We start from the raw sequence: 72,089 nt of genomic DNA on the forward strand, positions 1-72,089 counted from the left end.
TCGAGGTTGCAAATATTTGTACAAACCATGGGAGTGCACAGCAGTATACTTTCTTCATACTTGGCGATGTCGAATTTAAAAATTGTCAAATGGTTCATTAAAGTCAAGCTTTCATGAAACAATTTTTTTATATCATTATTAGTATTTGATGTGTACAGCAATAATGGACCTCCTTTCTTAATGCATATTCCAAAGCTGAAATTACTTCTCTTAAAGGGGCGCTCGGGAGCTTTCTAAGACGGCCTATTTATGGCCGTAACACATTCTATGTGGTCTAAGCATCCCAAATATTTAAGTTTAAATCATGTGCAGCTTAGTTCACTAATAAAAATGTGATAAAAGATAGTGAATCTCAGACATACAAATGGCGGCACTGAACCCGACCGGATATAGGTGAGGAACGAACGGGGCTCATCAGACAATCACAAGCGATAGCTTCACGTCCGGACAAGCAGCCAACCAGCCCTGCTCGTCTGCACAAGAGGCCCTTGCTTGCAATTGACTGACAAGTGTCTTTCGCCGTTCCACCCTATTCGCCTTGATTCGGTTCAACCGCATTCGCTATCTTTGATCACATTTTTTAATAGTGAAATAGGCCACACATGATTGTAAGTTTTGGACTTGTGGGATGTTAGAGCACATAGGTTGAGTTAGGAACATAAATAGGCCATCCTGGAATACTGGAGAGTGCCCCTTTAATTTATTTCATTTTTTTATATATATCTACAGTTCAGCATTTCAGTGAAACAAAGCAGGAACATGATTGCAGACGAAAGTGGAGAGTCCATTTGTGTTGCCTGTATTTCTCCACTTTTTGTGCATTTTCTTGACAGTGTTACTCACTGCAGATTCATCTTGGACCTGGCATCAAAATGCGAGAGGCAGCATTTACACACGCCGTGGAAAAGGCTGCCACTCCTGGCCGCTCTCTCAGAATGGTCAGCCAATCACTGTGGGAGCCTGCGGAGCTCTTCGACAAGGGTGTGTCAGGGCAAGCCTGCAGGCGTCTCCTCTAGGAGGGTGTGGTGCGAAAACAGCCCCTACCACACCAGGTGGGTATTTCTGATCAACCTGGAGGGGCACAGCACCTGTTGTAACTGCTGTGCTTAGCTCTGAACAAAAAAAAAAAAAAAATTTGGTTATGGGAATATTTATACAGCGTGTAGTTGGTCTGCCATTAAAGTTGCGACGAGTCATACGCTGTAGATGAGCAGCGTGTGACTCGTCGCAACTTTAATGGCACACATAATGTTTGTATAGTGTGAGTTATGATTTACTATGATTTGGAATTTTTATGACCCTATTCTTCATTTTGCCTAGTGCAGCACACATGTACAGTGAGAGGCACTAAGAGGTCAGACAAGGTGACTGTGGACAGAGAAGGAGAAATGCCACTTGGGGTGCAGCGCTTTCTTTTCTCACTGGGAGCGAGGCCACGATGTTCGATCTGCAGTCAAACCTGATATTATCGAACCCGGTTAATTTAAAAGCACATGGTAAGGTAAAATTTAAAAAAAAAAAATTGATTTTAGTTTTTTTCGCAATTTGAAAAGTTTAGCTCTTTCTGCACATTTTCCATTGTCCCAGTGTTTTTGGAAAGCTATATTTCAGGCTGAAAGTCACTTCTTCCGAAAGCAAGTAGCAGGTGACTACGCCTCCTTTTGGGATACACTCCCTGTTTATCGATGAATTCTCCAACAAAACAAAATCAACACAAGACCTAAAAGCTTGTCCAGTAACAAATAATCTAAAAAAATTATTTTGAAACTATTGCATAGCTTTTTTTTAACCAAGACAATCACGAGACGCTGTGCACCTTTTTCACAGGTGTGTAACGTGTGTACATTCAAGTGTTTGTGTTTTCATAACGACAAAATGGCACCATTGAATGCTGTTTCTTTATTCAATGGTGGCAGCATTGCACAAGCCAATGTTTTGAAGTTTTGTGGATGGAACCCTGTTTGGAAAGCCATCAAGTGGCTGAGGGAAGTTGACATCACTCTAATATACTTTACGGACCAAACGACATGGCAGGTCACAAAAGAGGCCCGGCTAGCAATGCGATAAGCCTAAAGGCGAAGATATGACTTTAGCAATGCCTTTCAAGCTGGCGGCTACTGAAAAAATGACTGTAAGGCTGTTGGTGCCAATAGAAATTCGTTATTCACCAGTTTTTTTACTTTAAACTCAATTATCTCAAAACAGTGTTTTTTAGTACATAGGTACCATTTTTTCCTTAACCTGACATTATAGAGGGTTGATTTTTTATTCCTACCACATACATGGATGTGCACCTAGCAGTTTTTGAGTTATGAAGTTTTTAATAGATGAAAAAAACTAAAATTTCAGTACTAGAATAAAAAAATATTTAAAAAAGCTTATTTTAGATTGGTTCAAATAATTCTAGTTCAGTGGATAAAACACAATGTTTCGAACAAAATGATATATGCATGACCGAAATACTCCTAATAGTCACCGAGAAAACTGTTCCTCAACATGGCCTCAAATGCATGGGGAGTTTAGGACTTACCTTGTGCTCTTAAACTATTTGTAAATGGACCGGTAGCTGCAATACAAATGCATAGCGAAAAATGCAATTACATCGAACCAAAATTGCAGCGTCTCCCCATGGACCGACCTGCCAAGAGCGCTGTTTAGCTCGGCAAGCTGGCTTTCCCTCTGCTTGAGAATCATCCTTGGGGGAGAGCCAGCTTGCAGAGAAAGCTGGCTTTTTTTCTTTTGAGCAGCCGTGTCGGCCGCCCAGGAGTAAAAAAAAGTCTTGTGGGGGGAGAGAGTGAGCCGGTAAACGAAAAAGCGGCCACTATATAACTGCAGTCGGCGTCCCTCATGATGTACAGATGCCCCTTCGAGCGTGGACAACTTTTCAAAATGTGGCGTGCTTGTTCGTTGTCAAATTCATTAAAACTTCTATAGAGAATTGCCCGCTATATCAAAGTGGTAGACGGTTTTTTGAGAGTTTGATATAGTCAGGTTTGACTGTATTATGTTGCCCACAGGTAGGCGAAATCAGATAGAACGTGGGAGGCCGGGCCGAGTGATAAATTGACTGATTATCAGGCTCGACACGACATCACCTCTTGTTCACTGTTGTAGCTCTGATTTTATTATTTTAAGGGTTTTTTTATGAGTAACTGCTCGTGTATTTTTTTTTATGCACTGCAGGTTTTATCACGCAATACCGACTTGCCGAAGCCATCATCTTAGCCATCCAGATGTGCTGGCAAAAGTGGCATGGAAGAAAAGAGCCATGGACAGCCCAGTCTGCATGAGAATGTTTGCGAGTGGTGCATGTTGGGAAAAAAATAAAATAGTAAGTTCCATTCTCTTTGTAGTTTTGTTTCATGGCAGAATGAACATCTAAACCTGCAAAAAATTATCAGTCTTTTTGCACAATTTGCTAGCTGTTGTCATCAGCAGTCCTTTCTGCATCTAAATTATATCGTGCATGCATGACCAGGTCACCCCAGAAGACACTAGGTCGGCCGGATCACATCAGAACACGCCAAGACACTAGAACACGTCAAGACACTAGAACACGTCAGGATACTAGAACACGTCAGCACACTAGAACACATCAGGGCACCAGAACACGCCAAGACCCGTGTCTGAATTTCCGCTCTGATGTTAACGTGAGAAACACACCAGACCCGGGCTGGTGGATTTTTCAATAGGGAACCTACTGTTTTTGTTGGTGGTTACTAATAATTTTTATCTGATCAAAATCCCAAAATGTTATCCTCGAGCAGGATAAAATATATCGGCTTGCCACGATTCATTCATACACCGAGAGCATCGAAGCTGCTCCAGTTAGGCACTATGGCATCCGTCACCTGAAATTGTTTGTAATCGTAAATACACAGCCAACCTAAATATCTTACTATTATATCTTTGTTTTTGTGTGTGGAAGTAAAGTTATTTATTTTACTCTAGATGTAAAATATACCGGAAGGTACAACTTCACACTGCATCATCTTTTCTCAAATCATTAGTCTCTAATATGATACCACTTTGTACGCTCATGTAAAATGCTGTATATAGTTTCTCCTCCCTTTTACTGTGTGACCGATCGCTCTTTTTATCAATGACCTCATCTGAATAAATGTATATAAAAGATTTGTGCAAGTTTCATGAAACTGGAACTCAGAGTCACTTCTTGTATAGGACACTGCTAAGTGTAGGCTTTGAAAAAGGACCCTACTTTGGGGAGTTGTTTCTTCTTTCACAGTGCAATGATGCAACATGTTTTTAATGGAAATGAACGCCGAAATAGAGTATAACAGAGTACCCAAATTTAAAAAAAATCGAAGGTGGTGTTTTTTTTTTATTCGCATTGGAATTTTTCTTTGTTTGATTTTTTTCCCATGTTTGCCTAAATATATTGTAACTATTGTGTCACTCAGATACCTTATTTATTTTTTCAATAATAGCCATATATTAGTGAAATAATGTCTGCAAGTTATGTAATAATGATTAAATTATTTCATGAGATACAGATTTCCAAAGTTTGCCATTTGTCGTTCGAGCAGGCATGTTTGGCAATTTTTAGAAAACTAAATAAATTTTTAATAAATATTATTACTTTATATTACAAGCAAGTTGTACCCATAGTTTGTTTCTAAAAAGTTTTAAAATTCTCCTAATTTTATTGTTTTAATTATTCACTTTCAAACTTGCCCCCTCCATCAGTGCGCGTTATTGCAACTGTCCACCTCTCCCTGCCTTACGATTTTTCTTGTCTCCAAATTTTTTTTCTGGTCAAAATTAAGTGTGGATTCGTTTATACCAGACACTAGACAATGTCATATAAAAACATCAGTTGATTTAAAAATGTCGACCAGCCACCCTTTGGTCGATCTTATCTGAAATCACCCAACAATGAATATCAATCTCTACACTGTGGAACAATTCTTTGACCATGATAAATACTCCTCCTCCACGAGCATTTCTTTCTTTCCTATAAACCCGATAATCACACAGAAATATTTCAGAGTCTTTGATTGAAGCGTCCAACCATGACTCAGTTGCGAAAACAATATTGGGATTAAAAATCTGCAAAAGCCCATTGAAGTCATCAATTTTATTTTTTATGCTTTGACAGTTAATCAGGTGGACGCCACACTCAGTCACGGTTTTCAATGCTGAAACAGGTCGTCATTGCTTATTTAATTTGATCACAGATTCTCTAGTATCATCCCATCCATGGGCGTCACCATTTATGATTAGCTTATCATGCACAAGCGAAATCTTGTCCTGGCCGTTTTGTTTCCGTGCTTTGCCAACCGCCCATAGCCTACGACGAATTTCCCTGACACGAGGTAAAAAATCCCTCGAAACGCCGTAATTACTACCTTTAAGTTTCCTACCATTACTAAGAATTTTTTCTGTGTCCTTGTAGGATGCAAAATTTACAATAATCGGGCGGGTCCATACTTCCCGATTCTATGGGCTCTCTGAACTTCCCCGAACGTTATCTGCAGTCTATCCTGGCAGAAGGCCCTAACCAGATTTTCGGATGCTTCCCAACTCTCGCGGGGCTCCCGATCTTCGATACCATAAAAGACAAGGTTTAGTCTTCGGCCACGATTTTCCAAGTCATCAAGTTTCCTAACCATATCGTCCGCATTCTCTGACAAGATACGGACCTGGTTATAAACTCGTGATGTGTCACGCTTTACATTTTCAAACTTTTGCATTTTAGATTCTAATGATTCAATCCTAGTTCTAAAGTCGCTGATCAAACTATCCAACCTTGTTTGTCTTTTCTCGATGTCGTCAAGGTTGCTCAAAATAGCTGACTGACCCTTCTGTAGTTGCTGTAGTATGATAGCCATATCAGTGTCAGGGCCAGGATTTTCCTCGACATCGCCTGCTAGAATCAGCAAGCTTATAAAAAACACTTTCATAGACAGTAGTAAGTTCCGTGCTCTTTGTGGGAAAGGCAGCAGCAATAGAAATCTATCGTCACTACGGTAACAGGGAGCATTTGCCCTTACCTGTAGAAGACAGAAATTTCCGATTACAGACATGTTGGCGCGATCGCTGCCGCCTTTCCCACTGAAGCCAGATCGGCCGAAAACGGTCCTTTTGTGCCGTTCATCCAGGATGTCAGCTGACGTTCCCGAACGGAGGCGATACAGACTGTCATGCCGGAAGTGCTGAGTGGTCCAGCGATGATCAGGTTGTTGGTGACGGTCATCGGGAATTCCCCGGCGATCACCAGGCGTGTGCCGCAGTGATATACCGTTTCGCCGAGTGTGACGTTTCCAAAATCGGCGATCCCAGAAAGCAGCAGCTGTAGAAGACAGAAGTTTCCGATTACAGACATGTTGGCGCGATCGCTGCCGCCTTTCCCACTCCGCTCGTCCTTCTCTTGTTTGGCTCCTAGGGAGTGGTAAGAATTTTTCACCCCTTGAAAAGTGTCACGACGATAAACGGATCTGCGCTTTCATAAAAAAAGACAACTTCCCGGTGTTCTTTCGACCACTCCTCCCTCTACGTCATAACGCAAAAAAGCTTTGTGTTCAACGAGTTTGGCGACCCTGGTCGAGACGTTACAAATAAAACCGCTAGAAAGTGCCACCGAAACAACTGGTATCAGTATTCAGTGACAGGTTAACACCGCAGTAAATGCTTCGCCTACAGTGCGAGTTCTCTGCCTTAAAGGGCTACTTCGCTTAAGTCCGGAAATTTCCGGATAATGAGTGAGTTCACGATAAACATTGGCTTCGCGAAGAATGGGATATATTTTGCTAAAATCCTACTCGAAACATAAGCAGAAATCGAAACTCAAAATTCGGCTCCGTCGGGCAACATTAACATCGGGCGTCGGAAAGGCACGGGAAGGGCACCACGTGAATTGTTTTGATGCCCAGTTATAAAAAGTTTAAACTATACTTGCACCTACGTGTGGAGCACGTGGCCCTGTCACATGCGAGTTGGGTGTTAAACTGTACAATCTGGCCGTAATGTTCCCCTCGCTACCGCAGGGTAAGGTTTACGTCAAAGAAAAAAAACGAGGTTGGCGAGGCCGAGGCAGCGAGGCCCCGACAGTCCCGAGGGTCAGACGACGGACAACGATCATCAGCTCATCGCTGTTCATCGCGCGTCCGCAAACTTTTACCATATAAAACTCGAGGAGCGGACGCGGTGCGCCATGCACCAGCTTTGCGCGTCTGTAGAGTGCGCCCTCTCCGTCCGGTGTGTAAGCGAGACCGTCAAGACGTGCAAGACCCTGATGAGCGGCAATGGACCACGACGAGAAAACGAGCGGAGCCGCTGTGCGTTTTAGGCAAGCGAGCGTGCAGGGCGTGGGCGAGACCACGAAATGGCTTTGCAGTGTGAACGGCTGCAGAGACCTTCCTGCGGGAAGTTTCGTTCCCCGGCACGCCCGTTTTTTACGTCCTGAACTTCACCTTAACGTGAGCATATATACGGTTGTCTTAGCTGGCCGAGAATTACCGAACTGCTCAGACGATGAATTTCGGTCCTTTATTGGAACAGTGAGTGGACTTCATTGAAGTGGAGTTTTGTTCGCTTCAAATCTGATGACTTCGACAGCCATTCCAGGTGTGCCCCTGGACCGCGCTCCTGGTGCTGCTTCAGTGGCTTCATCAGCCCGTAGTGTTTACTGCGCTCTGAACTAACGTAAAGCGAAGCAAATATTCTGATCTTGGGTTTTATAAGCGAAACCAACCGAAGTCATCTGGCGCACCCTAGCGAAAACAACCGCGAGTTCAATTCAAATTGAGTTGATCCCACGTTGGTCAGAATATATATTAATAAAATACCCCGTCAAACTCAACTGAATGGCTCAATGTTGGTTGCCTTGCATACCAAGAACATCTCCAATTAATTCTATTGTGAACATGTGTGGACGTTCCACAATAGATTTGACCCGGGTGTTCACAAAATAATCGCTGTGAAAGTTCTCAAGTATTTACCTTTCTGTTGATGCAGAACACATTTCTCATGCTGAATGAGGTCACACACATCGTTCAACGCTAGTATTCACTTGCACGATTTTAACAGGGGATAAAAAACACGATTTATTGAATTTATTGTTACACGTCCATATAAAAGCCACCAGGCGCAGTCATAGCGCAGTCAGCTGCCGCGCTCATGAACAGAACCATGGACGAGCCTGGTGCCACTCAGTTCGTAGACACAACAATGTAACATTTAGTTGTCCCGTGTGGTTCAAGTTTAAAAGTGAAATCGGCGAGGAGGATGAAAATGAGGCGAGCGACATGGGATAATGGAGTTGTAAAGCAACTTTGCTGACGTCATGCCCTGCGCGTTGCGAAAAGCATGGTTATCAGGTGGTACAAGGTGTCACGTGATCCTCTACGCAAAGACGGGCATATCGGGGCGGGCCAGCGTTGGGTCGGGCGTGTGCCAGGCGCAAGTGTCCTCTGCACCGCAGTCCTCACGACGTGGTCGTGTCTACGATTTCAGATGGCGTCTGCACAACTGCGACATCAGTCTCCGCATGTAGTGCGAACGAAACTCTGAGAGACAATCATTATAAACGGTGAGACGACGACGGTGATTGTGACGCGGGGAGTGCGGTAAAGGCCGGACGGCTCCCAAGAAGAGCGCTGCGCAAGCGCGTTACGCCAATCACGTGGACACCGCTGAGCGCCGAGAAGAAAACCCTGCCCACATCACCTGTGTCGCTTGCCCGGAGAAGTAAAAAATGAAAGACATTTACAACTCGCTTTACTGCCGAATTAGCGCGCAGCTCTTGAGGAGGAGGAGGGGAGGGTACGCAGAGGAGGGTACTCTCCTCCGTACTCTCTCCTTTTCCTCTCCTTCTCCCCTCCGCCCTTCCTTCTTCCCCTTTCTCCCTCCCCTCCCTCCGTTCTCTCTTGTGACGTCACTCGTGACTCTAGTGACCCTCGTGACGTCACTCGTGAAGGTCGTGACCTTCGTGTGACCTTCCCTGTGAAGGTCGTGAAATTCGTCGTGACCTTCACGAGTAAATTTTGTGACCTCACTCGTGACGTCACACGTGACGTTACGTGTGACGTCATCATGGGAAACGTCCCATAATGCAACGCGCGCTTATTCCGTCGGCGTCGGCTACGCCGCTCAAGCCGGAAACGGGCACCTAAGAGCTACGCTCTAAAACAAAGTGGCAAGGTTGATGAAGTGTAGCTCAATGTTGGCTACACCAATGCCATGACCTTGGCTGCGCTGTTTATTGAGCCTTGATTCGCCACATAGAGTCTGTTGATTTGGTCAACTTGGCGCGTTCTAAAGTTTGCCGGACCGTTTATGAAACATTTAGGCAGAACTGGGTAGCAATGTTTGACGCGCGGTCCTCCTGGGTGATACTGAAAAGGATTGCATTTTATAAGAACAAAAATGAAGCGGAGTTGGCAGGCGGGTGCAGCTATAGAATCCACTGTGGTAGCGAAAAACTAGCAACACGAGTCGTTGCGGCACAATGGGGAACTAGGCCCGGGCACGAAATAAAATCTGCACAGAGCTGCCGACAGATGACGCTGGCGGCGCCGATCGCACGTAGGGAGGTTATAGTGGGGGTGGGTGCAATTCAAAGCCTGTAGAGCGTTTTCAATTTAATGGTGGCGCCTAAGGAAGAGGATTGAGAAAGGATATGCGCCAATGTTGCCTGCACGGGAGCAGACGCCCGCTTTGTTGCAACTCTGTTGCTCCATGCGGCTTTCCTCCTCTCACCTCCCATTACAACAACGAACGCCTTGGCGTAGCCTTTCTCGCTTCCTTTCCGCTCCGGGAATCGCAAACGTCGAGAGGAGAAAGCAGGGTTGCTAGACAAGCAGCAACGTCCAAGATGGCGGAATTCGCCATTTTTCGCGTTAAACAAATACTTAACCTATCGGAACAAAACTGGTGGCCATGGAAAAGTAATCAATTTTAACTTGAGTAAATTATTCAAGCACAATAATGGGCTGTTATGACCTAAGTTAGGAAATAAAACATCCCTTTGCCCCATAGACTCCCAGCAAAATTTACCAACTAGATGGCGTCCATATCCCGTGGTACCCGATCTAGCGGTTTCGCCCACCCTCACTTGAGCCTCCGCAATCGCGTGTGCTGCGGCAGCCTCGCCCCCCTCCCTCCTTTCCCCCCCTCCCCCTCTTCTGCGTATTCTATGTTCTGACGGTATGTTACTATGACTCTGCTGGTTCAATTGCGATTTAAAAGGAATGCTTGTTTGAGCGCGGAACATTTGAATGCAGTTCTGTGCTCAACAGCTATCTTCGAAAAACGCACGACCCCGAAGAGTTACAAGTACGCGACATATCAACCAGCAAAGAAATCATAAAATGTTTTATTGTATCTTCAAACGAACAACACAGTTTTGCAGGCACTTGTTCATCAGGGCTCCACGACTGGATTGCGGACTTTAAGAGTATCTTGATGAAGTCTGGCTTCACTGGGAAAGGTGAACTTCTTCCGATAAGGAGATGACAGCCTCGTTCTGCAAATATGTAAAAGAAACAAAGCTTATATCCACTCCATGTGCGGTTGCTTCGGGGCGCATTTCAATTGGTTCCATGTTTAGCGAGAATAATTTGCGGAGTCCTCGGGGAGACTAAAACTTAAGTCAACTAATATACGTCTTTATATATATATTGATATATACAAAAAGTCCATAAATTTGATTTTATGAATTAAAAGGGCACTGACACACCAAAAGCCTATTTTTTATTGATTTTCTTGTTGTCTTTTTTGCATTTCTTGTGCATTAATGACTACATATGACTACAATTTATATGGTACAAATTGTAGTCATATGTAGCCATTAATACACAAAAAAATACCACAGCGCGGAAAAAGAAAGTCACTCGGGCGCTTGTTTTTTTTTTATTTTTGACATTGTTCTCTCCCGCTTTTCACCTCCTCGCCTCCTTTTATTTGTGACGTAAAATATAAAAAAAATTTAGAAGCTTTGTAGGTGACATTTCTATAAAATTTAATAACAGCGACTGCGAAACATGTTTTTAGCGCAATCGCGAACGGACTACGGCCCTACTTTTTGGAATACCAAAAATACAAAAAATCCAAAAGAGTCGGGCGTGATGTCGCCTCCTGGATTTATATCCACGGAAAACATGGCCGCTCTCGAAACATGTAGCAGAGGATGATCGGTGAGTCAGAGAATCGGACGAAGTGGTTTTTTTTAGGTGCCCGATGACCTCTCCGACTTCAAAAAGGAAATCGTCAAACGGCGGAAACAACTGGGTTTGGTGTCTGTATCGTAGTTTTGGTTGTGACTCCTGCGGGGCAGCCTTTCAGGCAGAACCGGCGCGACGTGGCCCCTCACGTCGCTCACAAAAGTCCGCAGCTTGTTGTCTTCAACCTCGCGCCCTTTCAAAGAACTTGAGATCGCTGAAAGGGCCCTAAAAGAACTTCAAACACGAAAGCCAAGCGTCGTCTGTTCGCAGCTGGTCATTCGCGGGACGCCGGCGAGCACGACACCTCGGAGGCGTCAGGGAAACTCGACTCGTAGGACGGCTCAATATTTTACGTCACTGCACTGGCGTGGATCGCGCGAAAACTTCAAACTCGCCATTTGTAAATTGATTTTTTCACTTCGCCAATACTGAATTCCCCAGTTTCGAGTTTTCGAGGGTAATGTGCAGGCATCTTTTCAATCGTTTAGAATAAAAACTAGAACAAAAAAAGAGACTGACGTGTCAGTGCCCCTTCGACGTTCGAGGGCAACTTCATTGAGCTCGTTTTTTCTACCTTAGGATTAAATATATTTACAGACAAAAGTCACAAAATGCAGCTAAACCGCACCTGCAGTAAACGCAAATCCGGGGTGCCAGTCCTCCGCATATTTCTGATCACTGAAATCCTAAATGAGTGCGCGTGCTTCGAGCGAAAACGACAACGTTGCTTGGTCGTATAGCATGCTTCGATTGAAGGGCCACGTAGGACACGCGGACGGCGAAAAAGATCTCCCAGTTCCGACGTGTCGACTTCGCCACCTTGGCGTCGACGACGTCGGCGGTCCGAGACTCCGAGTCATCCGCACCTTCCCGCTTCCACACTGCGCGCAACGAGAGCAGGGTGTTGTAAGTTTGAACTCTGACTCGGAGCTCGGGAGGGCAAGAAACAGAAAAACCGACAACGAGATTGCGATAAATCTCACGTGGTACGGCGCAGCGTAAGAACGTAAACAGACAGGACGAAAAATAAGCACACACAAAGAAAAAAGAGACGAGCACGAGGAAAGCACGTGGATGCTCGGGTAACCTCGACTGGCACCTGACGAACTGAGCTTTGCCCGCGGCCTCACGTCATGTTTACACCAGCTCGGGCGAACTTGAGCAAGACGAGATGCCTCTCGCCGCCATCAGCCATCTTGCGGTGCGAAAAGCGGACGGGAAAAGAAGAGGAATCTGAAACATCGGTCGGAGGAGGAGAAGGAAAATGATCACGGGACGACGGGTTCTCAGAGGGAGATCAAAAAGGAACGCCACGAAAGACGCCACGCAAAATAACTCTTCTCTGTTTAACGAAGCTTGAGTTGTAGATTCAGACCAATAAACAGTTCGTATTGGGTTAAATTTTGCGGTTTTCATTAAACAACAAAACTTTCTGGTGCCGAAAACCCGGGACTAACCGCCAACGAAGCCCCCGAACGAAGAAATGACAACTCAAGCTACTATCGACCGACTGAGACGCAGAAGAGCAGTGGTCCGAACGTCAACAACGAAACTCCTGAACGAAATCGATGTTCTGCTGGCCACGGAAGACACGCATACGGGTGAGCTTCAAGAAAAGTTTGAACTTCTGGTGTCCAAAGAATCACGTCAAAGAAACTGGACCGCGAGATGGAAGCAGTCGTGGACTGCGAATCGATAGAAAAGGAGATGACAGCGCGGAAGTTTACCATGAAGGAATCAGCGTAACGAAGACGCGCTTGCGAAACAAGCTGACAGAACGTGAACAAGCCGCTGCCAGGTTATCTTTGATGCAGAACACGGCCGTCAAAACTATCGCAAGTCAAGGACGGATGACTACGACAGTGAAGCTCCCGAAACTTGAGATAACGAAATTCCAAGGGGACATACAAGCATGGCAAGGATTTTGGAGCCAATTTGATTGCACCGTTCACCAGAACGAAACTCTCTCGGAAATCGGCAAGTTCAAGTACCCCAAAAGCTACCTGACCGGCAAAGCTGCTGTGGCAATTGAGGGACTCGCCGTAACTGCCGAGAACTACAAAGTTGCAATCGGCCTCCTGAAGGAAAGATTTGGTCAACAGAAGCTGATCATCGAAAGCCATCTGTCACGTCTTCTAGAGATCAAACCAGTCCATGACTCCAGGAACGTCAAATGCACACAGAGCGTTATACGATGAAGTGGAGACGGGAGTTCGAAGTGTTGACGCCGTGGGGGTTCAATCGGATACCTATGGAATGATGCTTCATACCGTTCTTCGAAAGGTCGTGCCGGCCGATCTGAGCCTGGAGTACAACCGGAGGTCCGCCTCACGAACAGTGACAAAGCACAACAACCTGAGCGACTTTGTGGACTTTCTGAAAATCGAGATAGAAAGCTGAGAAAGAAGTTTATATAGGTAAGGACATTCCGTGCCACGAACCGAGAATCAAAGAAGCTTTCGTGCAAGGAAAGATCAGCAGAGTCGTTATCCTCCTGCATCTGTACTAACAACGGCAGCAGGCCTGGATGAAACAAAACTGTGTGTTCTGCAAATCAGGTGCTCATCCGACTGCGGACTGCACATCCTCAATGGCCAACGACGAACGCAAGCGAGTTCTGAAGGCTGAAAATTGATGTTATCGTTGCACCAAGAAAAGCCATCGAGCGAAAAATTGCAGAAGTGCAAAGTGGCTGAAGTGTGCGCAGTGTGCAGGGAGACACGCAAGTGCCATGTGCGACCCGAACTTCAAGCCTCAGCATAAGACTACGGTGGAAGAAATGACGGACACCGGTGAAACATCAATTTCGGGAGAAACGATACTCCAGTCAACGCTCAAGATAACAAACACAGAAAGGAACAGTGGACAGCGAGTACTTCTGCAGACAGCTCAAGCCTGGGCAGAAGGTGAAAGAGAGCGTTGCCGGATTAGACTTCTCATCGACGGCGGAAGCCAGCGGACTTTTATTCGCCCAACCTTCTCCAGAAGGCTTCACCTCAAGGAACTGGGCGAGGAGGACTTGACTATTTTCACGTTGGGAGATGCAGCAACGAAAACAAAATGCAAGCGAGTGGAACTGTGGCTCCGCAGCCAATAGGACAAAAGATGCGTAAAAATAGAAGCCCTCGAGGTTCCACACATCTGCTCAGATGTCATGAACAACCCCTGCGAGGAACTGCAAGGGCTGCCTGACGGAATGAACCTCGCGGACGTGGAGCTCTGAAACAATCCATGCGAGGAGGGAATCAGCCTTCTAATTGGACCTGATCACTTCTGGGACATTGTGAACGGCGGAGTCAAGCGCTTGGATGAGAAGCTGATGGCAGTCGACACCATCCCCGGGTGGACACTTCTGGGTCCCGTTACCTCTACTTCTGCGACAATCTACTCGCAAACAAATGGAGTGATGAGGGTGACTGTCTCCGAAACAAACGACGCGGAAAGTTCGGCCCACCTATCATTCTGGAAACCTGAGCATATCGGAATAGCTGACAACGTGACGAAGACATAAGAGACGGAGTTGCTCAGCGAATTCAAGAAATCTGTAAAGTTTGAAAACGAACCGCACCAAGTTTCACTGCCAGGCAACGAAGAAGGCTGGCCAAGCCGAGTGGAAAATGATCGCCAGGTTGCGGACAACAAAGCAGAAGAAAAGAAGGCAACAGTGTTGCAAGTAACTGCACCAGCTCTGTTTCCAGTTTTCGACTTGGAAAGGTACAACTCGGCAACCAAGGTGATCCGCGTAACTGCTTGGATCAAACGTTTCGTGAATAATTGTGCCAAGACAGCAGACAAACGAAGCTGACCTCTCTCAAGCGAAGAACTCATAGAACCCGAAACGTATTGGCTTACCATTGCACAAAACGAGACCTTTGTACCAGAAATCACGAGCTTTCGTGAAGACAAACACGTTGACAGAAAATCGCCTCTCAGAAATTTGAACCCATTCCTGGACAGCGACGGATTGGTTCGAGTGGGTGGACGATTGCAGCATAGTGACAACAGCGAGAATGTGAAACACCCAATCGTCCTTACCGCCGATCACCCTTTCACCACCCTTCTCATCGCTGAGGAACACCGTCGGCTGCTCCATGTTGGGGTTCGAGACACGTTAGGACGGCTACGGCAATCTTACTGGGTCATCAAAGGACGACAAGCCGTAAAGAAGGTAATTCACAAGTGTTTTCGCCTGCCGAAAACAAAGTTGCCTGCCCGCATCCGAGCCAATGGCTCCCTTACCAGCGGACCGAGTCAGAAGAAGCGACCCTTTCAGCATCACGGGGGTAGACTTCGCAGGACCTTTGATCTGCCGTCAACGGAAAGGAAGCACCAAGTGTTAAATCGCTTTATTCACGTGCGCTGTTACACGGGCGGTCTACCTGGAGCTGGTGAGTGACCTCTCCTGCGCCACATTTTTGGCGGCTTTCAAGCGCTTTGTTGCGCGACGCGGGATCAGCACGAAAGTATATTCTGACAACGCTTTAACATTTAAACGAACGTCGAAGGACCTTGAAATAATCTTTCGTGCCATCCGGTCTGAAGAAGTGCAGGCATACTTCTTCCCGAATGACAGAATCCGTTGGAAATTTATCGTCGAGAGGGCTGCATGGTGGGGCGGATTTTGGGAAAGAATGGTGCAATCCGTCAAGGTTTCTCTGAGCAGGGTGTTAGGACGCAGCAGCCTGGATTTTGAGGAACCAACGACTGTACTGGCGGGGTCGAGGCCGTCATAAATTCTCGCCCTCTGACATACGTGTACGCAAACGCCAAGGAACCAGAAGTGCTTCCCCCAGCTCACTTGCTAGTGGGGACGACACTAACGAGCCTTCCGCCATATCGACTACCAACGGAAGCGCTACCAGCTGGAGATCAGCTTGCTCGAAGATGAAAATACCGCACCATGGTGGTGGACAATTTCCGGAGACGGTAGCGGCGTGAGTATCTGCTCGAACTAAGGTCAGCGCACCTGGTCAAACCGACTGCCTCATCGGGACTCCAAGTTGGTGACCTAGTTCTTCTAAAGAAAGACCGTCTACCAAGACACATGTGGAAAACCTGCAGAATAGAGGAGACCATTCAAGGAAGGGACGGCAGAGCAAGAGCATGCAAGCTGATCCTACCCGGGGGAGGAAGGCTTCGCCGGCCGATTCAACATCTGTACCCGTTGGTGTTAAAAGAATGACCGTGCCCGCTCATTCCGGGGGAGATTGTTGTAAGTTTGAACTCTGACTCTGAGCTCGGGAGGGCAAGAAACAGAAAAACCGACAACGAGATGGCGATAAATCTCACGTGGTACGGCACAGCGTAAGAACGTAAACAGACAGGACGCAAAATAAGCACACACAAAGAAAAAAGAGACGAGCACGAGGAAAGCACTTGGATGCTCGGGTAACCTCGACTGGCACCTGACGAACTGAGCTTTGCCCGCGGCCTCACGTCATGTTTACACCAGCTCGGGCGAACTTGAGCAAGACGAGATGCCTGCCGCCGCCATCAGCCATCTGGGGGCGCGAAAAGCGGACGGGAAAAGAAGCGGAATCTGAAACGTCAGTCGGAGGAGGAGAAGGAAAATGATCACGGGACGACGGGTTCTGAGATGGAGATCGAAAAGGAACGCCACGAAAACGCCACGCAAAATTACTCTTCTCTCTTTAACGAAGCTTAAGCATTTTCCTTCTCCTCCTATTTAGACTAATAAACAGTTCGTATTGGGTTAAACCTTGCGGTTGTCATTAAACAACACGGGGAGCAGAGAAAACCGTTTCGGCAGGCACGGGCACAAATTCAAACGCTGGCGCCGCGGAATACGCAATCCCTTCGGGCGAGAGGCTTTACAGTTGGTTCAGGGGCACGGGGAATGTTAACCGTATGGTGACTGAGGTCGTCTTCTACAGCAGTGCGTTGGAATGTGGCGGTGAAAAGCAGAACCAGAAACAGGTGGTAACGCAGAAATGGATGTAGAAGATGAGATGCTGTGGCTCCTCACTTTGGTCGACGTAGGAACTTCGGCACTATATCCGGCTGGAATTGCCCTTTAAGTAACACTTCTTTGACAGCGCAGCCAATTAGAATTGAAATGCAGGAGCGCGTGGCGGAGGCAGACCATCTACTGGGTTCTTAACCTGACAAACACTAGAAGTGTGTATCGGTGTATAGAAAAGCATTGACAGCATTGGGCTATCTTGTGCCGCAATGCGTTCATTTTTTACGTTCTAGCTCTCGAAACAAGTCAGCATTTATCGGCTCAAACTCCTAGCTTTGACGGCAATCTGCTTTGCCCTAAAATGGAACCGGAGCGGATGCTACAAGCGATCGGGGTTAGTCTAGTGCTCTTTGAGTGTCCCATGGCCTCCGGGTCGATGAAACGTGGGCGTTCGCTAAAACGTCATTCGATCAAGTGAGTGCCTCCCCTCCGGGAGGTATGCAGCGATTCCCGGATCGCGCAGTCACTTGAGAAGCTGAAGGAGCCGAATTCGCTGGGGTGGCCGGTAGCATCCGCTGGGGTTCATTGAGTGGCAAAAAGCAGTGCATCTCTTACTGGGCACACTGACTTTGAACACTGCGAAGGATCCTTTGAAATTGACACCGTGTTTTTTGTACCCTCCTTGTGCTCCTTTGGTGTCGAAGTCAGGTACTACAATGCGAGGGACCTCCATGGGAGTAGTACTTAGGCAGCTCCATTTATTTATTTATTTATTTATTTATTGATACCCTTCAGGGCCCGAAGGCATTACAGAAGGGGGGTGGGCAAAGCAACAATATACAAACAAAAGAAATATACCTAACTAGTGAGTTAAACAGGACAAAAATATAATTTGAAACAATATATACACAAACAAATTCACTTAACAAGGGAGTTATAGAGGATGCAAAAAATAATTGTAGACAGCAATTCGAAAATCAGAGCTCTCGGCAATCTCGACTACAGCTGCGGGAAGGCGATTCCAGTCCAGTGACGTTTTGGGCAAAAAAGACTGAAAAAAACGTGATGTGTGACAGTGAGCAATGCCAACTTTATATCGATGGTCGACGCGCGATGAGATATAAGACGGTTGTATTAACAAAAGCTGGCGCATTGACGTGTTAAGATAATGGATCTTGTGAAATAAGCACAAGCGTGACACTTTCCTGCGAAGAGAGAGATCAGGTAAGCAGAGATTGAATTTCATTGCTGATACGCTGGATGTTCGGTGATAGCGATGCAGTATGAATCGAGCAGAACGGTTTTGAATGGCTTCAAGTGATGACGCAAGTGTTATACCAGGGTCCCATATAGCTGCGGCGTATTCAAGTTTACTTCGAACCAAAGACTTGTAAAGAAGTAGTTTTAAAGAGGTGGAAGCAAGAGAGAAGTTTCTTTTAAGATAACCTAACATGCGGTTTGCATTGTTGATTACGTATTGAATGTGAGTATCCCAGGAGAGGTTATTTGTTATATGCACACCGAGATATTTATATGATAAGACAGAATCAAGGACAACGCCGCTAATATTGTAAGAATGGCATGTGTTCATTTGATGTGATACTCTCATGGATTTGCATTTGTTAATGTTAAGTTTCATATTCCATGAGTCACACCACCGGGAAATGCTGTCAAGGTCTGACTGAAGAGAATGAATATCAGAATCATTGGTTATTTCCCTGTAGATGACACAGTCATCTGCAAATAAGCCAATGGATGAAGAAACATGAGTAGGTAAATCATTAATATAAATTAGAAATAAAAGAGGACCTAGTACGGAACCTTGGGGAACGCCTGAACTTACTGGTGAATGATCTGAGTTGCAGCCATTAACATGAACAAATTGTGAGCGGTTAGTTAAAAAAGACTCAATCCAAGCAAGAATATGGGGTTCTATGTTAAGGACAGTGAGTTTATGAAGAAGAAGCCGGTGTGAAACTTTGTCGAATGCTTTTGAGAAGTCTAAAAATACACAATCTACCGCGGAAGAACGATCAAGAGCGACATGAAGATTGTGAGTAAGTGTTAACAATTGAGATTCGCACGAAAATAGTTTCCTAAATCCATGTTGAGCCGGGGTGAAAAAAGACTTAGAATTAAGGAAAGCAACAGGATGAGAATAAATTATGTGTTCCAGAAGTTTGCAGGGGATGCTCGTTAATGAAATCGGACGATAATTATTCAGGCTAGATTTATCGCCACTTTTATGGACCGGAATCACCTTCCCCACCTTCCAGTCCTCGGGAAGAGTACCAAGATTGAGAGATTGCTGGAAAAGCTTAGTTAGAATAACAGAAGAGTACATTTTAGTGTTTTTTTTTAAAAATTTTGAGTTTATATTGTCAGTGCCAGATGATGAGGATAGTTTAAGGCCATCAATAATTTTAACAATGCCACCACACTCTATAGTAATGGAATCCATAGTGCAAAAGTTTGATGGGAGCAAATCAGGGTAGTCAAGAACGTTGGGGCTGGAAAAGGAGTCGACGAACATTTCATTTAGCGCGGATGCACACTCCCTCTCTGGTATCTCTTCCCCGTCCGAGTTGGTAAGCCTTACACCAGGTTTTTCGCAGGGGTTCACAACATTCCAAAACTGACGAGGATTGTTGAGCAACATTGCTGGCAAAGTACTTCCGAAGAAATGCTGTTTGGCTTCACTGACGGTAGTTTTATATAAAGCAGCGACGGAGCGATATGCCGCCCAGCGTACATCAGCAATTGATGAAGCGGATAACTTCGCAGAGCGAAACAACCGTTTCTTTTTGTTTGAAAGCCTTCTGAGCGCTCCATTGAACCATGGGGATCGAGTGGAAGAACGAATAGTTCGCACAGGAATGTACATGTTCGTAAGGGAATTCACTTTGTCTTTAAATAAACACCAATTAGCCTCGACGGAACGCTCGGAAAAGTTGCACAGATATTCCGCCAAAAACGAACCCATATCGTTGTTGATGGCTGTAAAATCAGCATGAGCATAGTCAAATATGCGTTTAACACTTTTCGACGATTTACACTTTGGGATATTTAAGGAGAATAGCAACAAAGAATGATCACTAAGACCGGGTAAATAAGTGAGAGGGGAAATAAGTTCACTTGACGTGGTTAACACTAGATCTAATATAGTGGCTGTAGAATTAGTAACCCGTGTAGGCTGCACTACTGTCTGCGAAAAGCTAAAATCGGTACAGAAGTTTAAAAAATCATTACTCTCTGTAGAAAATGGGTTAAGGAAAGGGCTGTCGCTTGTCCATACAATGTTTGGGTAATTGAAGTCTCCCAAGAGTATTACAGGAACATTTGGGAAGCGTACATGGACCGCGTTAACGACATCGTGAAGCTCGGCAACAAAATTGGCGCTCTTTGTGGGAGGGCGATAGCAGACACCCAAAACATACTTGTTATAATTTATACAAACAGAAACCCAAATTATCTCGAGGTCGGAGACCACATTAATGCAGGATGACGAAATAGAATCGGCGACAGCAATAAGAACACCGCCTCCAGCCCTACTCCTTCTATCTTGGCGATATATATTAAAGTATCCATAATAACCCTGAGACGAAGGAAAAATAAAAAAACGGACAGTACAACGAAGTCTCTAACACAGCTTGAAAATTTATTTAACAACCATCGTCTTATATACACCCGTCACCGACCTCCAAAACAGTTCAAAAGACCTCCTCGCCCACTTCATAGAGTACCCTCACCCTCAACATAAACCGACAAACGCACACAAAACAACCACGCCCAAAACACAAAGGGACACCAACTCGAAAAGGGAAAGCAGGAACTTCCGCAATTGACAAGGTCAGACCGAACCAAACATCACTTATAAACTCTTTTGTTCCCCTATCAAAACACAAACAAAATTGAAAAAAAAAAAAAAAAAAAAAAAACACCCAAAGGAAGAGAAGAATCCGATCCACGAAAGCAGCGACCCAACACTTAACAAAAAAATTATAAACCTAGAAACTTTTTTGTTCCCTTATCAAGAGATAGCGGAGCTGGAGGCTGATTGGTGCTTCCTGGGTTTTTGCCTGAACAAGAAGTTCGTCGAGGTTGACAGGTGGCCCTACCTCTCAACTATGCCAAGCGGATGGAGCCTCAAGAGGAAAGTGCTGACGTCCTACCGCAACGCTCTCCAGGATCAAGTCAAGCAACTATGGGAGGTCTGTGACATCATTTGGACACTAACGCATGGAATGAACTATTGTCACTCTGGAGAGTATCGTTCGTGGCGGCAGCTGTTGTCGCAAAAGAAAGAGCTGTGTTTTGGGGGGAGTAGAAGAAAGGCTTTGGCAGCCATGACGACGGATGGTGAAGGGTTCACTAAAGATACTTGTGTGCAGGCCCCGAAAAGACCTGTCAATCTGTCAAATGAGAAACTGGATGTAAGAACCGAAGTGTGTTTGGCAAAGGGGCCCAAGTTTTCCTTAGATATAAGGCCTTCTAGAGTTGACGTTGTTTCGGATGTGCTTGCGATTTCGACGAGGATTCTTGACCAAGAAAAAAAGAAGCTGTTTATTGATGCATCCTTGCAAAGAGTGTCAAGACTGGTGGATCCGTCATTTCTGACGGATAAAATTGTTTGTAAAAAATTTGGGGATGTGAAGAAAGATCTCGAAAGTAAGGATCTGACTGTGCTTCAAACTGACAAATCAGGAAAGTTCGCCGTCTTGTCGAATGGAATGTTTAGTGACAAAGCAGATCTAGCGATCACTAAACTTTTTAAGCCTTTTACTGGTGATTTGAAAAAGGCCAAGCAAAGAGTGTGTGCAGTGTTAGATGAGTGTGATTTTCCTAACGTAGTGAAGGGTTTGGGGAAAGTGGCGCATTCAACTTTAAGGTTGAAGTTCCTGCTAAAAGATCATAAGCCGGAGTGTCCCTTAAGAGTTGTTGTAAATGAAAACGGCACCTGGCAGAAAGTCTTGTCTGTTTTCGTGCAGAAATGTCTCGGAGGAGTAGAGGTTGATAGTCCCTTGTCTTTAAAAAACTCTGAGCAGCTGATTCAGTTGTTAACGCCTTATCACGGGAAGCCTTGCAGTGCTTTAACTTTAGATATTAAGGATCTATATTATTCCATGGAACAGACTGAGCTGCTGGTGAGGGTAAAAGGTTGGTGTGAGCAAAATTTGGTAAAATTCCAATCCGCGTCTGGAATTGATGTTGAAAGCTTCATGAGTATTCTGGAGTACTACTTGAGTTCCACGGTTATTGAGTACAAGGGTGATCTGTTCGTTCAGAGAGAGGGCGTGTGTATTGGTTCTTCGATCGCACCAATTTTGTCCGAAATTTTTTTGAACCATATGGATCATCACGTCAGTGTTTTTGTAGCTTCTTTGCCGGATGCTAAGGTTATAGTCCGGAGATTCGTGGATGATATTTTGATTTGCGTTTTTGAGGGAACGTCGGTGCAGACGATCAAGCAATGTGTGCTGGATAAATGCCCTCGGTTAACTTTTACAGAGGAGGAGCCTGTTTGTGGCGAAATTCAGTATTTGGATTTAAGGCTGTATACCAGCAGTGGTCTCTGCTGGAGGTATGGGAAAGAGGCGGCAAAGTTATTACTGGCCGCCGATAGTTGCCATTCAAAAACTGTTAAGAGAGGTGTGATTGCTTCTGTAATAGGAAACGCTTGCAGAAAGTCCTGTGTACATTGGATGGAGAGGGCAGTAGCCTTGCAGTTGGAGCGCCTTTTGGAAGCGGGCTATAGACAGGTGGTAATATCCAGTGTGGTGTCGAAAGTGTTGGACCGGATTGTCTTTGCCCCCCCGGAGAAAACAGTGTTAAAAAATAGGGTGTCTGTTCCCTTTCATCATGCCATCTCACACAATGTCAGGTCTGTGGCGTCAAAGTTTGGCGTTAACGTTGTATTTAAAGCGCAGAACAAGCTCGAAAGGTTGACGCCTTTTTCAGGGACGGGTCTGGGATGTACGAAAAAACACCGGGATCCAGCGGTGCCTTGTCAAGAAGAGGTTGTTTATAATATTCCTTTGCGGTGTGGGTTCTCCTACGTGGGACAGACTGGTCGATGTATAAATGATCGTATATTAGAGCATAAAAGGGCAGTTCAAAATAATGCACCAAACTCTGAAATTGCTAAACATGTTGGCGAGTGTAACAACTGTGTACCAGAGTGGGAGGGTACAGAAGTCGTACATAGAGAAAAAAATAGCCATACGAGAGTGTTAAAGGAAACTGTACGTATTTTAAGCTTCGGAAACTGTATCAGCCATCCTTCATTATCTCTTGATAAGGGAACAAAAAAGTTTCTAGGTTTATAATTTTTTTTTGTTAAGTGTTGGGTCGCTGCTTTCGTGGATCGGATTCTTCTCTTCCTTTGGGTGTTTTTTTTTTTTTTTTTTTTTTTTTTTTTTTAATTTTGTTTGTGTTTTGATAGGGGAACAAAAGAGTTTATAAGTGATGTTTGGTTCGGTCTGACCTTGTCAATTGCGGAAGTTCCTGCTTTCCCTTTTCGAGTTGGTGTCCCTTTGTGTTTTGGGCGTGGTTGTTTTGTGTGCGTTTGTCGGTTTATGTTGAGGGTGAGGGTACTCTATGAAGTGGGCGAGGAGGTCTTTTGAACTGTTTTGGAGGTCGGTGACGGGTGTATATAAGACGATGGTTGTTAAATAAATTTTCAAGCTGTGTTAGAGACTTCGTTGTACTGTCCGTTTTTTTATTTTTCCTTCGTCTCAGGGTTATTATGGATACCATTCACCAGCTCGCCTGTGTTTTTTACCTTTCTTCACTATATATTAAAGTGTTTTTTACAGGGAAAAATTTCAGAGTTCCGGATTTTGCTTGTTAACCAGGTTTCAGTAAGAACAACTATGTCAGCACTAGATGAGTCGATAATCGAACACAAGTCCTCTTTTTTGGGAACAACACTCCTGATATTGGTAAACAGAACGGAAACGTTATCACGAGGCAAGGGTTGAAGATAACCACCACCCCGCGCGGCATGCTATTGCAGATTTGATATCGGGGAAGGATTTCCATTTACTTGGTCATCGGAGACAAGTGCGATGGAATTGCTTTTAGTTGTTAGATGAATACTGTTGGTTAAGTGATCATAACTGTAGCACTCTCCGTTAACTAAAAGTTTGTTATACGTACCTCAGCTTGAAGGTTGAGTTTAGAGAGATACCGAACTCCACAAGTTTTTTCCTAGCCTGGCGCGTCGCGGGGCAGAAGTCCTCACTGACCGGTGTTCCTGCAGATTTTAGTTTGGAGCGGGAGACTAAAATTTTTTCTCTCAGCTTATACGAAGAAAACTTCACAATGACAGGTCTACATTTTTCAACCGTGAAAGAGCCGAGTCTATGCGTTCGCTCAAAGTCTCCTGGGGCAATTTGAAGGTCAACCGTACGTTGAAGTATGCCAACTATTTTATTTTCCGTTTCCGCCCATGTCTCTGACCTTGAATCGTCCACACCATAGAACAGCAGGTTTTCACGCCGTGATCTATCCTCAAAGTCGTCCAAACGGTTACGCAGGGAGGTGTTTTCTTGTTGTACAGAGGAAACCATTTTCCGTGTTTCAACCAGTTCTTTCTGAGTTGACTCGAGGGCAGATGTTTCTGATTCAACCACTTCAAGTCTTTTGCCAAAATCTGCGATTTTTTTTTCAATCGAAGCTTGGTTCAGCTTTATTTCATTAACTGTTTGGATAAGGTTAGACTGACCATTTTCAATTTAAACTGAACGCTTGCCTAGGTCTTGTAGCAAAGTAAACATCTGGTTAAATTGTATCACTTGGGCCTCCGACATCGGTCCCGGGTTAAGTTCCACATCACCGGCCAACTCTAACAGCACCGTGCGAAAGGAATAAAGACAGTCGGCAAGAATACACAGAATTGTGCCAGGGCACGGCAGCACTAAAAAAACAACATAATGTCTCTTAAATACGTCAATGAGATAGCACTTTTTACTAACCTGCACGATAACAGGAAGAAGTTTAGCCGACATGCCTCGGCTCGCGCTGCCGTGCCCACTGGTGAAGTCGTGATGGGCAGATTCTTTTGTAGACGATGGCCCTGGCGTCGATGTCACGAAGCCGAAAAGAATGTGGTCCATGTGACGAAAGTGGGGTACTGCGCCGAATCCATGTTGTGTAGATGACGCATCAGGAATGGGAGCGCGTCCGTCGGCGATCAGTAGAAGCTGCACGATAACAGGAAGAAGTTTAGCCGACATGCCTCGGCTCGCGCTGCCGTGCCCACTGGTGAAGTCGTGATGGGCAGATTCTTTTGTAGACGATGGCCCTGGCGTCGATGTCACGAAGCCGAAAAGAATGTGGTCCATGTGACGAAAGTGGGGTACTGCGCCGAATCCATGTTGTGTAGATGACGCATCAGGAATGGGAGCGCGTCCGTCGGCGATCAGTAGAAGCTGCACGATAACAGGAAGAAGTTTAGCCGACATGCCTCGGCTCGCGCTGCCGTGCCCACTGGTGAAGTCGTGATGGGCAGATTCTTTTGTAGACGATGGCCCTGGCGTCGATGTCACGAAGCCGAAAAGAATGTGGTCCATGTGACGAAAGTGGGGTACTGCGCCGAATCCATGTTGTGTAGATGACGCATCAGGAATGGGAGCGCGTCCGTCGGCGATCAGTAGAAGCTGCACGATAACAGGAAGAAGTTTAGCCGACATGCCTCGGCTCGCGCTGCCGTGCCCACCGCATTGGCGAGCTGAATTTCTGTCTCGGTCTTGGTTGCAGTAAATGAAGACTGTAGGTTAGCCAGCGTAACCGCCTAGCCACGATTTTTTTTTCTCTTTTAGTTTGTGCGATTGAAACGATTTCGTAGCCGATGACTGCCATTTCAAAATGCACCAGGTTGACATAACACAAATTTTCGCCCGAACTTTTCTTCTTTTATTTAAAGCACCGCATTTGCTCCATGAAATACGGCTCTCAACTCACACGAATTGTCGTGCCATTAAATAATAGATAAAAATGTTGGAAACTCAGTTTCTCTTTTCTGTCTCCATTAGCTTTCTGGTTTGTTTCAACAGCACTGGGTCATTATTTACTATTTTGAGTCCGGGTTTAGTTTTGCTTATATTGACAACCATTGTTTATAGCGTGTTTTAGAGCGCAGCTTTTAGGGGCCCGTTTCCGGCTTGAACGGCGTCGGCGTCGGCGTCGTCGTAACCGCGCGGTGCATTGTGGGTAAATTTCCCCGCTAGATCTAGCGGAAAAATTTCTCCGCTAAATCTAGCGGAAATACTTCCCCGCTAAATCTAGCGGAAAATATTCCCCGCTTAATCGAGCGGAAATATTTCCCCGCTAAATGTAGCTGTAAGCGGGCCGCCAGTCGGGTGATGAATAATGTTTATTGTTACGAAGTGCGCCTTTATCAAGGCGAGGAATGGTGTGACGTAGGACGTTCTACGGTACATGATTGGGTGAGCTCTTTCACTATCATGACACAGCTTGTGCCCTGCTACATCTCCCCTCTTTAAAGGAGAATGGGAAAGGGGAAGGGGCTTTGTTACAGTCTTTCGGGCAGTGGGTACCGGCAGGGTTCCCGGCGTTCTCGGGTACTTCTGCGTAGCTCTTGACTGGGCTCGTTGATGTCCTGGTCTGCCGGTCGGTCTTCGGTGGAAGGTCGACTTGAGTCCGGCTGGGATGCTGCCTCCCTTAGGTGCTCTCTTGTGCATCGAATCTCGCGGCCGTCTTCAGTCTGAAGAATCGCTGAACGCGGGGTGACCGCTGGTCAAGGGTTGACGGCTGGCGACCAGGTTCGCTGGCGTGTGTCGTACGTCGTGACCTGTTGCCCCGGTGACAATGGCGGCAGGTTTCGGGAGTTGCGGTTGTAGAAGGTCATCTGCCGCTGCCGGATCTCCTTGAGGCGGTTGTGGACAGCTTTGCTTGGCACAGTCTCCGGCTCCAGGTGGCTTGTTGGTACTGGTAGCAGCGTCCGCGTCTGTCGTCCCATCAGCCTCTGCACAGGAGACTTGAGGACAGCATCTCTGGGAGTATTTCGCCACTCAAGTAAAGCCATTTGGAAGTCTGGCATTCTGAACGAGCACTTTTTTAAACGTTTCTTGGCCTCTTGAACTGCTCTTTCACTCATACCATTAGAGCGTGGGTGGTAGGGACTAGAGGTAGTGTGCATTACGCCTAGATGGGCTAGAAAGTCTTTGAACTCTTTGCTGTTAAATGGTGGGCCGTTGTCACTACACAGCTTCAGTGGTAGCCCATGAACTGAAAAAACTTCAGCACACCACGATTTAACCATGTCTGCGGTTGTGTGGCGGAGCTCCCGAACCTCAAAAAAGAACGAATAGAAGTCTACAATTATTGCAAACTCGCGTCCGCCGTATGAGAACAAGTCCATTCCCACGATCTCCCAAGGCAATGTCGGGACGTCGTGGCTCAGAAGAGGCATCTTTACGTTTCGTGGCTGATGCATCTGGCACACCTTGCAGGCTTTACAAAACTGCTCTATATCATTGGACATGTTTGGCCAAAACAACACACTTCTTGCTCGCGCTTTCATCTTCTCCACCCCCGCGTGTGCCATGTGCAGGAGGTACATCATTTCTACTCTTTTTGATTTTGGTATCATTACCTTATTGCTGCGAAACAAAAGGCCGTCTTGAGTGTGTATCTCCTCGCGGTACGCCCAGTAGGGACGGACGATTTCTGGGACGTCTTGCTTGTTATCAGGCCAGCTTGATTCCGCGTAGTCACGCAGGTTTGAGAGTTCGGGGTCTTCATTGGTTGCTCCAAGAAGGTCCTTAAGGCGAGTTTCTGATGCTGAAACGTAAGCAAGTACGTTCACATGAAACTGGGTGGTTTCTTCTTGCATGCTGACTTTACTGGGGAAGCGTGACAAAGCATCGGCAAGAAAGAGTTCTTTGCCCGGCTTGTATAGAAGACGGATGGGGTAACGTTGCAGAGTCAATCGCATACGCTGCAAACGAAGTGGAACTTGGTGCAGTGGTTTTTGAAAAATCGGCACCAAGGGACGGTGATCTGTCTCGACAATTACTTCCGCCTGGCCGAAAATGTAATCATGAAATTTGGTACAGCCGTGCACAATTGCCAGTGTTTCTTTTTCAATTTGTGCGTATCGCTGTTGCGTTTCCGTAAGGGATCTTGATGAAAAAGCGATAGGATGGCCTTCCTGAGTAATGACGGCCCCCACTCCGTATTGACTGGCATCAACAGAAAGAGTGACTGATTTTTTTGGATCAAAGTACGACAGAACCGGTGCTTCGATCAATGCTCGTCTTAGGGCGTCAAAACTGTTTTGCTGCTGTTCGGTCCATACCCAGGCAACATCCTTGCGCAGTAGAGCTCTCAGCGGCGCAGTCACGTCGGACATGCGACGTACAAAACGCAGTACAAAGTTCATTGTGCCGAGAAAAACTTGCAACTCCTTACTGTTTGAGGGTGGCGGCATCGCCAGGATGTCATTTACGCGGTCCGGGTCCAGGCGCAGGCCTTTCGTGGTCAGGATGTGACCTAGGTAGCGGACTTCTGTCTGCAAAAAGGTACATTTCTTTAGATTCAGTCGCAGATTGTGATCTCGGCAGCGCGACAGCAGTAGTGTCAAGTGATGGTCGTGCTCTTCTTTTGTTCTGCCCCAGAGTAGAATATCGTCCATCACTACGGCGACACAAGGTAGCCCTTCTAGTAGGCGGTGCATTGCTGCTTGAAAAATTTCTGGCGCGGATGCGATTCCAAAGGGCATCCGGAGGAAGCGATATCGGCCGTACGGTGTGCTCATCGTGCATATTTTGGAACTCGACTCTGTAAGTTTGATTTGCCAAAATCCTGACGCCGCATCTAGGGTCGAAAAGAATTTTGCTCCAGACAGTAGCGCCGCGACGTCCTCTAGGGTTGGCATTGGGTAGTTTTCACGCAAAAGTGCTTTGTTGAGTGCCGTAGGGTCCAAACAAATACGCACTTTGTCATTTTTAATGACGGTGACCATGTGGCTAGACCATGTAGTAGGCTCTGTTACCTTGGTTATGACGCCTTGCTCCTCCATGCGCTGAAGTTCCGCTTTCACCTTGTCTTGAAGAGCAACTGGAACTCTCCTGGCCGGCACGACGACTCCAACAGTTCCAGGTTTCAGCTTCATTTCATACTCGACATCTTTCAATTGCCCAAGGCCTTTGAAAACTTCTGCAAAAGGTTGTGCGGCTTGGTACAAGTTCTCTAGATGAACATTCTGCACCCGGTACAGAAGTCCCAGGCGCTCGGCAACGGATCCGCTCAACGTGATCGGCACATGTTGTTTTACGATAAAGAAGAGTTCTTCGTGCTCTCTGCCGTTTCCGGAAAGAAGCAATTTTACTTTCTCGTGAGCAGTCGTCGTTTCCGAAAAACGCAGTTAGCGTCACTTGACACTCTTGCCGAGGCTTATCTGAAAGCTTTACGGCGTCTTGCATTGATATGACGCAGCAGTTAGCGCCCGTATCTAGCTTGCACGCCATTGGTTTGCCCTCAATGTGAACTGACGCGCTCCATTTGTCGGTCTCGACCCAGTTTACCGTTAATGCTTCGAGAAAGAATTCCTCGTCACTTTCGGTGTGCAGAGCGCGTAGTTCTTTCTTCGGTTTATTCGCGCTTTGTTGAAGTACAGGCGTCTTGCACACTTGAGCAAAGTGATTAAGCCTTCCACATTTCTTGCACGTTTTTCCTTTTGCTGGGCAGGTTTCGCCGCGGTGAGTAAAATAGCCGCACCTAGAGCAGGGACTCTTTTTCGCAGCAACAGCATTAATAGTTGTCTCAGATGCGCCTTGCGCTGTTCCAGTAATCTCTCGGAACTTTTCCTGCCCTTGTTCTTGAAGGCGACACAGCTCAACGGTCTTTTCGTAGGTTGGGTTTTCAACAAGTAATTTCCGCTGCAAGCTCTTGTCTCGAACTCCTAGGATGATACGGCTGCGTAGCATCCGATCTTCTAGCTCTCCAAATTCGCAATTCTTAGCTAGAATCCTTAGCTCTGTTAACCATTCGTTGAAAGGTTCACCTTCTTTTTGGTCTCTTGACCCAAATCTGAATTCCTGGAAAGTCAGGTTTGTAGCGGGCTTGTAGTATTCTTCGAACTTTTGAATCAGTACTTCTACACTGTTTCTTTCTTCATCTGTAGTGAACTTAAAGGTCTCGTACGCCTTTCTGGCTTCTTCTCCGATTGTTATTAGTAAGGTTGCTGCCTGCACTTCCTCTGGCTGATTGCTCAATTGCGTAGCGGTGGAAAACAAGGCGAACTCACGTTTCCAATTTTTCCATCCGAGCCATGCGTCGCCTGATGTGTCCAGGGGCTTCGGTGGCGGCAGCAGCGTTGACGGCAATGGGGGCATCGGCGGCGTTGACGGTTTCGACATCTCGACTGGGCACCGCTGCCACCATGTAAGCGGGCCGCCAGTCGGGTGATGAATAATGTTTATTGTTACGAAGTGCGCCTTTATCAAGGCGAGGAACGGTGTGACGTAGGACGTTCTACGGTACATGATTGGGTGAGCTCTTTCACTAGCATGACACAGCTTGTGCCCTGCTACACTAGCGAAAAAATTTCCCCGCTAACTCTAGCGAAAAAATTTCCCCGCTAAATCTAGCGGAAAAATTTCCCCGCTAAATCTAGCGGAAAAAATTCCCCGCTAAATCTAGCAGAAAAAATTCTCCGCTAAATCTAGCAGAAAGATTTCCCCGCTAAATCTAGCGGAAAAATTTCCTCGCTAAATCTAGCGGAAAAATTTCCCCGCTAAATCTAGCAAAAAACTTTCCCCGCTAAATCTAGCGGGAAAAATTCCCCGCTAAACATAGCGAAAATTTTTTTTCCGCTATATCTAGCGGAAAAGTTTCTCCGCTAAATCTAGCGGAAAAAATTTCCCGCTAAATTTAGCGGAAAATTTTTCCCGCTAAATCTAGCGGAAAAAAATCCCCGCTAAATCTAGCGGTAAAATTTCCCTAGTGGAAAAATTTCCCCGCTATATCTAGCGGAAAAATTTCCCCGCTAAATCTAGCGGGAAAAATTCCGCGCTAAATCTAGCGGAAAAATTTCCCCGCTAGATATAGCGGAAAGAATTCCGCGCTAAATCTAACGGAAAAAGTTTTCTGGGGTTCACGTGACCCCCGAAAGTCACATGACCCCCCCTCCCCCCCCCCGAGGTCACGCGACACCCCCCCCCCCCCCGCCCCGAAAACACGTGACCCTGAGTACTCTTTCCTTCTCCTCCTCATGAGCTGCGCTCCAATTCGGTGTTACAGGGAGTTGTAAACGGCTTTCATTTTTTAATTGCTTTTATAGTTGAATTAATTTAGGACTTTACCTGAATTGACTACGCGTTAAATTTATATCTGCAGAAGCCAAAGCTCAATGCGAAGAAATCACAAGGAGGCGAATACCGTGACCAACCAGGCAGAATCACAGCTCCATCCGGAACCAGCTTAGAAGTTCCCGGAGGACACAATCAGGCGGATACCAAAGAAGCGGCCGAAGGGCAGCAAATCCTCACACAAGACGTCCAGCAGATCGCCTCGAAAGCTCGGAGTTCACGATCGGCGAGAGTCACCAAGAAACAGGAGGACATCGGAGACATCCGACATCTCGTAAGCAAGGCATGACCTAGAACCTTCTCTATGAAACAGCCTTTGAAACGGCACTACTCCATGGGGAATGCGTTACTTGTAATTGTGCCGATTTTTCCAGCATTCCTTGAATAAGATAAGATCTGAAATGAGATCAGACACACTGATGGCGCGTGAGAAATAACTTTGTAGAGGTCTGCATATAGAGTGTATAAAAGGTATCAGCAATTATTAACGCCGCACTGGCGTTGATATAGAACACGAGCTCAGTGCGTGGGGATTTGTAACCCAGGTGCACTGGTATTCGAGCTCTCACTCTCCCAGGCCTTGCCTTTGCAAACGCTGGCTCGCAATTTTTGATTTAATTGCCCGGCATTGGCAGATTATATATCCATTGACTAGCATATAAGTTTCCCAAATAGAACCTCTAGTAGCTTATTTCGTACTGTTAGTTTCGCTTGTATATGTGCCCTTCAGAGAGGGCAAGCATTTCTTGTGTGAAAACCACCGAGTGTTTGAGGACTAAAGTTTGGCGTTCCGTGTCTTTTATTACGCATCAATCAGGGAGGGCACCTCTCTCCGCAATCATTTGGTAGGACTGGGCAGTATCGCGATACGAATGTATCCGGATAATACCTTAGAGATTCTTTCAAATATATGTATCTCTGTATCAAGATACATTTGTAAAATACATGTGTGCCTAATTATTGAAATACAATTATGATCTATCGAACGTAGCGCGATGCTTTGCCAGGCTTATCTATCCTGTCATTTGCTAAAGAGAACTAGCACAAAAAGTAGCAGAATAAGCTCTTCCCACAAAGTCCTCCGCTCTTTTTCCTTCAGCTCAGCGAACGCTGGGAAGAAGGCGAGTGGAGAGAAGGAAATAGAGAATCATGGGTGTAGAAAACTTCTAAGATGAGCTTCTCTTCCTCTAATGTTGCAGCAGGTTCCGTGCAGGCTAAGGGTACCTTAGTAAAAACAGTTTTGAGTGTATTGTTCCATCTATCCACCCTGCATGATTTACCGCAGTTTGTCACACCTTTTGGGTAGAAGGCTTTTATAAAGTATGGCCACTATCGGTTGGTCTTCAGAACGTATTTTCGAGAAGTTTTGCTTGCGCGAGTTTTTAGTCTATAGCTTCACTTTGTTTTAGCCTTCTTCGGGGGTTCACTCGTCTTTACGGCACTGCTCATGACCTCTGCCGGGTTCGGGGCACCCCAGATGGAGGCGAACGTGAACGAACGCTGTAACGCTACACTTAGTTTACAGAACCTAGCGTTGGAAATTTTTTGCCTTGTGTATGTTTGCATTTGCGATCTCTACTTCGGAGATGGTTTTGCTCTGTGTGTGTATAACTTAGCTGTCTACTGATGTGCTTTCTATTGTTTATGGCTGCTCTTGTGAGCTTCGTTTAGAATGTGCTCTGTCCCGTATATGCGCTTGTTTTTGGAATGTTCGTATTTGTTTTAGGCTCTGAGACTTTGATTGGCTCTAAGAAAACCCCTCTTGATTCGTCCTTCCCAAACTTTCTCATTGGTGGACTGGAGGACCCCAGAATGCTGGTGAACTCAATATAAGCGGCCACCGAAGGGCCGTAAGGGACTTGGCTCCCGGATACCATGCCGTGAAGATCATCCTGCCTCTGGAAACCAACCTGCACGTTCGACCCCCCTTCGGCTGTGGAGCCGTCCGCCCGCTAGCTCGCAAACTTAGTCCCCCTTAGGGCTGTGGAGGAGTTCGGCTCGCCCGCCTTTATAGTGCCACTGGGGATGATGTCGTATTTACAGGCATTCGGAGTGGTAGCTATACGTATATGTGAAGAATTCGATGTAAATAAATGCGTGTTAGCTGACAAATATAATTAGAGGTTTATATGTGGGCGGTAAGGGGGGTGGGGGGATGGGTGTAGGGTGTGAAAGACACCCTCTACCCCTGCCCCCCCCCCCCCCACACACACACACACTTTTCGAACTTTGTAAATATTATTTATGTATGTATCTACAACTGTTTTCAGGGATTAATTGTTGCCGCTTTCCGAAAAAATATAATAAACATATCCTGTCGTATGAGAGACAAATGTATTTAAGAATCTGCATCTTGCTCTTAAAACCCATACATCTCTGTGTTTGTATTCCGAGATACTTTTGGGACTACCTCTGAAAAGTCCTGTCATACAGTAGAACATTCATTTCAACTTTGCAACGGTTTTAATAATAATCAATATTAAAAATACGAACGCTTCTTTTAGACACAAGCAAACTGTTAGACTAGGGTGCCTTCCTGTGCGCTTTGCTTAGGGTGGAGACATCTGGTCAATTTGTCTCACACTTTCATTTTTTTTTGTTCAGAAGCGCGTGAAAGAAGGTGTCCCTGCACGCGTTTCTAGCGCTGACTGTGCTATGGTGGCATTTTGTTTTTGTCGATTTCTTTGTACTTTACCCGTGAGTGCGTGCTGTCGGCATTGGGTACTACGAAGGGTGGCATCACCCTAAACAGAAGGACATTGAGGCACCCAATGTTAAACCCTTATCCTTAAGGTTGTCATTTGCACTGCATGCCACTCGCGATGATTAGAGTCCCCAGGCAGCATAACTCTCGTTGCGGCGGCTCCGATTACTTAACACCCAGCTCAAATAAGAAGACTTTTCAGGGTCAATGGCGGTCGGCGATGCAAACGATTGAGTCGAGCACTGGGGCGCGTTTTGGGCACGTATTGAGAGATGGCGTCGGGAGCAGGATCGGAAGGTGCAGCCAACAAGCGAAAGAAACCGGACGACACGCAGACGAAATCCGTCGTGGGAAGTGAGCCATCGTTATGTAAAGCACGTTTTTTTTTGTTTTTTTTTTAACTTCAAGTTTTGCTTTGATTGTCCGGATTTATATTTAAATCCAAGGCACACTACAAAAACATTATCTTCATTTAAGTAAACCACGTTCGTCGCGAGCAGTCTCGATTAGAGTAACTGCATATGCTATGCTATCAGAACCTATTGGCACCGAGAGCGAACACAAGCGTCGCTGCGGTCGCCGCACCCTGATTCGGTGAAGTGTGCCGTGATGTCAGGGGAAGGACTCCGCTTTGCGATATCGCATCCGGCTTGCTTCTCTCCCCTCTTACCTGATTTGCGATCATGCTGAGCTACTGTTTAGCGCCGCAATTCAAATGTCGAAAAGAAGCCGGTTTTACCTTTCACCAACCGAACATATGGAGGTTCAAGAGAGCATGGACAATCAAACTTTGGATGGGGGAGGCACCGTCATTGTTCGCCGTTGTGTGCCGCAAGCACCTCGAGGAGAGGGACCTCGTTTACTCGGTGTACAAGGCGCTGGATTATGCCGATACCGGCGTGTTTCCGTACCTTTCCTAAGCATGATTGTCACTTTTACCTTTATAATTAGGTTAAAGTAGCGAACGCTATCGGCGGAAGCAATTCCGCCGATGAAACTTTCCGTCCGTCCACACGACACAGGGCGGTCATGTTAGGGGTCAGTGAAGCAGTGGCGTAAGTGTTTCAGACGCTCGAAATCTGTTCCTTTGCATGTTCGTGAGCAAGGAGAATATAACATTCTGCTTTGCACGCCTTTCAAATGGCACTTAGATGAAAGGTCTTTGGGCTGTCGGCAAATGAGCCTGTGAACCCGTCTCTGTGTGCGCCGCTCTGCATGCACTGGTTCGCAGATGCTTTAAAAGACATGTGTCTGAAGGCCTTTGAAATGCTTCTGGAACAGGGTTGTTTTACGTCAATGTAGTTTATTCGTATGCAGGAATGTTTTATTTTTAAAGGACGAACAATTGCTTAAAATTAGTTTGTATTGTACCAGGAAAAACGGCCGAATTGGCTCCAATTTCCTGTCTGATATGTTTGAAACTGTCAAAAATATGCAGAGTAATAGTACCATAATTAGGAATGTTTATACGTTTTCCTGACATTCTTCCTTTTATCCAGCCTTGTTTATTCGGAAATTACACAGTTAAGTTTGAATTGTGATTTCAAGTAAAAGATACATTGCTGCAGGCTCCTAAAACCTTCCGCAGCCTCCAAACTCCGTACAACTGGACTTTCTGACAACAGAGGAAGACAGGAGGAACAGCAAGCCACCGAAACGGCTGTCCCGTGAAAGATGCTGCACCACTAGCAGGAAAAATGTGGAACCTGTGACGGGTGACAGTTTACGTGAGAACAGCTTGAGGTATTTTAGCTTCAGGAAGGTACGGTTTAACTAAAATCTCACATTTAGAGCCTGAAAAACGTAAGTTGTCAAGAAGAAACTAATAACGGGCTAGACATTTTTGCTTACGTTTTTGTACATTATTTGGGTGATATTATTACAAGTACACAGATACCATCAGTGGAGTCTATTGAAATACTACACGAATCCAGCAAAGGCCAAATGCGAGCACAATAGACAGATATAAACAAATAACTTGTGCTATACGACAGGGCTGTACAACACTAGAGCGCGTGACGCTTCAGCGCCGACATTAGAGCGCCGACAGTCGAGCGCCGCGACGTTAGCACGCGCGACTCGAGAGCGCGGCGACGTTAGCGCGTGCGGAGGTCGCATCGCATTATGGAACGCGGAGGATTATGGGAAGGCGCTCGCTGCGGGAGCTAGTGAACAGCTGAGAACATGGTGGCGGCCAACCTCGTCGGCAGCGCGGAGAGCGGTCCCGTAAGGTCGCCCGTTATGTTTTCCCGAGAACAAACGCGAGCTTTTATTGCCATCATAAGTAAGCGGAATATATATAGCGGAGCTGCTCGATGAGGACGGCCCCCATTCAAGCCTTGCGAAGTACGACTTGCACGTCCGAAGGGGTCCCAAAGGCTTCGGCGCAAGCACGAGCGACACCGAGAGCTCCGAGCACTGTAGAGCATTGCATGATAGCGCAGAACGAGCAGCTCCTACCTCGGTGCCGTTCCTGACTGCGCAGGAGCCTTTCGGGGTCCGGTTGGTCCGGTCGCGGCGAGGTCTGGCGCGGCGAAGCGCGGAGGCTGCGGAGGCTTCCTCAGAACGAGCGCACACGCGTCGCCTTTGGTTCAGAGTGACCCGGCGGCCCGGCCTCGAGCCCGAAACGCTTGGGTTTTGATGTCTCTTCCGTCTTGTAACTTTGTTCACAGCACCGAAGACAGCGGGCACTATCTTTACGTTCAATGAACGCGTCGAAAGGCCTCCAGTGCGATGCACCGGAAAACGTGGTGCGGCTGGTGCCGGAACTGCATAACTTCGAGCTTTGACACGGCGTGGCGCCACCTTCCTGTATTTATTTATTTATTTATTTAGTACATACTGCGGACCTTTAGAGGTCCAAGCAGGGTGGGCGGTAAGCATAAATAACGCTACAAAAAACAATGGTTGCACATAAAACGAGAAAACAATAGTGGAAAAACTGCTGCGCAGTAATACAAGGTATACAAAATATACATATATCAAAATCTAGTAAATCACAAAGTTATAACAATGACCCATCAAAATATACTCGGTGCGTATTCATGTAAACGTTGCCGCGTCGGCTTCATTCAAAGAACGAGTGAAGTCGATGCGTTGAAGTCGATTTCATGTAAACGAGGCTATATATGCGGGGCTTGCACTCGTCGCGACTGTTGATGAATCTGCACCGCGCCACCAATCCGTACTGCTAAAGCGCCGTTACCTGCAACCGAGTAGAAACAAGACCCGTCGCCCGTACGCACCGCTTCTCCGCTTGTCGGTCGCCATGTTCGCTTTTAGAGCGCAGCTCTTAGGGGCCCGTTTCCGGCTTGAGCGGCGTCGCCGTCGGCGTCGGCGTCGCCGTCGCCGTCGCCGTCGCCGTCGGCGTCGGCGTAACCGCGCGGTGCATCATGGGAAATGTCCCATAATGCACCGCGCGAGCCCCCCACCAAGGTCACGTGACCTCGTGGGGGGTCACGTGACCCCCCGAAGTCACGTGACTCCCCTGAGGTCACGTGGCCCCCTCCTCGAGGTCACGTGACCCCCGCCGATGTCGCGTGACCCCCCGATGACGTCATCGTCACTGATGACGTCACCGGCATCCACATCGTCATCGTCATCATCACTGATGACGTCACCGGCATCCACATCGTCATCGTCATCATCACTGATGACGTCACCGGCATCCACATCGTCATCGTCATCACTGATGACGTCACCGGCATCCGCATCGTCATCGTCATCATCACTGATGACGTCACCGGCATCCACATCGTCATCGTCATCATCACTGATGACGTCACCGGCATCCACATCGTCATCGTCATCATCACTGATGACGTCACCGGCATCCGCATCGTCATCGTCATCATCACTGATGACGTCACCGGCATCCACATCGTCATCGTCATCATCACTGATGACGTCACCGGCATCCACATCGTCATCGTCATCATCACTGATGACGTCACCGGCATCCACATCGTCATCGTCATCATCACTGATGACGTCACCGACATCCGCATTGTCATCGTCATCATCACTGATGACGTCATCAGTGACGTCACTGATGTCGTCACCGGCATCCGCATCGTCATCGTCATCATCACTGATGACGTCATCAGCGACGTCACTGATGACGTCACCGACATTCGCATCGTCATCGTCATCATCACTGGTGAAGTCATCAGTGACGTCACTAATGACGTCATCGGTACCCGCATCGTCATCGTCACTGATGACGTCATCAGTGACGTCAGTGATGACATCATCGGCATTGGGGGTCACGTGACCCCCAAGGTAACGTGACCCCCCCTGGTTAGTTTAACCCCCCCCCCCAGTGCCCTTCTCTCCTCCTCCTCAAGAGCTGCGCTCTAATTCGGCGTTACAGGGAGTTGTAAGCGGCTTTCATTTTTTTCTTCCGGCTTCGGCTCGGATACGGAATCGGCCGAAAATCAGACTCCTCCAGAAGCTCGCTCCTCTTCGAAGGTCAGACGTCATAGCGAAGTCGAGCGGCCATTGGCGGCGTCCGCGTTTCTCCTTCGGGTGATTGACAGGACTCGGTGAGGTTGCAGCGAAAAATTGCTCCAGAAGCGAGGACCACGCGCCACTTATTTCGAAGGCGCGCCACTTTTTCGGTCGCGTTCAGACGGGGAATCTGTTTCCCGAAACCTAGTTTCGCGACAAGATTCGCCAACAAGGTGCATCGTGTGAATAGACCTTTAGAGCGCCCGTCGCGAGAGCGCAGAACCAGTCCAGCGCGAGTGGCCCGACCGGACCGACCACTTCTTCGGGAATCGCGTGTTTTATGTACCATTGGCAGGGATATATGCCGCGGAATTTAGCAATGACATTGCGAAATGAGTCGACGAAATGTTTGCATGTGACAAACAAAAATGTGTTATAAAACGCTAACAGAAAAAAAAGAATATCTGTAGCGTGCATTTTTGCAGAAGAAACAAATCGCCGGTGACCTAGCCAAGGTCAGCTGAAATGTTTTTCTCTAATTTTTTAAACTTTCCAAATCAAAGAACTAATGAACGCTTCAATAGTCTTTCGATTTTGTATATAACAGATTTTCCGGGGAAGTTTTCCTGTATCCGTTAAAAGGTTGGAAAGATCTGCATGCGATAAAATTGCGCTGAGCTTTCCTTCGATTAGTTTTTTACAGATACTTCTTAGAGGTGATCTTTCTTCATTACGGACATCGACGTCAGAATACCATTTAAGCTTATGCGAGGGGTGTCTAAATAGCCACCAAATAAATCGGAGCCCAAATACGTGTCAAGAATAGACAAAATATTGCAAAAAGTGAACTATTTATAGAATATCCGAGAGGCGCACCGGAGCACTGTGAAGAAATCTTAAACTCGCTGATACACTCAACTGCAACCTTTCCCAGTACCAATGTGCCTCAGCCCACACCCCTGCCCCCTTTTCTCTCCAATCTCAGTAAACAATTGGTTAGAAAGAGTCGTACCCTTTCTATTTTTATTAAAAGCATACTTAATGATTTAAAATTCACCAATGCTTCAATCCAATGAGTCGCACAATTTTGTTCTATCTGTGGAGCCGCGGGTACATCACACAGTTTTCGGTGTTTGCTCAAATAGGGTGCGCTCTCGTGTCGTGCGCTCTAACTGGTCATGCGCTCTCGTGTCGTGCGCTCTAGTGTGAAGCGCGCTACTGTCGCAGCGCCCTCGTGTCGCGCGCTCTAAAGGCGCTCTCCCATACGGCAGTGTTCCTTCCTTCTTTATTTTGTCCCTGTACTCGGGCTGTCTCACCTGTGAGTCTCTCTCCATGGCCCAGACTATATTTAACATGCTGCTCGAGCAGCATGCAGCTTTCTGCTTCGGCGTTTTTGTTTAAAAACAGAGATACAAAATAAAAAAAAAAACGCGAAATATTATACATAATCTGCCGATTCATTCAGACCATCAGCAGCGTTGATTGTGTTAGATGTAAATCTATCGCTATGCTCTTGCAATTGTGGCAGTATTTCTTCCTTTTCATATACAAGCTGCGCTTCATCCGTTGCCTGCCCTGTGAACTATGCCTGAAATGTTGGTTGCATTTTCGCCTGCAGCTACAAACTATACCTCGATAAATCCACATATGAAAATATACACTTCCTACAAAAAACGCGCTCAAACAGAATTAAATACAAACGAGCACGCCGACAGCTAACATCGTAATAGCCTCCGCAGGGCGAGCGAGGCAAGACAGGAGAAACTTATATATTCGCCGTGACGTTACCCGTGTTCGCCGTAAGGGGGCGCCACGCAAACTTCTCGTGGCCAATACGGTTACTCTAGCCGGGATAAGTAGTTAGCGCCATCTATAAATACGTGCGCGAAACGCATCCCGCCGCTCGACTCGGGCGTCTGAGTCGCCCCCCACCGTTGACCCTGGCAAGATTCTAGAGCGCAGCTCTTAGGGCGTCCGTTTCCAGGTCTAGCGGTGTCGGCGTCGCCGTCGCCGTCGGCTCAACAGCGCGCGCGTTGCATTATTTATTTATTATTTATTTATCAATACTGTCAGCCTTCTCTCGAGCGCTATTACAGGAGAGGGAGAGACTTATTTGACGTCATAGACCTATACACGAATTCGACTCAAAGCTACATTTACCGAAGAAACTGAATTGGTGTGTAGGTCTCTGATGTACCATAAGGGAACACTGCGCATTCACTTTTTCCCTAAATTTAGCGGCGAAACTGACATCACATGACCTCTACGCTAATTCAGTTTCCCCTCGAAATTTAGCGGGGAATTGAATCGGTGTTGAGCTCTTGTTGCGTTAGTGTTTCCGCTAAATTTTGTGGGGAAACAGACTCTGCGTGTAAGTCATGTGACATCATTTTCTCTGCTAAATTTAGCGTGGAAGCTGAATTGGTGTTGAGGTCAGCTGGCGCCAGTTTCCCAGCTAAACTTAACGGAGAAACTGTAACGTCCTGTCGCGTCACAGGCTTCTTGCTCACGAGATGAGGCTTCACTCAACCCGGAGCAGAGAGCCAAAAAATTTTACATTAAAACAAACACCGCGCGTGTTGCATTATGGGGCTCCCATCTTTCCCTTTTCGTCCTCCCTGGCCTACCCTAAAAAATATATGTAATGGGTGTTTTCATTTAAAATCGGGCAGGCTAAAAGGGTCTAATTTTTAATTTTGACGAAAAAAATATATGTTTTAGGGGCATTTCTCAAATGAAGGAGGGCGCAAACCGCATGTTCCCCGCATTTTGTGTTCTCGAGTTACATAGCCTGGATGCCGCAGTGGCAGAAACTAGTGTTGTTTCCTGCCGTCGCAGGTCACGTGTTTTACAGTTTCTGTTAACGCTACTGTTTTTTTACACCTTTTTAACTTTTTTCCCTCATTTAATAGGTACTATAAACATACCTTGACGTATTCACACATTTCTAATAATTTAATTGTTTTCTAAAAAAAAAATGTCAAACTCGTCACTCCAGTCGCTTTTTGGTCAAATATCACAGGCCATTATTTTGTCTGTACCTAAGGTAAATTTTCTTTCTTTGGCTCTACAGAAAGCCCAAAGCGAGCCCGTTATAGATATAATAATATCATTATGATCTGTTGACTAGCCGCTCCGCTACCTTCACGTAAACGTTTTAAGAAATAACAAATGTTGAAAGTTTGAGGTCGATTTTTTCAAAAACCACATTTTTTAGATTTTTTTAAAGCTTTTTCTACATCCATTAGTCTACTACAAGAAAAATAAATCTAGAAATGTAATAGTTTGGTTGTATGTCCTCTATTTGGGCCGCAATCATGTGAAACGTGTGAACATTTGTTATTTTTCACAACGTTTCCGTTAAGGTAGCGGAGCGGCTACTGGGCAGATCATAATGATATTACTATATCGATACTAGGCACGCTTAAGGCTTTCTATAGAGCCAAAGAAAGAAAATGCACCTTAAGTACAGACAAAGTAATGACCTGTCAAATTTGACCAAAAATCGACCTGAATGACGAGTTTGACATACTTTTTAGAAAATAATCAAATTATTAGAAATATTTGAATACGTCAGGGTATCTTTTAGTACCTATTAAATAAGGGGGAAAAGTTAAATGGGTGTAGGAAAAACACTAGCGCCAGCAGAGGGTGTCAAACACACGACCTGCGACGGCGGGCAAAAACACTAGTTTCTGCCACTGCGGTTTCTACGCTTCGTAAGAAGCTTTACATTAAGTACAGACAAAGTAATGATCTGTCAAATTTGACCAGAAAGCGACCGGAGTTACGAGTTTGACATTTTGTTTTAGAAAACAATCGAATTTCTAAGAATAATTGAATACATCAATGTATCTTTATAATACTTATTAAATGAGGGGGAAAATTTAAAAGGGTGTAGGAAAAACACTAGCGCCAGCAGAGGGTGTCAAACACGCGAACTGCGACGGCAGGCAAATACAGTTGTTTCTGCCACTCCGGCTTCTATGCCTCGTAACTCGAGAGAAAAAAATCTGGGGAACATGCGGTTTGCGCCCACCTTCATTTGAGAAATTAAAAATTAAAAATTAAAAATTAGACCGTTTTAGCCTGCCCGATTTAAGATGAAAACACTTATGTATATATATATATATATATATGGTTTGATTTGAGATATATATATATATCTCAAATCGTGCAGGCAAAAAGGGTCGAATTTTTAATTTCGATGAAAAAAATATATGGTATGGCGCCGTTTTTAAAAACGCAGTCGCCGCAGACCGCAAGTTCGTCGGATTTTTTGTTCGCGACTTATGAATTTTTAAAGAGGCCGCGGCGAAAAGCAGTGTTTTTCACACCCGTCGTGGGTCGGATGTTTCGCTTGATCTCCCGCCGTGGATTTTCAGTCCACATTATATTATCTTTTTTAAAGCACTCTGTGGACACATTTAAAAGGCTCCAATACCATAAAATAATTTTAGGCGTTTTGCTTTTTTTCTGTAAAAATGTCAAAAACGCCCCCTCGGTCAATTGTTGACGAACTTTGACAATTAATTACTGGCGATCTACTTGGGTTACATCAATACTTTTTATGTCCACGGAGAGCCCAAAACACGTTCTTTATATGTATAATAAAATGACTTGGCTGTATAAAATATTCTTTCCGGTACGTTTACGTTAATGTTATGTGAAAACCAAAAAGTACCATTTTTGAAATTGATTTTCTCAAAAAACCCATTTTTTATTTTTTTTATTTTTTGTTAAAATGTAGATGTGATAGTTTTCTACGCGAAAATCAAGTCCAGAAAGTGTATATTTTGTTTGTATGTTTTATATTTAAGCATCAATATCGTACAAAAACGTGTTTTTACGGCACGAAATGGACTTACGAATTGCGCGTCTTCACAAGCTTGGAAATAGTTTTTTTTATTTTTTTTCAACGTTCCCACATAAAAATAATATACAGTATTTCCACCCTGTTATATCTATTGATTATTTAAATTTTATTATAGGCGGCAAGCTACATCGGAGGAGTTCCAAAAAGAGAAAGCAACACTTCTTAACAGACCAGCAGGTGTCGTAAATTTTTAACGTGTAGGAGTCGGCAGACGTCGTATTGATTCGGAGCCGAGCCCTCATTGGCCTGCATGAACGTCCCGCCCTTTCGGAGCCAGCAGATGACCACGACCTTTCGCGCTCGTTGTGTTAGATAAGACGGCCCGTGACGGTAAAGCGAGCAGCGCACCCTGTGTCACGAGGAGTGAAATGGTACGATTGTGTCGTTGACGCGGCGAACAGTGACAGCCACCCAGGAGGAGTCAGTCAGAGTATTGCACAAGGGAAAGCAAAGGAATCGTTGCCTGAAAGGATCAGGACACCACCGCCTTACAATATCGACGGTCAACAACTGTTCTGCCAGCCAAAACAACGCCGCGTGCGCGCTAAAACCGGCGGCGCGGGACAGAAATCCCACAGACGCACACACGAAGATGGGCCGGTTTCGTTAGGGATGTGGGGAAATTTGAAACCAGCCATCTGTGCATGCGTGAAACGATAAACGATACCGCCTGTTTGCCCCACCTTCGAGCGCCCTATCCTTACCTTGAAACGGCCGTGCTCTCTCTCTCTCTCCGGGGAGATCCGATAGCACCGAAAGGTTATCTATTAAACTTGAGGAAGAAAACGAGAAGGGGCTGTTTAAGTTTAATTTTCCCCACCAACCCGCTCATTCTGTACTTATAAAGGGCTATCGTTTTTGGAAACAGCAAAGCCCGGAGACTGACATTAAAACGAGCGTGTTGGTAAATATACTTGTGTTTGTATTTTGCCCGGAGACTAGTTGGGTCGAAGTCAGCCTCCTTGTCAACTATAACCGTTTGTGAAGAGTGGGCTTCTCCCGAGATGAGAAGTCAGCGCCGGCTGACGTGTTCCTTTGAAAAAGGGAAGGGGAAAGAGAAAGTTTGAGTAACTGCAGAAACTACCTCGAAAGCTCCTCTCCCGAGATGAAGCTTCAGGCATAGTCTCGGTTACCTTCTCGCGCATCGCCTGCTCGAATCTATTCTTCACTTTCTTTCGCACAGCCACTGTTCCTCACAGCCGTCGTGGATGTGCGTAATAGAGGGAAAAACAGATTCGATCATCATCTGGACGCCGTCATCCTGCCAGACTTCAGTGTCGTGGGACCGACTCGTGTGTGTTTCTTCGCCCCGCTGAACTTAGTTTCTCGGGTGCGTTTTTGAACGTTTTTTTTTTTTCAATGTTTTCTTACTAACTGTTTGTTAGCACTGTTCAGTTGTTAGGTCTATTTTGTCATGGCGTAGCGGCCTAGGCGGTGATGTAGAGAGCGTGTTCGCACGCATTTGGTGGCGTCCCTTTAAGGAATGCCCGGAGGAGTTGGTTTATGTTCTTGCCACGTGCGGCTGAGTTTTCCCGTCTTTATTAAATTATTGATTTTTTTGTTTGTTTTACCTTTACGTGCCGTCGACTTCTTTGTCTGACTCTCCACCAGGCGTGGACCTATCGCCTTGCCACCACTCGAAACTAAATACTTTATTTTTTTTAAACGCAATTTTCGTTAAGATCGCAGTTGGGCAATTTAATTCCTATTTATTTATTTTTATTTCCTACCCCTCTCACTCTCTGCGTGTTTCGGACCGTTTCTGTGTCACCACTTTTGTGTATTACGGAAGTGAAAGGACATTCCCTGGTGACCTGTGCGATGTGCTGTGAACAAACCCCCAGTGTTTGGTTTCGGAAAGAATTGTATATAACATATCGACGGATGTGGTGACTTTCTTTGTCTTAGTAATATGACAGCTAATAGCTAGTCGTGCTAGTTTACTGTGAAATGTTTATAAATCGAAACAATACAGCGTCTGTGCCTTTTGGTTATTGAAAGTCTACTAGGCCTGCTGATTTGGTTAGATATGTATCTCGTGGTTCCCGCTCTTATCAAAACATACATAAATATTCAATACCACAAAATTCGTTTATAATTGATTACAAAATGCAGAAGAAAATTCAAGAAAACTTCTTCACAATTCATAGAGACGCATGGGTCGCAATGTCTGACTTAGGTCTTGCAAAACAAAGACGTTTTTTTCCAATATTGAGGCCTAAATATAAAACATACAAACAAAATATACACTTTCTAGGGTTGATTTTCGGGTAGACAACTATCATATCTACATTTGAACAAAAAATAAAAAAAATAAAAAATGGGTTTTTTGAGAAAATCGATTTCAAAAATGGTACTTTGTGGTTTTTGCATAATATTAACGTAAACGTACCGCAAAGGTTATTTTATACAGCCGAGTCATTTTATAATAAATATAAAGAGCGTGTTTTGGGCTCTCCGTGGACATAAAAAAAATCGGTGTAACCCAAGTAGATCGCCAGTAATTAATTGTCAAAGTTCGTCAACAATTGACCGAGGAGGCGTTTTTGACATTTTTACAGAAAAAAAGCAAAACGCCTAAAATTATTTCATGGTATTGGAGCCTTTTAAATGTGCCCACAGAGTGCTTTAAAAAATATAATATAATGTGGACTAAAAATCCATGGCGGGAGATCAAGCGAAACATCCGACCCACGGCGAGTGTGAAAAACACTGCTTTTCGCCGCGGCCTCTTTAAAAATTCATAAGTCGAGAACAAAAAATCCGACAAACTTGCGGTTTGTGGTGACTGCGGTTTTAGAAACGGCGCCATAACATATATTTTTTTCATCGAAATTAAAAATTCGACCCTCTTTGCCTGCACGTTTTGAGATGAAACCACCCATATATATATATATATATATATATATAGGGTGTTTTACTAAAGGTGGACAAATTATATACTGCGAAAACTACGCGTCGCAACAAAAAAAGGCTTGTGTCGTTTTAAGGTGTAATCAACAAATTCCAGAACGATAGAAGTCACGGGCAGAATATTACGGCTTTCTGAAAAACCGCACAAATTCGGCGCGTTTTTAAGTTTCCGTTTCTATCGGAGCGCATCTTGGCCCCGACCAACGTTACTTTCGCCCCGACCGAGGAGGTTATATTTAGGACTTCTGGAGTGGCGGTGGCGCTACGGAGCTGCTTCCAAAAACGGCGACAGCCGCCATCTCACTAAAGGTAGAAAGAGGATCGGCTTTCTACCTTTTGAGCTGCTTTTGAGCCCTCTAAAACAAATTAAAAAAAGTCAGTTTTGTTTTTATTTCAATATGCATCTCCAAAAGCAACGGCGCACTGCTACTGCCGCTTCGAGCGCCGTTTCGTTTCACCTTTAGTAAGATGGCCGCCGACCGGGAAAACTCGCTTCCCACGGTCGCATGGGAGAGTGCGGGAGACCGCCACTCGGGTAGCTAAACTCGTGGAGCGCAACTTTGTGCCCGAAGTTTGCGGAACGCGCTAATTGGACTCTCGCGACGCTGACGTCACGCCGAGCGAGGTGTCAATCATTCGAAGGCTCATTTCTTTGAGAGAGGCAGAATGTTGCAAAGTTCATCGAGGCGCGCGTGCAGCGCGTGAGGGGAGCGAGGAGCCCGCTGATTGAACGGCCTCGCCGATGACGTAGCGACCATTTGTTCCTACATCCCTACGCCAAGCTAAAATTAATGCTTTCCAGATTGTCCCTAGGCGACCGGCTGACGCTCCAAATCCCTCCAAAGTTTCTGTTAAAAAGAAACCTCGTTTGTCGAAGTTGTCACTGACGTCAAAGTGACGTTTCCAAACTTTGCGAGAGCCGCGGTTTGAGCTCGAGATGTTCGCTTCGGATCGAGGCGAAGTTAAACTTTGTCAGCATGGCAGTGCCGTACGCTGCGGCCGAGCTTATCTTCCGCCACCGTCGGCGTCGCTACCGAGACCACCGGGGACGCCTTTCAACTCCCCAACGACGACTTTCGACGACAGTACCTGCTATCGAAAGCCGTTGTGCGTTGACTCTGCGACGAGCTTCGTTCGGCGCCCGAACTTTGAGGCGGCGGACAATCGTGTCTATGATGGCCGTGGAACAACAAGTTCTCTGCGCGCTCCGGTTCTTCGCAACCGGTAGTTTTCAAGGCATGGTGGTGACTGACGAGCACCTGTCAGTCTCCTACATGACTGTAAGCCGGGCTGTCAGAGTTTTTGCGGCTGCCATCGTTTTTTTGTTTGTTTGTTTGTTTTTCTGTAATATCCGAAGAGGTACTAATAAGCTGGTATACAATTCAGAATGTTGGGAAACAAACAAGAACCGGGGTGATTCTTGGGTATACGGTCAAGTCTCCCGGCATCCGGCAGAATTCTTTCCCCGAAATTCTACTGGCCGTCGTCACTCATTGGCGGTCAAATCGGTTCATCGAACGACGTGTCATCTACAGATCGTTTCATGGGCACGCGATGTAATCACATGAAAGAGATTTTCTTCCGTTAGAGGTATATACACGTTAAACATTTTCACACCTTTATACATGTAAGTAAGGTGTCCCATAACTAATACCCTAATAAGTGTAGCGATGGACCTTATGAAAGAAACGTAAACCTCACACCTTTAAAAATGTGTGATTTTGTAAACACGTTTCTTAAAACGTGTGATAATGCACTACACCTTTTTATAAAGATATAAAACTACAATACCCCTTCTCGCCAGGCTATACATTTAAGTGGGGTGTCCAATAACTAACACCCTAATAAGTGTAGCAATAGACCTTATAAAAAATGTAAACCTCACACCTTTAAAAATTTGTGATTTTTTAAACACGTTTTTTAAAACGTGATAATGCACTACACATTTTTATAAATATTGCCGCGGGCTGTGCCGGGAAATCAACGCTCGGTCACGGAGTTCTAGAACGTTCTCGTTTATTCTTGTTCCGGGCGAAACTTCCATCCTTTATTCCTGCTTTCTTGTTCTAGAAAGTGTGTTCATTCTCGCCCCGAGCGCGCTACACTCGAACCTTCTCCGCCGAATCTTCGAGATAGTGACTCACTCTTGATAAGAGGCCGCCCGCGACCTTGCCGAATCAGTTTTCGCCCTGCGTTCGACTCTGTTGACACGCCGACTTCGACGCCCGCGACGCTCTGCTTTCTTCTGCTTTCTTCTGTTTCCTTCTTTATTTTTGGCACAAGTTCGCCACATTAAACGTTTATTTATTTCTGTTTATTTCTTGTTTATTAGTCACCACCCGTGACAATATGTAAAACTACAATACCCCTTCTCGTCAGGCACGTGGCCAGGGGGGGGGGGGGGGGGGGGGCATAAGGCCCGTTCCCTTCCCCCCGAAATCTTCCATTTTGCTTGGGCCTCATCTCGCCCCCCCCCCCCCCCCCCCCCCTTTTTAAACAAAATTCTGGCTACGTGCCTGCTTCTAGACAAGGCGTAATTACCACAGTACATTTCTTTTTTGGGGTGTACACAGTGGCCCGGGACCCAATACAGTCAAACCCATTTATAGCGAAGGAAACGCTACGATCAGTTCGATATAGCAAGTAGTTCCGATATAACAAAAACATTCACAACGAACTTCCACGATGAGTTCTTTGTAAGGCGAAAGCTTCTCTTTCTCTCTCATCTCCTCACTCCCGCCTTAGAACGCGCTATATATATAGTTTTTTTTTTTTTTTTTGCATGCGTGCAGAGTTTTTTTTTTTTAATTTATCTGCCTTTTTGAATCACTTCTCTTCGTGGGCAAACGCTTTGGGATGAAATTGTTTTTTCTGCGCGTGCGTGCGGAGTGTTTTTTTTTTCTAACTTTCTTCCTTTCTGAATTGTTTCTCTTCGCCCAATTTCGTTCGCAACTTGCGCTTTCATGATATTTTTTCTTTCCTACTTCTTTTTTGGGGGAAGGGACACGCTAGAAGACGATTTTTTGCGCGTTTTTGGAAGCCTTCCCAGGGGGAAAAAGTTCGATATAGCCGATGTGTTGGTCGATATGGAACATACTTCTTACATGCATTTTTATTTAAATTTTTCGTTAGTTCGATATCGACAATAAATCGCTGTACATGGGTTCGTTCTAAACGGGTTTCACTGTAATATGACTGAACAAATAAATTACACAAACGAGTCTCCGAAACAGCACGTTGCTTCTTGGCGAGTGCCGAGGCAATTTCGGCCGAAAACCAGCTTCAATATAGGCCGGATGTACGATTTTCCGCCTCGTCCCGACCTCTGGCAGGTATGGGTGCACCGATGCAAATAAACGATTTATGTCTAATAGTACTGGCACCACTGATTTCTTAGGAGGCTAGATCGCGGATAGAGGCCTGTATTGCAGGGGTCGAGCGGCACCACCGGCAGTCGTCGCTTGACACGATCTTATGCAGGCTATAAGAGAAACGGGAAAACTCAATTTTATTTGGTTGTTCTCTACTATGAAACTTCTATCAGTGTTTCCGCAAATAACAGTTAATATAATCGGCAAGAATATTAAACGCGTTACAATACCAATCTTGTTTAACTAAATGTTGTGTGGTTGAAAGTCGAGAGCGACTTTCTGGGGCGTTAACTGTGATGTGTTTAATTAGACAAGGGCTACCGAGGGTTATTGAGGAGTCATACGTGATTTTGGAGTCATCAAAGCTCAGCAAACGATAAGTTAGAAGGCCTTTACTGTGGACATTCGCATCGTTCTAACCGCTTGGACATAGTGCTTCATGGTGACAGCTTTTTCTTTGAACTGCTGAGAGGGCTTCCGTGTGACAAACTGAAACTCGGAGCGTGCCGTTCAGTCGCTGAACGTGCCATTTATTTAGCAACCGAAGCAAGCGACGTCGGAAAAGTCAATGGTGCTCCGGCCGATTTTCGTTTTAATCGATGTTCAAACGCTTGACGAATGTCGATTTGATCTCCAAACACCCGATATAATCATCGCAGCACGTCATAAAATGCTCGCCCTCGAGCACCGCGTACAAGCTTCCAATTTTTGCGAGTTTCTCCCTTAAGGTCCGTTCACACTCTTGCGACTTCTTAAACCTGGGTTCCTTAAAACTTCTTAAACCAGAGAACACACTGGCGCCATCTATTGGGATGCAGTGTAAACTCGGCGTTTCGGCATATTTTTTTTTTTATTTCTCGCGCATTATCCTTTCTTTCTTGGCTCGAAAAACTTTTGTCAATGTTATAAACGAGCCTTTCTATGGGTATTACGCACATTTGACCTCGGAAATCCCGCAAAACCTTCGCTCTTGTGAAATGCAGTTCCAGGGTCACCGCATAGATGTCGCCACAATGCCAGTGTGTTCCCTCATTCTAAAAAAATTTAAGAAGTTTTAAGAGATCTCGTCTCTCTCAGTCGTACTCGGTCGCAAGAGTGTGAACGGGCCTTTAGACATGCGTGTATTGATTGCCTCATGGTGTAATAGGCCAATACATCACGGACGAAAACGAAGGGAAAACTAGACAGGACGCGGCGTATTGCCTGTCGTCAAGCAATGGCCGCCGGTGAGGCCAGTGACGGGCTACCGATTAGCGATCCAGAATTGCACTCTGAGAGTTCTAATGCATTAAAACCGCGAAGTGCTGCACGGAGAACAGGCCCCGAACGAACTTGCCGAATGCACCGAGTGCAGACTGATGCTGTCGCCATAGATGTTGTAGAAAAGTACCGACCTCAAACCAAAACTAGCGCCTTTTTGTTCGACGTGATGGGTGGGAATGCGAGAGTGCAGTCGCTGCCATCGTTTATCTATAAACGTTGGTTGCCTGCAACGTGGAACTTACATTTGCGATGACTTCCAATTAAGCAACTTGGCTGTCAGAGATATCTACAGACGGCGTAAGTTTCCGAAACCAGCGGAATGCAAAACAGCATACACTTGAGAAAACTGATGGCACTGTACGCGCAAGAGCTTGCTTCGTTTTAAGCATAGTATTATTGGTGAACCACTGAAAGGATACGGCTTAAATCTAGTTCTTTGAAACATCTAGCCATACGTTTTGTAAGACTTTTTATTTCCCTGGTGAGGGCATTGAGAACCGAGATCTTTCTCAAAACAAAATATGGCGGGGCAAGATAGCTGCCGTTCAAAAATGACTTCGCTTGAGTCTAGGGCAACGTCTCCATGTTTAGCCTTCCCGGACGCTGAGTGAATGCGTCACAGGTTTCTACTGTGGGAGTTTGTCGAAAAATGTTCCACTTTTCACCCATACACAAATGATGCTAGATCTCGCGGCCTCTGTGGTTGTCCTGGGCCTTTCATTACACACTGGTAGGTTTCAGCGTCTGTACGGCTACAGAAGACTCAAATTTTGCAAATAAAACACGGGCCGTCGATTCTTCCCTTTGTGAAATATCAGACGCTAACAATTCAAGCTCGTGTTTGAGTTTGTGGCCCGCGGAACGCGATTTCAAGCAGAAAACCAACATTTTTTTTTTTTTTTTTCAGTTCCGCTCTGCGAATGCCGCATCGCAGCAGACGAACTCTCGTCGTCTGCTCTCGCTCCTCGCCTGGGCGAGGCATGACGGGATTGTCGGCGCTAGAGAGCTCAAAGACAACGTACTGCGAGCGGCGTGAACGCTCGCCTCTCCGCGCTGTCTCGTGCTCTCGTGCACCGCCTAGGGATCGCGGGGGATTTTTCGTCAAAAGTTGCGAAGTTGAGCGCGCGCAGGGAGGAGGAAACTTTGCGGCGTTCTTTTGGTCACTCCCCCCGCTACGTCAAAAAGCGAAGAATGTTTTGCTCCACGAGTTTAGCTACCCAGAAGTCTTAATATAACCTCCTTGGCCCCGACGGTACCGCGCCCCGTCGGGAAATAATACAACCAACCTCTGCTGCGCTCTCCTCGCGCAACGCATCAGAGGTTGGTGGCACTATTTCCCCGCGGGGCGCGGTACCGTCGGGCCAAGACGAGCTCCGCTTGAAAAGCGAAACTTAAAAACCCGTCTAAGTTGTGCGGTTTTTCAGAAAGCCGTAAAATACAGCGCGTGCCTGCTATCGTTCTGCAATTTGTTGATGTAGTGTTTTTCGATGATGCTGAGCAATTTTCTAATTAAAATCGGGCCCTTAAAGACAATATTAAAAAGCTAATTACCCAAAATCACACGCACGCACACACAGACACACATACACACACACACACACACACACACACACACACATACACACACACGCATATATATATATATATATATATATATGGGTGATTTCATCTCACTGGGGAAATTCCTATAACAAAAGAAGAAGAAAACGGCAAATTCGTAGAATATTTTGCGCTCAAGTTATAGACCGGTGAAGCGGCCAAGGTGGAGACTGACGTTTTTCCAGCTTATCGGGGGTGCCATCTTCCACACCACCCCTTTCCCCCACTTTTTATGCTACATCAATACAACGTTTTGGGAACACTGTCGAGACATGCTTTTTAATGCTACTTAAGCGTCTAGTTCATAAGACACTTTATTTTTTATTTTTTTTAATTGTCAAACCGCCTCTCTGAAAACATATTTGGCGAAGTTCAGCGCGCTGTGCTGTGTGACCTAATCAACATATTTTATGATATTTACATCACCGTAAAGCTCCAATTAAGCTACTTCGTTTGAGTATAATTTGAATATTTTGCTCTGAATATATAATGCGTGACATGTGCCTGAAAAACGAATATTTCGAAAAATAAGCAAGTTTGAATTAAATTTTCTAGAAAACCCCACCTTTTAATTTTTTTTATTTTTTTATTCACAGTTCGTTAATATAGCAGTCCATCAAAAACTACGAACAGAAATTGTAATATATTGTTTGCATGGCGGCAATTAAGAGTCGAATCTCGTGCTATGTGCGTTTTGAACGGGACTTCGCACAGGCGCTCTGCTGAGCAGAATTTTCGCCTAGGTAAGGTTTTCTGTTTATCGTTAGCAGTTACCTCAATACCCAACCATAAATATTAATAATAATTGTAGTAGTGTACTTATAAAAAGTTACTTAGAAGTCCGTATCCACAAGTGCGGGCACAGCACTTACTTGCTCCCAATACGGGTGAATTGAGATCGTTAGAGAATTCCCCTGGGGCCTTTTGCTTTCCGCTTTGAGTTTGAAATACCGAACTTGATATGTAATTGTCATATTTTTTTATGTCAAACAGAAATGCAGTCACATACTTATGTAGGATTTAGTATCTGACGCTTAGGAAGTACGGTTTATTTTATACACATACGGACTCTTTCGTAAAATAACGAGAATTTCGTAGCGTGTAAGGCTTCAAATTTGTTAGTCATAAGTTTACATTTCATTTCATTTTTCAGTGATTCATGCCGAGTTACTTAGACTTTTTCCTCTTTAATTAAGTTTTCCGAGAGTTTAGATGTTACGTATCTTCTTCGTCAATATATAGGGCGAAGCTCACACAACTTGCAAATCACGCCAGTGCCAAGTAAATAAATATTGTAAGGATAAATATTGTTGCTTCACTGGCTCTTAAGCTCAGATAGTGAGGTAAGTACTAACATTAAATAGAAAATCTTACATAGGTCGAAATTCTGCTCAGTTGAGCGTCTATGCGAAGTCCCGCTCAAACCTCTCAGAGTACGAAATTTGAGTCGTAATAGCGTCCATACAAACAATATATTAAAATTTCTGTTGGTAGTTCCTGACAGACAAATATATTACCTAACAGTATATAAAAAAATAAAAGAAATGAAAGTTGGGTTTATATAAAGAATCGACTTCAAACTTGCAAGTCTTTCTAAATTTTGGTTTTTGAGCCAAATGTTTCCCGTTATATGTTTAGCCCGAAAAATTGCAATTCTTTCAAGAAAACAAGAAAAGGAGCTTAATTGGGGCTTTACGGTGATGTAAAGTTCATAAAAAATATATTGATTAGGTCACACAGCACAGCTTGCTGAACTTCGCCAAATATTGCTGCAGAAGGGCGGTTTTACAAGTAAAATAAAAACATTAAACATATTATGACCTAGTCACTTTATTACCATAACTCGCGCCGTTTGCTTCTTCTTTTATTAGAGAAATTTACAGGTAGTTACAAAAACTTTCACAGGCGTTAATTATAAGTTAGTGTATCTTTCTGAGTCACATGTATAGGCGACAAGTGAACAAAAACCAAAATGTTAGCTTCTATAGCCGCCATACAAACGAATTATTACATTTTTTGTTTATTATACTTTATGAATCACTGCAACAGGTAGCTACAGAAAAACAATTAGATAAAAGAAAAGGTAGGCTTCTTTTTGCAAATCGCCCTCGAATTCGCGAAATGTTTGAACTAGTCCTTGCTTCACGAAAGATACTGTCCTTTCTCTTTGGCACACAACATCGAATCTGTTATCACTAGAAGGAGTATACTCTAATCTTTTTAAAAATACGAAATAGGTTAGGACACCTCATATAGGTCACAAGGAAGAGCTGTTAAACTTTCACAAATATTGACCTAAAATGTCATATTGACAAATTTTCTAAAATAAATTTCCTATAGATAATCGCGTTACAATTATTTATCAGAGGATAAGTGTGTTACAGGTTTCTATTAAAAAAATAATAGGCGCAAGTTTTTAATTGGTGTATTTTAGCGAGTAAATTGATGTATTGACAAAACAGTCAAACAAAATCAAAATTCAAGATGTTATAGCTGGGATACAAACGAAATATTATATTTTATATTTATATTACATTATAAAGCACTGAAATAGCTAGCCAGAGGAAAAAAAACAGCCAAATAAAAGGTAGTTTTTATTTTAGAAAATCGACCTCCAGTTTGCCAATATTTTGAAATGGTCTTGTTTACGAGAATACACTGCGTTTTTTTTTTCTTTTATACACAACGCTAAATTTGTTATCAACATATACTCTTAGGTTTTTGAAAATACAAAATATGTTGTGATATCTCAAATAGGTCACACGGAAGAATCGATTAAACTTTGACAAATATTGTCACAAAGACAGACTGACAATATTCAAAACAAAAGTTAAGATAAATAATCAGAATAAAATGATTGACCATAAATAATCCCTATTCTGAGAGTGGCCCTAAAAAGTTAGAATGCAATTCCAGAAAAGTGGAAAGTAGAAGGAGTGAAGCATAACAGCTCCGATAGGCGAGGGAAAGGTGAGTTTGCACCTCGGCTCCTTAAAATGTCCATAAATTAGAGAAAAAAAAAATCGTCCGAACTTGCAGCCTGCACTCCCTGTAACAGAAGGGTTTTTCCCAAAACATGTATTTTATTAATCAAAATTAAAATTTCGACCCTAAATCCGTGCCTCAGTTGAGATGAAACCACCCTTGTATAGTTCTCTCTCATATTCTCTACCAGACTGTATCACAAAATCAACGTAGCTCGTAACGCGCCGTAACGTGTCATACTAGGACGTCTATAAGGCCAGGCACGAAGGTGCACATTTCTTTGAAGGGGACCCCGCGATAGCAACCATCGATTTGCAAAACAGAGGGTACACAATCTCGTAACGACTGCTCTTTTGTCTCTTCAAATAGTCACTACATCTCGTTGTTTTGCTGCAGTCCGGTGGTTCAAATTTCACTTTTGACGTACTTTGCCTGTATTTAACAAATACAAATATAAATGTAAAATGTAAAATACAAACGTATTTTGCTTACACAGGCATATATATATAAGCAGAAACTAATGCTAAAAGCTGTATACCGTGCCACTTTTTGCACTTCTGTATGCTGAAAGGGGTAGGGACCTAGTCAGGCAGAAATGCCTTTTGCCATTACCCCCCTACCAAGTCATTTGATGCGATAAGATATTATAATATTATTAATACGTTTATTCAAAAAAAGTTTTAGACGGCAGATTTTAGCTATTATGCTACTCACAATCTTTACCCGTCCTTAGTTGCAATCTTAATTTGGGCCGTAAACCCGAAGGAATACGGCTACAAAATAATTTCTTAATTAATCACGAAGTTGTACACAGTAATGAGGTGTGCCAGCTAACTCAGTAATGTTTTTCTTCTCGTTTCAATTTCAAAGGTGGACTCCCCGCCGGCGGCAAGATCACCGAATGAACTGTCATGGCACGAAATGCTAATTACTAGAGTTATGTTTTTCTTAACTCTGCTTGCCTTAACTTTAATCATCATGGTACTTATCTTCAGACTCCATCAATCACGCTCAGTCTCGCACTCTGATGCATGTGACACCGAAGACTGCCTCGATTATGCCTACAGAATCAACCAGATGCTAAATCGCAACTTGAATCCTTGCAAGAACTTCAGCGCTTTTGTCTGTTCGTCCTGGACAGAAAATAATCAGAACATCGCCGCAGGAAGCGTAACAGATGGCGTCATCCGAAAATGGTTGAAAGAAATCATCAGCGCACTGCAAAGCGATAACTTCAACGCATCAGTCATGGAGGCCGGCAAGAAGGCAAAAGCGGAATTCGTATCGTGCATGAATAGGACACACGAGGACCAAAGGGAGGTGCTGTCATCTTTGCGGAACTTTATGACTCAGAGAGGGCTGTCCTGGCCCGACAAATCACCGGCGAACATCAGCGCTCTTCACGTGCTTATCGACCTCGATGTCAACTGGCTCGTTCCCTTTTGGTTCAGGGTTCATATCTTGCCGACATATGATTCCCGTCCCAGGGCTATACAAATCAGTCCGTCGGCGCTTACGCACATTTGGCACCTGCAACATCGAAGTGTGGCCGATTACAGCGTGACAGCCTACACCATCTACTGGACCTTCGTGTTCAGCCTGCTTGCGCCAGAAAAGGATGCCTCACTTTACGCATTTCAAGCCAAGCACGATTTCCAACTGCAGGAGCAGGTTGTGAGCGAGCTCCAAAGAGAACCGATAACATGGGAGCCTTACGTGACGTCCATTAAAGCTTTGCCGAGATATCAAGACTGGCTGACAGGATTAAGAAAGGTGTTTGAAACCGCTGTTCCACTGCAGGCGGACGTAACGGTCTACATCACCGATAAAAGATACTTTGACAGAATGAGCGGAATTTTGGAACGCTTCAGTAACGATCAGTTAATAGCCCACATAAGCTGGTGGTTCGCTCAGTTCGGTGGCATCATTGCAATATCGGAAGCGCTGGTGGGCTTCTATGGGAGCCGAGCCGAGGCGGCCCAGAAGAGAGTTGACTTGTGCGCGAGAGGTGTGGAGTCTGTGTACTACCCCCTTTTAACGAGCACCTTCGCCAGGAAGTATATTGGAGGAGAAACGACGAGAAGCGTGAACAATCTGCTCGGAAAAATAGAGGAAGCATCCATTGCCAGGGTTTCGTCTTCGAAGTGGATAGAGGAGAACGTGCGAAAAAAGATCATATTAAAAATAAAAAATGTGGTTACAGAAGTGTGGCTCGAAAAAGGTTTAAGTTCGGAGAGCGTCACGGAAATGTACAAGGAATTTCCGAACAAGGCAAATTCATTTCTCGATTTTTGGATCAAAACCCGTATCGCAATGCGACGTTACCTTTCAAGAACAAGGTATCGGCTATCTTCTTTCTCAAAACTGGACAGTCACCGCTTATTTGAGTATAATTATTACCTGAACTCCATCTTGATGCATTCGACAATCTTAACACCGGCAATGTACTACTTGAAAGGCACAAAATCAATGTTATACGGAGGGCTTGGATTTTGGTACTCGGACTTGCTCGTCCGTTCTTTTGACCCGCACGGTGTTTGCATCGACGTACACAATATGTTCGCCAACGCGTCGAAGTCGTCCCACACGGAACGGACCTACGTTGAAAAGGCGTTCTGCGGGTCTTTAAGAAAAAGCAAGGCCTGTCCTCCTCCTGATATCAAGAACAGCGTCTTTCCACACTTACCTGCTCTGGATATTACATATGCGGCTTATGAGAAAGCCGTCGCAGTGCAGAAAGACTTTCGTCTGAAACTTCTGGAGCAGTACAGCCCGGAACAGGTTTTTTTTATTACTGTCTGCCACAACACATGCCAAACCGATATTCAGGAACGCTGTAATCAATTTATGAAAAACTTTCAGCCGTTCGCGGACGCCTTCAACTGTCCTTTAGGGTCTGAGATGAACCCAGCAAAGAAATGTGATTTTTTCTGAAGCCCAAGCGACACCTATGGATGTTAGGACGAACTTGTTTTTACCCTACGGTGAATCCACGACACAACGAGGAGATTTCAGAAATTTGGAAGCAGTATAGACGCTTTCTATGCTCCATTTTTCTAAAATGTTCGCACTATATTGTTTTGTCACATTTTATAAAATAAACACGAAATATACTAGATGTTTAAATATTTATTAAGGAGAAAAGAAAAAAAAAGCGAATACCTCCAGGTGACATTTACTGCGCTGACATTGAATTTGTGCATAACTGTACGCGTGCAAAAACATGCAATATAATTATAATGCAATTAGATGCAAATTTTCAAGCGAGCTGGACAAGAATGTCGAAAATAATGCCTGGAGAAAGGGGAACAGGAGGGACAATGGACAAACACAAATCTCGAAACACAGCTAGGTGACTGGTGCGCGACCGAAGAAATCCGCCTGGTCCGGGTATCGAACCCGGGACTTCTCTATTGCAGAAGGAGCGCTCTACCAACTGAGCTAACCTGTTGTTTTTTCTTTGTTTTTTTATTACCGGCTTGGCAGAAAAACATACAGTACTGGACACGAGTTAACGATTAAAAGCGTCCGGCAAGCACTGTCCGGCGCGATTAGGTTAAAAATCCCCCAGTGCGACCAATCCGTCCAGAGGTGGCAGTCAGTCAGGCTGCTCGCTCTGCGCTCTCTACACTTCCCGTAGGCGAACGATACTGTCAACACAGTAGTCTCGAACTGGGCGAGCGTCGAACTGGGCAGCATGGCGAACGGCTATCCTCGATTTCTACATAATATACAGGGCCAAGATCATTATCGTGTCATAGGGCACGCCGCCGTCCCGTTCGATACAAAGAAACCGGGTGCCATACGCCGACACTGTGAGGCTCTTTTTAAAGTACTCTGCATGATATCCCAGTGAAACACTGCGTCCGAGCTTTCGAGGAAAATATGTTCCACAGTTTCGGGCTACCTGCACAAAAAACAATGGAGCGACCAGGGCACCAATATACCCCTTTCTTGAAGCCAGGGCTTCACGGGTAGCGCCCCACTATGAAGTTGGAAAAAGAAGGATTTCACTGCTGGATGCACAAACATCTTTTTAACCCTTTTGAGCACAACTTGGCCGTGGCCCTCACTGTAGATGGAATGGTACAAGAAACACTATCGACAAGATCTTTATACAAGCGCTTCTTTGTGACCTTGCTTAAGTACTCAAGCGAGAAGCGCACCTTCAGAAACTGAAAAGACCTAATAACTTCGAACAAAAAACCTCGCGCCCTCTGGCCCCTAATGTTGCTCGCTGAGACAACTTCAGTCAACGTATCACACAATCTAACTTGTAACATAGTCCGCCAAACATCATCTCTCTGGTCTCGTAGAAAAAGAAATCGAGATGCCATCTGCCTAAGAAACAAGTGAACCAAACCCAGCCCCCCACTCTTCACGGAGCGAAACAAGTTTGTGCGACAGGTTCGCTCCCATCCCGAACCCCACACGAAAACCGCGAATACTCTATGCAACTTTTGAGTATTGGCCCGAGACATCCACAGTGCCGGAAGAACATACCACACTTTAGCCACAAGGAACATGTTACACACAATAGAACGAGCAAATAGTGAGAGATTCAAGCCTCCCCATTTAAGTGTTTCAGCGCGAACCTGCTCAACTTCTTCTCTCCAATACTCAGCGGTATCTTTGTAATGCTGAAAAGGCACTCCAAGGTACTTAAGCGGCGAACAAGTCCAGTGCATTCTTTCTAACTCATTCGGTGTGCTACACCAACTTCCATGCCAGAAGCCCACATATTTGTCCCAATTAGTGAGACTCCCGCAAAATTTACAAAAATCAAAGACATCCTTAACCGCCTCATTTATGCTTTCCTTATCGTCGCAGAAAATTGCGATATCATCAACGTAAAAAAGGATCTTCGCTGTTCAACAACCTAAAATTGCGGAGTTTTTCGTTGAATAAAAGCTTTAAACAAAAGGGTTAAAGTTAAAAAGCGAACAAGGCTGATAAATGACACCCTTGTCTGACAGAGGAGAGAACTTGAAAACTTTCACTAACGCGCTTATTTACATATAATGGTCGCGAAACACTCAGCGTAAGACCTTTTAACTGCTTCTAAGAGTACACAGCGAACGTTTTACATGTTCTAAAATACAAAAAAAGAACATCGTGTGCTACCTTATCAAAATCCTTTTGAAAGCCAAGCTGCATCATAGCCACGCGTCTTTCAAATACATCGCAACATTCTGAGATCCGTCTTGCAATGTGTATGATGGTGACAATCGTTATCCCCTTAATGCCACATGTTTGATGAGTCCCAACGCTGGAGGTTTTTACGCCTTGCAGTCTTCTCGCTAAAACTTTTTATAAAGATTTTATAATCCACATTTGTAAGGCTAATTGGCCGATACGACTTAACTGATACCAGTTCCGCGGAGTCATCAGTCTTTGGAATTAATACTGTTTGCGTTTTGTGAAAAGAGGGGGGCAATAATTTTCTTCCGTATGCTTCCATCATCACGTGGTGCAGGGCTTCGGCCACATCGGCTTTGAAAGCTTTGTAGAAAGCTGCACCTAAGCCATCAGGACCAGGCGATTTCCCCGAACCTAGCCCGTCAATTGCCCTTTTTATTTCCCTCACACTGATCGGTGCTTCCAGGCGATTTTTAAAGTCGTCGTCTAACTTTGGCATGAGCTTTAAAAAAACGTTATCGAATCCCCAGTGTCTTTGTCTCCGACGTCCCACGAGGTCCCGATAGTAGCCTACGAAAGCACGCTTGATTATCTTTCGGTCCCGAGTAACCGTGGTCCCGTACTGTATCTCGTCTATTTCGTTTTGCATCACATATCTCTTTTCCTCTTTAAGCGAGCGCTTAGTCGGCGTTTCTCTCAAAAAGAGGCATTCAGCGCGGGCCCTATCGCAGCCCCTCTGTATCTTGCGATATCGATAAGCTCTAATTTACTCTTTACTTCTTTTATTTCTTTAATAAACGCTCCGGGTCGCGCACTTTCTATGCTTACAAAACAATCCAGCTGACACTGTAGTTCCATCTCCTTTTCTTTTTCTAGACGGCGTAAAATACATAATCTTTCAATCGCGTTGATTTTAACTTCATCGTTAAAATTCTCCCATAGATCGACAAATGTTCTCGATTCGACAGAAAGCAGGTTTCTAACACTCTTCTTTACTCCGTCAACGATAGTTTCATCTTTCAGCAACTTCTCAGTGAATTTCCACAGTTCCCAGTTGAACCGCGATTTTGTTTCTTTTCTTGCAATAGTGAAAGCAACTAAACTGTGGTCGCTAAAAGATACGCGCTTGACCTCGTAGTTCTCACACAGAGGAACCATGCCCGCTGAAACATACGCTCTATCTAATCGCGCGTGACTCTCTCTTTTGAAAATGCGTGAATTGGGGAAGAAAAGATCTAGACAAAAAACAGCCGACGCCTTCCAGGCCACACTTTTGCACTAGGGAATTCGATAAAAGAGCACTCTGATCCCGCACAGGCAAATTGCGTACTCCATCTTTTGTGGCGCATAAAAAGTTAAAATCCCCCAACAATGTAAGATTTTTGTCAGAATGTAGGTAAAAAGCAACGCGCTAAAAAAAAAAAAAATAATTCGATCACCCTTCCCATTTTGCGCGTACACACAGACTACCAGCCACTGGTAGCCAGACAATGAAAAGTCACAAACAATTAAACGTCCAGTATTGCAAACAGCTACGGTTTCTACTACAGTGCCTAAAAAATTACGGAAAAAAAAAGCGCAACCCCCAGATGATCCAACTGCGTGACATTCACATACACTGTAGCGAGGTTTGAGAGGTTCCACCATGCCTTCCCTTGGCTCTTGGCTATCCACTTTTGTTTCTTGAAGAGTAACTACATCCCGGTCGTCTTCCAGGAGAAGGCGACTGAGTTGATACTGTCGGCGCCTTGGTGAGAGACCTCCCACGTTCAGCGTGGCTACACGAAGAGCTGTCTTGGCTTCGCTGCAAAGACGATGTACTAATAAACCGGGTTCCTCGCCGGCAGCCAGGATATCCAAAAGAACCCACCGACCGCGTCTGCAAGGTCCTCGACGAACAAACCCCGGGCTCACGTCCTCTCGTATACCGCCCGTCGCCAGCTCAAAAAGAGTTGCCGAACGGAGCCCGGGTCATGACACTTAAGGTGGTGATGTCGCCGTTGGGCGTCGCTCTGTCGGAATGCTTGGTTTGGGCTTGCCGCTCATTGGTCGCACCGAAGCCGCTTTTGGAGGCGGCTCCTCGGGGGAAGCCGCGCTGGTGATCAGTCCTTTGACAACGCCTCCCTCGCGAGTCCCCTTGGCGACTGCGCCGCTGGATCTTGCCTCGTCAACGCTCCAGTCCTCCGGCTCCTTGTTGGGAGTCGCCACAGGCACTCAGCTGTGGGTCATGGAAACGTCTTCCGCTGCAGACACTTCATCTGCAGCCTGTGCTTCGGGTAGCGGGCGGTTCTTGACGACGCTCCGGATGCCATTCCTCTCCTCGGCGCTGTGCGGGAACAATGCCTCTGGCAGTGGCGGTCCCCCTGCTCCGTCGGCAGCGTCTTCAGACTCGGTCGCGTCCATCAGGTGCTCGGACGCGTCCTCATTCTCCACGGTCTCGTAACGGTCACGTAAGTCTTGACGCACTGGCTTTCCTGTGGCCCAATCGTCGGCGAAGTGCGCAGCGTGGCAGACGACACTCACGCCGTATGTGGCCTTTACCACAGCACCGTAGACAAAGCGGCGCCCTGCCCGGAACTACCACAAGAGCAAGGTCCCCGGCGACTCGCAGTTGGTGAGGGAGGGCGTCCACCGTGACTCCTGCCTTGAGCCTCAGAGACACCGACCGCGTCATCGACGACACGCCGGCGCACCCTTGAGCGCGCCACCTGTCCCTTGTGACTTCTGTGACCTTTCCTCAGGGCGCCAGGACCAAATGCGCTTCGTCTTCAGCAACGAAGTGAAGCAGCCAGTGGAGCTTCAATCGTGTATCCTGGTTGCTCGGGCCGACCGCGATGCACCGGCCCTCCTTGACGTGCAGCTAACTCGCGGCGGGCAGCTTCTTTTTACCTTCGACACTCTTGAAGGTGACCGCCCACACATGGTTGTATTGGTACGCCTCCACGGCAATCACCTCAAAAAACAGCCCCGCACCTTCCAGGGCGTCGTCGAAATGTTCCAGGTGGTAGGGCCGTCCTCTCACGTCAGCGTGTAAAAAAACGGTATTGAAAACTGTCGTACCTGGAGGAGGTTGCGGCAAAATTACTTGATACTCTTGGGCATCAGATTCCGTGTTTCTGTTACCGCGGCCTTGGGCCGCTGATACCGCTCCGACGGAGCACATGATGACACCTCCGTTCCCTATCGCGTCCGGAAGTGGAATCGTAACTGAGCTAATCAGGGGTTAGCGCAGCGCACCTGCAAAAATGCAAGCGAGCTGGACAAGCTCCCGGGCTCGATACCCGGAACCAGGCGGAAATGTTTCGGTCGCGCACCAGTCACCTAGGTGTGTTCGGAGATTTGGGTTTGTCCTTTCTTCCTCCTGTTCCCCTTCTCCAGGGATTATTTTCGTCATTCTTGTCCCCGCTCGCTTGCGCCTTTGCATTTAAAGGGCAACTCCGGTCAATTCCGAAAAATTTAGGCTTGCATGTGATTCCATTTCACAAAGCACTACTAAACAGCTCTACGTCCTCGGATTTGCGAAATGTGGAATATTATTTGTGTAATCTTAAGTTAAACATCAGCTGATACCGAAACCGAAAGCTCGGTTGCGTCAGGCAACATTGGTCTCGTGCTGTCAGAGTCATGGCCACGTCACATCGAACCACGTGGTCTTGTGACGTTCGTGGGGGCGAGGGACGGGACACGCGACGCGGGCAGGTCGCTTCGCATGGCGTGGACGGTGATGTCCCGGGGAAAAGGGGGAAGGGAAGAAGATGAACGAGGAGAGGGGGAGCGGAGAAATAGACCGATAAGCGCGCAGGGCAGCGCAAACTAGCGCATCCGCGTTACGGTGATCACGTGGACGCCGTTCAGCCAACACCGGGAGGAGGAACTCATAACGTCATCGTTCAATTTCGCTCTGAGAAGTAAAAACAAACAAAACGTGAGAATGACGTAGTCATGCCTTTGACGTAGTAGTTCAACGTTGGCCGCTCCCACTCCGTCGCATTGACTGCGCTGACGATTGCGCCTCACGTCGCACGCTAGAGTTGGCAGATTTCGGCAACTTGGCTGATTTGAAAGTTTGCTGGCCAGTTTATTAAATATATAGACGGAATTAGATCGTAATATTTGACATGGGGTCTTCCTATATGATACTGGAGAGGACTACATAGTTTTCTAAATATCAAAAATGAAGCGGAGTTGCCCTTTAATTGCATTATAATTATAACCTTAAATTGCAAGCTTTACCCCCGTTCGTGTTAGACTGGTGGTAGCAGATAAAACCCGGTTGCTCTACTGGCGTCTAACCTGTGGTTAGCTTAGTTGGTAGAGCGCTCCACCTGTAATGGAGAGATCCCGGGTTCGATGCCCGGACCAGGTGGATTTTTTTGGTCGCGCACCAGTCACCTAGCTGTGTTTGGAGATTTGTGCTTGTCCTTTGTCCCTGTTGTTCCCCATCCCCAGGGAATATTTTCGTCAATCTTGTCCAGCTCGCTTGCACCTTTGCATTTAATTGCATTATAATAATAACCTTAAAATGCAAGCTTCACCCTACTTGGTGTTAGACTGGTGGCCGCTGATAAAACCATTTTGCTCTGCTGGCGTCTAACCTCTGGTTAGCTCAGTTTGAAGAGCGCTCCACTTGTAATGGAGAGGTCCCGAGTTCGATACAAGGACCAGACGGATTTTTTCGGTCGCGCGCCAGTCACCTAGCTGTGCTTGGAGATTTGTGTTTGTCCTTTGTCCCCCTTGTTCCCCTTCTCCAGGGATTATTTTCGTCGTACATGCGATATATCATGAAGGGTTTTAATTGATTGGTCGGTTCCTCAGTAGAACGATCTCACAAAGCGTTTCACGCATGCGTGGCGCCGCCATGACTCTAGTTCACAAGAGGTAGGCGCCCGTGCACAAAACAGCTCGTGCGAAACAGACAACCAACGTAGTTGTCACATGTGCAGAAGACTGCGGTAGTTCCCACGATGCATGGCGACAGCGGTGGCTTACTCAAACTAGCTGATGATATCTGTTTACTGACTAAATGTGTAACGCTAGAGCCGGGGTAAAGTCCGGTTCAGAGACTTGCGTTTGAGTGCGTTTGACTGCGTTGCGGCGAGAGCCGAAAGCGAGTCACCGGCACATCTGTGCTTCGTATGAAGCGTGGAATCCAAGTCAATGAATGATTTTGGCACGCGATATAAGCAGCAAGGATGCCCTGGTTTCTCGCAGCCGCAACGAAGTCAAACGCAGGCAAACACAACTGTCTGAACCAGGCTTTACACAGCCACGGCCACTCGATTAGGACTCCTCTTGGGAGCGCCCTGCCGTATGGTTCACTCCGCCGGTGAGAGCGATAGTTCTACTTTACCCCGCAGCGCCAGCCGTGGCGCTCGTTATCGGTGAAAGATAGAGTTCCTTTCGGGGGAGCATATCGAGGAACTCAATACTTCGTTTCACGTTAGTATGTACTTGTTAGCCGCGCGTGCTAAAAGCGCGAGATAGTTGCTTCGAAGGAAGCCTCGGCGGCTGCATGAGTGCTCGTGCAGCGAGTGCTCCAGTCAAGGCAGTAAAGGCTAGCCGCTCGCGCTAGCACAGCGTTCGCGGTCAGTCCATGCTAAAGTAAGACGAAATATAGTGAGAGAGGAGCAGTACGCCCGGCCCGGCCCAGTGTGGCTATTTATATTTTTTTTCGTGAAGCCGCAAGTCTCATTTGAAACGAGTGCCAGATTGCATGAATGATGTGACAAATCTGTTTAGAATAAAAGCACATGATTCTTTCTGCGAAAAGCTCAATCAGCTGCAGGCTGCGCGTTAAAGCTGCATTCTGCTGGCAGTATGAGCGAATTGTCGTTTTCTTGTTCCTGTAAGTGTTGCCCCGTTTCTATTACCACTTTAATAGTGGAGTTATAGTTGGATATAGCTAGGCCGTGTGATTTCCGGTTGTAACCGACGCTCGAGCACGCGCGAGCTGTGCCATTTATATATCTGTGAAGGGCAATATAAAATCGGATTCCGCGTGCATAACTTCAGCATTATAAACTTCATTGTTCACAAAAAACAGACCAAGGGAGTCATTTAGTTCACAAGCGGAGTACCTTTCGGGAAAAAGGCTTTCGCGAAAGTGGGCTGTTTAGGTCACCAGCCCAGTTTGCCAAAAATATGTGAGGAGTTTCCTGAAAAAGAGCTCGCAGAGCTCTTCGCTGTGGTAGGGGTCTCGGCATTAACACACCACATCAGCGGGAAGTCTATAAGGTGTGAAAGCACAGCGCTCGAGAGGACCTTGCAAATCCTTCCACAACCACGAATCTCTGCCGACTGCAGAGCCCCCTCGACAAAGGTGCAGACAAGCTTGCACAGCCAGACAGCTTCAGGTCGTGGATAGCTGAGTCCTCCTTGGTCAAGGCTAAACATGGACTGATATGCTCCGTCATGAGATGCATTTCCCTTAAGTTGCGCTTGCATTCAGGACACGTCACATTCAAAGTTTAGCGGCTTCTACACATTAGCCTTCCTTGCTTTCACTGAGCAATTCTTATTGCTTTGCTAGGTTTAATGCTTCAGCTAATTACTTTGAAATTACGACAATTTCTACAAATAAAAATGGTCACTGTTTGTTCGCAAACGAAGGCCAAGTAGCCAGCCATGTAAGTCAGCGGTGCGAACTCAAGTTCGGAAAAGACTTTATTATACTTCATCAACTGCAGGATTTCCTGTTTCGCGAGTGGAATTGGCACATTTAAGGCCTGTTCACACATACAGCGGAGCGCTAAGTTAGCGCTACGTGAGCGCTCCAAGGAGCGCTCATGTGGCGCTTCCTGGCGCGTGACTTAGTTCTAACACAGCGCGCGATTAGCGCTTCCGTAGCGCTTTGTTAGCGTTCCAGTAGCACCTTGTTAGCGCTCCAGTAGCGCTTTGTTAGCGCTCCAGTAGCGCCTTGTCAGCGCTTCAGTAGCGCCGTGTTAGCGCTTTAGTAGCGCTTCTTGTACTGCGCTGCTGCGGATTAGCGCGTGCACTGCAGTTCCGGTTCACATGTGCTTGGGTGTGAATCAGCAGCACCATGGCGGACATGTGGGATGCTGAAATAGAAACGCGACCAATGCTCTTACATACGCGATTAGTGCATATGTGTGTGGACGGCTTAACGCCCAGAAGAGCCTTCTGGGTGCGCGGCATCTTTCGCCACCGAGATACCGGCAGGTATTTAATGAACCTTGTTCCTAGGCTGGGGGACCGAGACACAGAGCTCTTTCGAAGGCGGTTATCTTTAACTGCGTGTCTTTGAAACCAGGGTCACGCATATCGAATAGAAAGCGATGAGGTCGTACCCAATCAATTAGTCGCTCAAAGTCCATGACTCTGGGTCGCCTGCCCGACCCTTTGCTTGGAGAGCGGCTGTCCCGCAGCAGCAAACAACAACAAAGGAATCGCCGTGCACCCGCTGTTCCGCAGCAGCACGCACGGCACTAGGAGCATGCATGAGAGCGCTAACAGAGCGCTTCTGTAGCGCTAACAGAGCGCTAACAAAGCGCTTCTGTAGCGCTAACAGAGCGCTAACAAAGCGCTTCTGAAGCGCTAACAGAGCGCTACTGAAGCGCTAACCGTGCGCTACATCACGCGCTAGGAAGCGCCACATGAGCGCTCCTTGGAGCGCTCACGTAGCGCTAACTTAGCGCTCCGCTGCATGTGTGAACCGGCCTTTAATCGCCGCCTGGCACTCAGAACTAGAACGCGCATTTACATTTCCGGCAGCTTCCAAAATGCCAACACAAACCACACACGCAAGCGCAGAGTGACACTACGATATTTTCGCCGAGCACAGCGATGCATAGGTGGGAGGAAAGCGAGTTTTGCTGCCTTCTGCAACCGCGGCAGCGCCTCGGTGTCGGCGAAGCCAATGACAGGCAGATATTAGACCGCGCTGCCCCCTCCGCTAAGCGTTCCACAACGAAGTTGCTACTTCGCCTGCGCGCCGATAGCCTTCACTGTGGAGTTGCCGCTATCGTAGCGGGTTGCGGAGGGCCTTGCGGGACGGCGAGAACGATCTACGAAAACCCCCTATTTTATCTGGGTAGCAGAGCAAGAGCTTGGGCGCCTTCTCTATACTCCGTTTCAGCTTATGTTGTACCGCAGCGAAGGCTGGAAGCGCGAGCTCATAGCGTTGGCAGCTGCCCTTACTGCACGAGAGCTTGTGCCGCCGAGATCTGCCCCAGAGCAAGTAGCTCGCGCTTACAGCCTTTCCTGCGGTACAACATAAGGTGAAACAGTATAGCTTTTAGCCCACAAGACCGCTCACTAGGGTGCCTACATGTCTGTCTGTCTCAGGGTGAAGACATCCATTGTTGCCCTGAATGTGCCAGCGCGTGACGCTCTCGATCACTCGGTCCGTGACTTGGGCGGTAAAATGGCGTCAGTGCATTAGCCAAAGCTACGCTCTCAAGCTGAGTGACACCGGATTGCGCGCACTTCAAAATGCATAAAAAAAAACTGGGCGGAAAAATGGCTGAGATGTCACCACTCAAGCAAAAGCGCGCGTGTGTATGAAGGCACTCTACCGCTCACCGATGTGCAGCGCCCCCACGGAAAATGGGAGAAGTTCTCCTTTCACGCGCGCTGTTTTGTTTTCGGAAAGACATCGGAAGACCGCACCAACAGGGGGGATCGAGTGGCCGTGACACAGCTTATACATTTTACGAAAAAAAAAAACAGTACACAAATAGATTCGAAGGTGAGTCACCGTGAGATCTTCGCTACGCATGCTGCATCCCAATGAGTTCAAAAAGAAACTTCGGCGCGCGGCATTCGAACCTCGAATATAGCGGTGACGTGTGTTTGCAGACTCTCTTTTGTATGATATATGCGCAGTGTAACCCCGGCTTTACAGCCACGTCACACTCCCAAGAAATCTTGGCTTGCGTGGGAATTAACCTGTAAAATGTAAAAACAAAAGATAAATAAATTGTCCTTTGTTCTATTGTCAGAGGGTGGGCAGGGCAGAGGTAATGTAACTGCAACTCTGGGAAAGTGGGGCAAAGCTCCCCGCATGGCGCCATTTCGGTTCATGAAATGAGCAGTATTTCCTTCACCTCTTCATTCGTGCTGAACCGATCCCAAGTCCCGGTGACCGGTTCCTTTATAAATGCATTTCATGAGTAGCGTGATTCTGTTATCCACACAGCGGCGAAACAGGCACACATATTCGCACCGCCACCACATGCGTCGTCGGAGCTTGGCGGCATCAAATATAATCTTCCTATCTTAAAATACTCAAGGGCAACAAACCATTGTAAGAGAGATGTTGAGATAAGCACAAGTGATATGTTGATTATATTCACTGTGCCAAATAGCCTTACATTGGCGAGGAACGCTCTCGGTACAATGAAGCTTCATAGCAATCTTGACGCAACTTGTTCAGATCACCCTTTCGGAGCTTCGAAGATCTGAATGAACCGAAATTGCGATTGCATGGCAATGGTTCCCTTCTAGTCGCAAGCCTTGGGATCTGAATGAACCCAAATTGCGATTGCATGGCAATGGTTGCCTTCTAGTCGCAACACTCGCAACGCCTTGCGAGCGTAGCAAGTGTATCTTTGTGCCCCGCGTCTACCATCGTCGCGCGTGGGGGGCTGCCATCCCAGCGGTCCGTCAAGATAGCTTCTACAGTGTCGATGGCCCAGTCCTCCCCGTTCTCGACACCGGCCAAGGTTCCAGTCGACCAGATGATCTGCACACTGCATTTCCTTTTTGGAAAGGGCGTACAAACGCATCTTCAGCACCAGGGAGGAAGCAAGTTCCTCGCCGCAGTTGGCTCCACCGAGGCGGCCGAGAAATTGGCAGCGGAGGGTAACCCTCTGCTTGGTAACGGCTTGGTCCAACAGGAACAGGTGGGGCCACGTACCGTTTTGCTTGTGGGTTTTCCGACTCCAGCAATTCGTCCCGGATGACGCCCTTCAAGCAGTTCTCGGGGCGTACGGCAGGACCCTCGGGGTGTCTAAACCGTCGTTCAAGGTCCGTCCAACATTCTTTACCGGCACTAGGGTGGTCCGCATTAAAACAATGACAGCGGTGCCCAACTTCCTCACTGGGCACAGCGTTATGCGCGAGTACCGGGGCATCTGGTGAATTTGTGCACGCTGCGGTCAAGAGGGCGAATTCGGAGCGGCGTGCCACACGCCGCGATGAAACCTCTGCGGAAAGTTTTGGCAACACACCCGAAAACTGCACCGCTCCGTGCAAGCGTTGCGGCCACAACTACGCCTGGAGATACTGCACGCAGCGCAGAAGCTGCTCGGCGCTAGCTCTAGACGTCGGTCCTTTCGAACCAATGGCCCATGTGTCAGCGGCGGGCACACCGGCCCCCTCCGGAGCAGCGAGTCACGCCCCTGCGTAGACCGATACAGCCCGCCCCGAGGCGTCAGAGGCACTTCAGGCCCACCTTGGTGCCCAAGTGGACACCGCCGACGACGCCTCGGACAGCGGGTTGTTAGTCATCGACAAACCTGCGCAAAGGGAGTCGCCGGCGGGTTTAGAGTCGACAGCCAGCGCGTCGACCCCGTTGGTAAGTGTAGTGGGCGTGAGTCGACGGTTCCCCCTCGAGGCCATCTTGGCTACGATGGACAGCATTGAGTCCTCGACTTCTCGCGCCGACAGTAACGGAGCCACTGCATTCAACCGTCCGGACGTGAGGCGGCTCGTACGCCGGACTTGAAACAGGTTTGTCAAGTAGACGATCGTCCGATCCTCTGACGTCTCCTCCCAAAGTCTTAAAATTAGCTTACCCCCGTTGCTCAATTTTATATTGTCCGCGGCGCTTGTTAGTTTCCATATTGTTTTCTGTTCTATGGAACTTAGTATTATTTCTTTAAATGTGCAGGGGCCTAAAAAAAAAACAGCGGGAAGTTTTTTTTTTGTTTTTATTTTGCCCATATTTTGTGCTGCGACTAGTTACTTATTGAAGAAACAAAAATTTTTCCTGAGCACAAGACGTTGAAACGTTTCATTGTTAACATTTTCAGTTCCATGTTGGTATTTCAAAGTTCGACTCCGTGCACCAAAGTAACTGAATTCCGGGAAAGTAGCGCCAAGCTACCTGTATAGTCGCCACTTTGACAAATGAAATGAGCAATTTTTTCTTGACCGCTCTATTCTTGGTGAGCCGATCTAACTTCGCTGGTGACGGGTAGCTTTATAGAGTCGTTTCTTGTACACCGAAATTTTGATATCCCCATACCGGCAAAAGAAGCGTTCGTCTTGGTTTCACTATACACATGCCGTGTCGGTGCTTGGAGACCTTGAAAAATAATTTTTCTTTTTTGAAATATGCAAGACCAACAATATAAATGTAAGATATTCATGTTGCTAGGCATGAT

At 46.1% G+C, this 72,089-nt stretch overlaps 2 protein-coding genes and 1 pseudogene across 2 annotated transcripts; 1 reads left to right on the forward strand and 2 right to left on the reverse strand.

Annotated features, from left to right (window-relative positions):
* Positions 1-26,584: 26,584 nt before the first annotated feature.
* LOC121047962 lies at positions 26,585-29,152 on the reverse strand (annotated as a pseudogene).
* Positions 29,153-29,246: 94 nt separating this feature from the next.
* Positions 29,247-30,656, reverse strand: LOC115316197. The gene has a single exon (XM_042287699.1). It carries the CDS (start codon positions 30,615-30,617, stop codon positions 29,247-29,249), a length of 1,371 nt encoding a protein of 456 aa, XP_042143633.1. The 5' UTR covers positions 30,618-30,656.
* Positions 30,657-56,580: 25,924 nt separating this feature from the next.
* LOC120846300 (neprilysin-like) lies at positions 56,581-58,536 on the forward strand. The gene has a single exon (XM_040218021.1). It carries the CDS (start codon positions 56,581-56,583, stop codon positions 58,534-58,536), a length of 1,956 nt encoding a protein of 651 aa, XP_040073955.1.
* Positions 58,537-72,089: the final 13,553 nt, after the last annotated feature.

This window comes from Ixodes scapularis, unplaced genomic scaffold (assembly GCF_016920785.2).
Source record: "Ixodes scapularis isolate PalLabHiFi unplaced genomic scaffold, ASM1692078v2 ptg000191l_1___fragment_2___debris__unscaffolded, whole genome shotgun sequence".
NCBI classification, from domain to species: domain Eukaryota; kingdom Metazoa; phylum Arthropoda; class Arachnida; order Ixodida; family Ixodidae; genus Ixodes; species Ixodes scapularis.

Excerpts from the sequence above, each read along its gene's own strand:
- LOC115316197 (XM_042287699.1), bottom strand. The coding sequence starts at position 30,617 with ATGTACCGTAGAACGTCCTACGTCACACCGTTCCTCGCCTTGATAAAG.
- LOC120846300 (XM_040218021.1), top strand. The coding sequence starts at position 56,581 with ATGGTACTTATCTTCAGACTCCATCAATCACGCTCAGTCTCGCACTCT.